The sequence below is a fragment of the Haliotis cracherodii genome, unplaced genomic scaffold, assembly GCF_022045235.1.
Source record: "Haliotis cracherodii isolate W230 unplaced genomic scaffold, xgHalCrac1.p SCAF_10, whole genome shotgun sequence".
In the NCBI taxonomy this organism is placed as follows: domain Eukaryota; kingdom Metazoa; phylum Mollusca; class Gastropoda; order Lepetellida; family Haliotidae; genus Haliotis; species Haliotis cracherodii.
In genome coordinates, this window is record NW_027266265.1 from 35,985,865 (window position 1) to 36,057,953 (window position 72,089).

At 40.1% G+C, this 72,089-nt stretch overlaps 4 protein-coding genes and 1 pseudogene across 4 annotated transcripts in view; 4 read left to right on the forward strand and 1 right to left on the reverse strand.

The window, feature by feature from the left end:
• Positions 1-1,307: 1,307 nt before the first annotated feature.
• Positions 1,308-17,183, reverse strand: LOC139449936 (uncharacterized). Its single transcript, XM_071231551.1, has 3 exons — positions 17,040-17,183; positions 3,200-3,796; positions 1,308-1,824 (listed from the first exon to the last, which is right to left on the reverse strand). Exons 2-3 carry the CDS (start codon positions 3,788-3,790, stop codon positions 1,483-1,485), a joined length of 933 nt encoding a protein of 310 aa, XP_071087652.1. The 5' UTR covers positions 3,791-3,796; positions 17,040-17,183; the 3' UTR covers positions 1,308-1,482.
• Positions 17,184-23,614: 6,431 nt separating this feature from the next.
• Positions 23,615-24,414, forward strand: LOC139453750 (sodium/potassium/calcium exchanger 1-like). Its single transcript, XM_071235217.1, has 2 exons — positions 23,615-23,770; positions 24,217-24,414. Exons 1-2 carry the CDS (start codon positions 23,615-23,617, stop codon positions 24,412-24,414), a joined length of 354 nt encoding a protein of 117 aa, XP_071091318.1.
• A 5,400-nt stretch (positions 24,415-29,814) lies between these two features.
• Positions 29,815-35,197, forward strand: LOC139453751 (uncharacterized; annotated as a pseudogene).
• Positions 35,198-67,233: 32,036 nt separating this feature from the next.
• Positions 67,234-67,800, forward strand: LOC139453752 (uncharacterized). Its single transcript, XM_071235219.1, has one exon. It carries the CDS (start codon positions 67,234-67,236, stop codon positions 67,798-67,800), a length of 567 nt encoding a protein of 188 aa, XP_071091320.1.
• Positions 67,801-67,827: 27 nt separating this feature from the next.
• Positions 67,828-72,089, forward strand: part of LOC139453753 (uncharacterized) — a 12,576-nt gene continuing 8,314 nt past the window's right edge. The window contains exon 1 of the mRNA XM_071235220.1: positions 67,828-68,607. Coding sequence (XP_071091321.1) covers positions 67,828-68,607 — 780 coding nt within the window. The remainder of the gene's footprint in view (positions 68,608-72,089) is intronic.

The window sequence follows — 72,089 nt, forward strand, 5'->3', positions numbered from 1 at the left end:
CGAATACAACAGTAAATAACATAGTACACCGCAAAACGCGGTTTTGTCGACTTTTAGGGGAAAGTAATCGAATGCCACGGATTTGTACGTCAAGCACTTAGGTTGATTCAAATATTGGTTTCAGCTCGGAGTGAGTGAGTTGTCCCATCTCATCGTATCAGACATGTTCCGGATATTAAGGGACGTGAATAAGTGTAGTGAGTGAGTGAGTTGTGTTTTCTGTTGCTTCGAATAGTTTCCACGGGATATCAGCTTAGTGTGGGCGAAATACATATTAAGTTTGTTTTGTTTGTTTGTTGTTTAACACTGCACTCAGCAATATTCCAGCTATATGACGGCGGTCTGTAAATAATCGAGTCTGGACCAGACAATCCAGTGATTGACATCATGAGCACCGATCTATGCTATTGGATACGATAACATGCATCAACCCAGTCAGCGAGCCTGACCACTCGATCCCGTTAGTCGCCGCTTACGACAAGTATAGTTGCCTCTTACGACAAGCATGGGTAGCTGAAGGCCTGGGTGCCCTTGTACAGAGCGATCTTAACGCTAAGGTGATCGTAACTCCCATACCTTAACATAGACTTACGACAGTCGTAGCGCTAAGGTTGTTTTGTACAAGCGCACCCTATTCTCTCCCCGGATCTTCATTGGTCGAAATACTCAAGTGATGCAGGTTTTAGACGTTCGGAGTATTGACGACGCTTAAGAAAGATTATATGCTTCTTGAAAACGTGCGAACAATTGTCATTAAGAATGTGATTTTTTTTTGTTATCACATGTTATCTGATATGTATACAGTAAACTACGGTTATAACGAACTCGAAGGGACCCCATAATTTAATTTGTAACCACTGTCGTCGTTATAAGCATATAAACAGAACTTATACAACAAAAGGTCGGGACTAAAAATAAGTTCGTTATATCGTTCAGTTCGTTATAAGCGTGTTCGTTATAACCGTAGTTTACTGTATTTCAAAATATACTTGAAATGAGGCTGACGGTGGGGATTTCGGAAAATGTGAAACATGCAGATATTTTCAATATGTTATGGAGGATGTTTACAGTGATTTGGCTTTAGCTGATATGACGGATGATATAACACAATAGAGAATATCCCGTTGAATGCAAAATTATACGTATTTGTGTTTGGGATGTCGTGTGATGCCATTGAACATTAATTTAGTTATAAAAGTGTCAGCTGGATGTGGTAGGAAAACCCGAAGTGATGCAGGTCTTAGACGTTTACCACTTTGGGTAGCAAGGGTATGGTGCTGACAATTTGAGAAACATAATCACCGGGATTCGAACCCTCGATCATAGGTTTCTGGCACACCTACGGGAGGCAACTCTCTAGAGCGAACTGCGACGCCTGTGACGACTGGGACACCCGTGACACCGACAATGGCTGTGAAGGATTTTTATGAAAATGTGATTCTTTTCAGCACCTACGATTTAAACATGATAATATTCCGCATCCTACAAGGCAGTAGAGACATTGTTGACTTGGCCACCATTTGCAGAACGTCCATTTCGAAGACCTACGACACGTGTCATTTTCAGTCCGTTTGCCCTTAGGTTGATTTGTGTAAAGAATGTGGATCTGACAAGTCGTTCATGGTGCTCCGCGTTCGTTGCTTGAGTTGTCGTCTGCGCAGAATGACCTTGACTATTGTTTGACAGAAGGGTACCGGAAGTCATTAGCACGATGACCACCAGGATCACGACTACTATAGCCACAGTCACAGATCCACACATCACGTGGCGCATGCGCTTCTTCTTTTGTCGTTTCGTATGCAAACTTTGTTCAATCTCTGATAACTGAAAAATTAAAAGTGAAATAAATAATTAAGATGATTCATCACAAGGATACCCCCAGACCCCGTCACGACGAAGACCCGGGTTCGATTCCCCACATGGGTACAATGTGTGAAGCCCATTTCTGGTGTCTACAGACGTAATATTGCAGGAATTCTAAAAGCGGCGTAAAATCATTCTCATTCACTCAAAACGGCTTCCAACCGATATCAATTCCTCAGTTAAGGTGCGTCAACAAATAAACACTTCCATAACTCACAAAGGGGTGTTTATTTTGATATAGTATATTTAAAGTATCGTAGTTTCCCTTTGACATCGTTGAAGACCTATACGTAAGCTATTCATATATACAGTATGCAAATAAATATACAGAGCTGAACAATATATATAATTCCATACCAAACACCCATAGGAAGCGACTTTAACATGGAAGCATTCTTCATAAATAAACTCCACAATTACGGTTATAACGAACACGCTTATAACGAACTGACGGATATAACGAACTTACTTTTTTATCCCTAAAATTGTCCCTATATATGCCTATAACGAACTAAGGTTATAACTAAAATTAATGGTCCCTTTGGGTTCGTTATAACCGCTGTTTACTGTATATATGAGGCGAGTCTTTATTCTCCCTTTGCCTGCCATTTTACCAAAACATCAACTAAACAATAGGGTGTTCGACCTCTTCCTTAACATCTTTGTCAACAGACAAACACATAAATGTTACACAATTACTTGCCCTATTACTTTTTTTAATATGACCACAAGATATTAGCAAACACCAGCATGGTTATATTATATATCTTAATGATCCAATGTTTAAAGAGAAATATGAGTTTCATAGTTTCTTCTGGTTGTGAAAATGCAATCTTTAACTTTTGAGAGCCAGAGGGAAATATAATCCAAATGGATTTTGTAAATGTCGTAAGATATCATATTACTTCTTGAATTGCGAACATAAAAATGTTGCCCTTTATAAAATCTAAAAACAAGAAATCACGATCTGTTTTGATTAAATTTGTTTTTAGTGAAAGGTTTTTTTTACCTGTTTGTTTAACAGAAATAGAAATATCTACACTATCATCTAGTCTCTGCAATGAACATATTCTGAAGAAACAAACTTATCGCAATAAAATGGAATAAAAAGGAGCCCAGAGACTCTCTTCATTGAAACAGAAGTAATCTCAACTTTCATTGACCGGGGAAATTATGGTGCACTTAGAGCTTGATATCTGGCATGGAAAATGCGCCATACAAATGAATTATTATTATTATTATTATTATTATTATTATTATTATTATTTACAGATTAAGATAAAATGATCGAATTATTATTATTATTATTATTATTATTATTATTTGAAGTACTTACCACGTAACCATGCACCCCTGATGCGCTGATAACACTGATGTTGGCGGACTCAATCGAATAGTCGACGCTTCTTGAGCGTTGAAAGGATGGACATGAAGTGGCGTTACGAGGCATGTTCACTACGTCATCATAAGCCGGGGGTGGGTCCGAGTTATTTCTCTTCAGCTGCGGTGACCTTGAACTTCTATAAGCTTTGTCAGTCTGTATGTGGGGAATCGGCGACGAACGGAGCAGTGAAATATCGTTATGTTCATGGGAGAGACAAATCATGACGTCATCTTCCCGAGGAGTCACGGGGGCAACACGCGAGGGTGTGGGAGACATCTTGAAATTTCTCGGCGAGGACTCGAGTTTTCTGGACCGAGGGGTGGTGGGTGACGGATTTCGGGAATCTCTTTGAACGTCGAACGCCAAACTACCGCAAAGAACGCTCGTCATTGCTTCTTCATACGACGGTGGAACAATGGCGGATGATGTGTCCGAGCACATGGGGAACGTTGAGTCGGAGCCATTTAGCGCATTGAGGGGCATAAGACCAAATGCGTCGCTGCTCACACGGGACGACCCCGAGATGACTGGCGTCATGAACATGGTGATCTGAAAAAAGAGAAAGTTCATGACGTCTTCAAGTATGTCCCATCCAGATTTTTTCCAGTCATGAAACTATTACATATAGGTACATTATAAATGGAAAAGTTCATATTAAATTATATTATAATAATAGCAGCATTCTTCGACCATCGTATTATCACAAAACCAAATTACATTTTAGAATTAATGTAAGACCTCTGTATAATGAAACGTCGTTGACTCGAACACCATTAACTCGATATGGTATTTACGACGACGTCATGGTTTCGGCAGAATCCTGGGTCAAAGTACGGGCTATTAAAATATATAAGATTGTCTCGCGGACATATACGGTATACGTAAATGAATAGTAATACCTATATGCTTATAAACAATCTCCAAATTTGTCCTGTAGTAAGACATAAGCTCCAGCTTCCATGAATACGAATCATTCGCAGACAAAAGGGTCTCCCACTCCCTGAACGCCCACGTCCAAACGTAATACAGTCGCACTTGCTTTCTTTCACTGCGTCTGGAATCCAGTAAAACTTGCTGACAGAGGTTTGTTTCGACGGATAATCGGAACTGGTTATTTTCCCTGCTAATGACGTTTTATATTGTAACGTAATGCTTACACCGATTTCGTGAATCCAAAAACTGCTGTCAGCTGCGGAAAATATAATTCGCTTGCATATGCTATCATATGCTATCTCTGGTTCCAAAAAAGGCCATTGACCGCGTTATAACACGAGCGAGATATTGATTTTATGGGTTTCCTTAAACATTGTTTTATCTCCAAACAAGCGGTATCTTGACATTTCAGGTTTCCTTGAAAACAAGACCCCTTCATAGCAAATACAGCATCTGGTGCAATAACAACATTATCACCATTGACGTCTTTGAAAGACGTCCACACCTTCTCGACGGTGATACACTGTGGCAACCATTGAAAGGGGCTAAGGATGCCTACATCCTGGTTGGTGTAAATTACAGTCCTATGATGGAAACTCATTGGATTAGTCCCAGACAAAAGAACGTGTTTAGTGATATTGATAAAACAACGACGATTATCATACTTCCATGTCAGAATGATGAGATCTGATTGGTGTGAGAATAAATTCCTTACACCCGCTTACAAGTTAAAAGCCGTACGCTTTTGCCGAATCAATGAAAGTCACGTAGCAGCACATGCTAACCTCCGCTCAATCGGACAGCTGTTTTCTATCAATTTTGATTGTGTTATAGTTCTTTTACAATGTCATATTTAAACATGTCGGTGAGATAAATTCCCAAAGGGACCACTAATTTTAGTTCGTTATAACCGTAGTTCGTTATAAGCATATATACAGCATAACTACAGCAAATTTTAGGGACAAAAAAGTAAGTTCGTTATATCCGTCAGTTCGTTATAAGCGTGTTCGTTATAACCGTAGTTTACTGTAGGTTCTAAAGGGGTTAATCCTTTGCAGTATTGCTACGATTTTCAATCGCTGTGGTTGTATAAAGAAATCACAGAACGTATAACTCCTTTGTCTCGAACACAACGGACAGCCTCTCCTGTTCGATATATCGTGTGATTCGAGATACATATACAAAATAAACCAATTGTATCAATTTGTTATTATCACCGTTAATTCCTATGATGTTTTCATCCACCTAACGACTGACCAGCATTTAACACGCCACGTGATATTATAAATTAATCAAAAATTAAAATTCGCAAACGGAAAAAGTCAGTGATCGTAAAACGCTTTTTGTAACACACTAATTCGAAACACGTAGTAGACAGCCAGTAGGATCAAATCTAACAGACGACGAAGAAAGAAGCTATTTGTTTCTGAAATATTACCTATGATCTTAATATTTATAGTGTGAATTGATATACACTTGAGGGATGAACCCACGAATCACGAATAACCAACCGTGATATTAATTTACTAGCGAGCGATCATTGACACTTGACACTCCCGTCGTGCGTGATGTGACGTGGCGTAATTCGTTTCTAAAGCGTCAAAGAGATATCTGTGAAATGCCATGTCATGAGGTTGAAACACGTCTTATGTCGTACATCGTGATATTCCAGTTGACTGGAACACGGTTATTGTTTTTTACAGAAAAGGAGTGAGTGAGTATGGTTTTACGCCGCTTTTAGCAATTTTCCAGCAATATCACGACGGGGGACGCCAGAAATGGGCTTCACACATTGTACCTATGTCGGGAATCGAACCCGGGTCTTCAGCGTGACGAGCGAACGCTTTAACATCTAGGCTACCCGACCGCCCCTACAGATAAGGAAAAGACTTGGATTAGAGAAGCGTATCAGGTTTCATCCCTGATTTTAAGATGGCGTACTGAGATCATAATACGGCGACTAACGGGTGCGTGTAGGTAGATGCTCATAATGTCAAGCACCGGATTGTCACGTCCAGTTGTTATTATGTATATACCGCCTTCATATAGCTGGAATATTGCTGGGTGTACCGTTAAACATACAAGCATACAAACAAACGCTATGCTAAACATTATTCTAGCTTTAATTTCACCCTGTTTGTTGTTTTACTCGGCGGTCAACAGTATTTCAGTCATACAATGACGGATAAAAATGAAACCTGGGTCAGTCAAATCAGTTGTTGTTAGTAGTATAAACGAAATGCTACTTAACCCTTTACAGAATCATAAACCTCTGCTAAAAGCAGTGTCGATTGTACGATTCCGACTGTATCATAAACATGTGTTTCTGAATCCCTATCGAATAGTAGTGAATGAGTGAGTGTGGTTTTACGCCGCTTTTAGCAATATTCAAGCAATATCACGGCGGGGGACACCAGAAATGGGCTTCACACAGTGTACCCATGTCGGGAATCGAACCCGGGTCTTCGGCGTGACGAGCGAACGCTTTAACCACTAGACTACCCGACCGACCCTATCTATCGAATAGTAATGATACCAGGTGTTCGCAAAATGGTGACCCCATTCTGCCCAGACTGTGACACCCGTCACAAACTCATGCAAGGACAAGTCAATTGTTTACTTCCAAACATCACGGAAACGTATGATACAAGCCAAAATAGTCACATTTGAAAATGTTCCTACATGTCTACCATAAATATACCTTTTGAGGGCTTTACTGGGGCTATGCAAACTTTAACTTTGATCTAGTTTGTTGTGTTATTCAGCAGTCAACAACCGTTCAGTCATTCCACGACAGATCATAATCGAATCTGGATCAGTCAAACAAGTGGTTAATATGAATAAAAAGCTACAGAACCCTTTCCATGATCAAGTCAATTGTGCGATTCAGACTGTATTAATAGCATACGTCCATGAAACGCATTCAAATAGTGATGGCACCAGGTGTTCGCGAAAAATAGCGTACTCTGCCCACCGATGGCTCCCGTCACAAACACATGCAACGGCAAGCCAATTGTCCACCCTAAAAACACAGGAAATGCAGCAAAACATCAAACTGAGGCAAATTCTACTATGTAAGCGATTTCAATCAAATCCGGTGGCTGGTGGCTTACTCCTGGTGTAAAATAACGTACTACCTGTGTTTGAATTAAACCTTACTTTTGAAAATTAAATATATGACAAAAAACGGAAATGTTTTACATTCGTAATATCTTTTAATTTGCTTCAACAGGTCGGAATAATTGTGGTCAAACAACCAACGCATGAGATTCCCATTCATCATATTCTGAACACGCTATACCCGCGTGTCAGTAGATAAATTACCTTGAAAACTCGTAGGCGGGGACTACCTTCAAATGCAGTCAATATCGGCTGGAATCGACTGGGAGTGTGAGGTTTTCATTGTCGCGACCTGAATTGATCTTCTAAGCAATCAGCGCTGAATAATTGATGTACCTGTTTATCGATACAATTTCCCTCTTAGCTGACATGCATCGGAGCTGACTCAGCATCACCGACGTTAAATGACAAACACTGGAAACAGTGCGGTGATTTGTATCAGTAGGAGACACGTTATGTCCAGCAACCTCAGCCACTTTATAAGTGGGAAGGATCGTGACTATGGTTTGCTCACAGAGAATGATGAATGACGGTCATTGTAAAAAATGCACGAGTTGGTTAGTTTGGGTTAACGTTGCTTTGAGGTGAGATGAAATGGGGTTTAACGTCACGGTCAACATAATGGCTCTTCAATAGCAACGTGCATGCGCATGTGTCTGTTTGCATGTATTAGCCAAGACTAATGCCGGTTTTAGAGTGCAAGCCCACTGAAATACCATGCGCAGTTTAACATGAATATCCCACCCCACAGTATATGATTCCGAGCCGACAGTCCTTGTTTTAACCCCTTAATGCCGAGCGCCAGACAGGGTAACAACAAGTACCATCTTTTAACGTCTTTTGGTATGACGCGGCCGAAGATCGAACCCCTGACATTCCGCTCTCCGGGGGGACGCTCTACCACAAGGCCACGGAGGCGGTCCTCACGTAGTTGTGACAAGACGCACTGGGCGGACCATCCGTGTACCCGAGATGAGCTTCGTTTGTTTTGTTTGTTGTATAACGCCGCACTCAACAATATTCCAGCTATATGACGGCGGTCTGTTTTAGCCCCTTTATTCCGAGCGCCAGGCAGGGCAACAAGTAGTACCATCTTTTAACGTCGCCGGGTAAGAACCACCGACCTTCCGCTTTCCGGGCAGACGCTCTATCAACTAGACCGCCACGGCATCAGTTTGAACAGTATTGCCGTTAAATCGTGGGTTGTCATGCTTCCGCTAGGGGCAACACATTTTAGACGTGTACCACTTTGGTGTAACACATGAGCACTGACAAGCACAGAAGCGTCATCACAGCAAATCTGGATTCGTATCCAAATTCATACCTGGATTTTGGCACGCGTAAGGGCGGCGCCTTATACGACTGGCTGGGTGTTGCTAATATTTGACCACTTGAGATGGGTGGTCTGATAGACTGTGGGATTTGATCTGACAATTTGACGCCATGTGTCAATCAGTGAGCCGTTGCATTTTTCACTACTATGTCATATGAAAATATAATTTGCTGCAGAAAGTACTGGAAACAAAATTGCCTTACATTTTACTAAAAGAGACATATTTGTTCATTAGATTTCCTTAATCCTTAAATTAAGTATTGGTATAACTCGGTGTGGTAATTATTGATATATAACTGGGTCGGTTGCAGGTAATCAATTAGGTGTGGTAATTATTGATGTAACGAGGTCGGTTTTAGCGAATTCATTAGGTGTGGTAATTATTGATATAACGAGGTCGGTTTTAGCGAATTCATTAGGTGTGGTAATTATTGATATAACGAGGTCGGTTTTAGCGAATTCATCAGGTGTGGTAATTATTGACTTAACATGGTCAGTTTTAGCGAATCCATGCATTAGGTATCGGTGTCGAATGAAAACGAATGGGGGCGGCCTTAAATATGACGTGAAGGCAGAGCTGTTCGTTACAGTTATCTCCCAAAACAAAATTTCGTTATGTTTACATGTTCCTTGTGTGAATTTGCATTCGTAATAAACAACACTACGCATATGGTGCGGATTTGTACCGTATTTCGTGGCCACCGCCTGTTGCCTAGAGCGCTCTGCTCACTGCGCGAACCAAAAGTGAAACCAGTTTGGAACGAGGGTTTTCGTTTTCTATCGCCTTATTCCCGGCAACAACACAATCAAAACCTTTTAGAAATAAACAAAAAATGACATAATCATTGATTTTGTTACAAATTCATTCCACCAAGAACATGAGTATTGATACTTCCCTTGATCACTGTACAATTCGTGACCACTCGTGTCATTCCGTGACAAACTTTGCATATTACGGAAAGGAACGAGTGATGACGAGTTACCGATTACAGAATTGAGAACTGTGATCGATAAACCTTGGGAGTAAAGACTTGTACTGTCTCCATATAACGCGGCGAAATATCAATCCTGGTTGGCATACGTATGTGTTTCATAACATATGTGGTTCAGCCTTTGGCAATTCGATAATGCGTTGTAACCGTATGTCACAGCACATAAATACGTCACTAGCCTCGAAATGAGCGCAGGTGCACTGTTTGGTGCAAACAAGACATACATCCAATATTGTACAACGATAGAATTTGGTTGTAATTCTACCATATATAACCAACTCACCGAAACATACACCTATTTTCACATCACGAGTAAAATACGAATTATCGTCTCACCTTACATTAAAATAATAGCTTCTGATTGGTTAAGCCGCCGGTAATTATTTTCAATGTACCCCGATCAAAGCCCGCAGAGAAATCAATCGGAGCACATCTAAGGTAACATGCTAAGCTCGCATAAGTAGCGTTAAATATCGGAAATGAACCGATGTTTATCCGAATGCTTTGAGGAAGTAACTTTCGACATATATTCCGGACCTCTGGGCTGATGTACCCTGTGTGTGAGCCTCGGGATACAAAGCTCTCTCACAAACACCATATACGTCTCGAGATCGTTGACAACTTATAACAGTCGAAGTTAAATACAAAAAACCAATGTCAACTTCAGATCAATAAGGAATTCTACAAATTACCAATTACATCCCAAGAACCCTTTTTTATGATGCTACGTCCTTTTTTTGCTAACATTCATATTTTGTAAACTGCCTGTTTAATGGTGGTTAAAAATGAAAACAATAGAAAAGAGTGATTCGATGATGTATTTGTTGCGGGTATCATAGTTGTGTTTCGGACCTTAAGTTTGCATTCTTTCTGCGACTATTTTCAACCGAGTAGCGTTTGAATGATTTGGCCAAAGGTAATGTTCAAGTGTATACTTGCAAGGCAGTTTATGTTAAATATTACGCTTCTAACAACTTCCAAGCTCTTGAAATGGATCTAAAACATGTAGAACAACAAGAATGTATTTAAGTAAATTGGCTTATCAATGAACGTGAGGACATATATCATATTTGAGGACATTAATAGCACCACTGGGTGAAAATCATTGTCGTTCGTTTCAAACACAGGCATTGTCCCTGACACCCAAAATAGCCGTCGATAAGAGTATATGCCAATGACTGCTATTGATTTGTCTCGTGGTTTTGTTGTCAAGTCTGGTTTCGGCGAGGAGTTGCTCAGAACTGTTGTTGCATATGAATGATCGAAGTATGGAAATACCGAGCCGCGCCATTGGAGAATGATGTCTCCATAACCACGACAGATGCACAAAGCATATATATCTATCATTGTTTTTTTAATACCTTGTTCCTATACATGACGTCTTAACATTTACAATATTGATCAAGGTACCTTAACGCGACTGCGGTTTTATTGAGTTTGTGTTAAGCAAGAAGGTAGATAGATCAGGCCAGATTGTAAATAATCGTGTCTGGATCCACAATCCATTTACTTTAAAAGGTGACACGATATCGTCCTTGACCGAGGACCCCATTCAGTCTGTTGACCACATACATTAAATAGTGGGCTTTAGTGGATTTCATGAAGTTTCAACCACAGATCATCATTATCAGAGCAACCCCCTTTCGATGCAGATTTTAGATCTAAAACGTCAACGCCAGGGAATAACCACTCTGGTTTATCCACCGAAACAGATTCCATTTGACGTTAAAGGCAAAATAGTGGTTAAAGTTTTTGAATGGATCCCTGAAAATCAGTGTTGACTCCAGGTGTTCGCGAAAAGGGGTAATTTTCGAGGAAATGCATTTAAAATTCTTCAATCAGTTTGATTGCCCAAAACCATCTGGTTATACCCCCCCCCCCCCCCCCCCTCTCTCTCTCTCTCTCTCTTACCCACATACAATGCCTAGATATTACTTGCAATGTCCCACGCCATTGGAGGACGATAACATGAAATCAAGTCCCAGTGCATGTCCCCCGATCTTTCAGGGTCTCATTTATCTTTTGAACTCCTTCACTGGAAAATTGCATACCTTTACTGACTTGTAAATGCTTGTGAATATTGTTACAAGGCTAAACAATGTTTTAAATATGACATTTAGAATCCCAAACAAATGTGAATAGACATTTGTAAACATGAACAACGTTAAAATACATTTACATAATTTTGGGTCTGAATGAGAAAATGTGCGTAAATGTATATCTAACTTAACACGCATTAAGATAATTTAAGAATCTTCGGAGTTGAGGTTTTCTACCAATGTGTGAAGCAAGTTCCGGGAGAGTTCCATATAATTCTCATGATATCAATTGAAGTTTATTTTCAGAGCTAAAATGTAAAAACATTCAAGAAATAGCAAACATGTTCTATATTCTTAAGAAATCTCTCGACTGAGTCGACTGACGATTCCGGCTATATCATAAGCATGTCTTATGAAACACGATCAAATAGTAATGATACACATAGTGGCAAAAAGACAAAGTCAAGGAAGTAAACTGTAATATTAAAATAGGGCAATCTACACAGCGAAAGCATGGGACCAAGGACATATAGATTACTAAAGATTCCCCGTAAGCTATAGTTTGTATTACATCAGATACATTTTTAAACGTTCTAACGTTCGAATTGGTGTCGTATAATTACATTTGTAGTTGATGATTTGACCATGGATTTCCTCTTTATTGCGAGTGAGAGAGTGAGTTGGGTTTAACGCCGCTTTTAACAGTATTCCAGTTATATCACGGCGTGTCAGCTTAATGTGGGAGGAAAGCCCGAAGTGATGCAGATCTCAGACGTTTACCAATTTGGTGAGACCCACGAGCACGGGTATGGTGCTGATAAACCTAGAAACCGGGAACCGAAATTAGAACCCACAATCATAGGTTTCTGGCGTCCCCAAGGGACGCAACTCTCCACAGCGAATCGTGGCGACTTAGACAACTGGGCCACCCGTGCCCCCTCTATACTGTGACCAGGAAATAGAGTGGACAGAACTCCCCGAGTACATTAGATGCAGATTGTACGAATCTCTGGTGTCCATCGGTTGGAGAGACTATCCGTTGTTGTGTACAATTGCACAGTGTTAAGCCTACATTCGAATGACCATGTCATCGATTTCATACGACATATATGTACATATATAAACTATCAATGTGTCTGTTTTCTGTTATAGAAAGAATACTGCGAGGGTTGATCAATAACTTCTGAGCCTCACATAGAAGGAATTGCGTATTAGTGGAAGCTTTTCTTATGGCCATTACATGATGCCATAGAAATATATCCACAATACCTTGAGTTAATTGAGCAAATTGTTTTGCTGTGACAAGTCAGTAAAATATGCAGGGGTCTGTGACCTTTGAAAAATGGACAAAACTAAGGAACGTGCAGTGATCAAGTACTTGCAGAAAAAGAGCCTAACACCAAAAGCCATTCGTGAAGAAGTTCAACGCTGGGGAACGATTCCACCTCCTACGCTATCGTAAAGAGGTTGGCAGCAGTATTTAAGCCTGGGAGAGGGAGCCTTGAAGGCCTGCCACTTCAGCAGTCGCATAATGAGAAGGCATAACGTGGTGATGACCAAGGAATGACTGAGCATCAAATTGCTCGTCCAGCAGGTATTTCCCGGAGAGAGTACAATCCATTACCACAGAAACTTTGGCAATGAAGAATCATGAGGTATCATTTCTTTGGGTTCCAAAGCTTCTGACTTCTGATAAAGAACGAACATGGCAAATTATGTCTCGTGATACTCTATCTCTGTTTGAAGTTGATCCATAAAGGTTCTTGCAACGATGTATGACTATGTGTGAAACCTGGATTCACCCGTTCTAGTCCAAACAACAGTAGAAACAGTGGAAGCATTGACATAACCAACAGCAACACCACCACCAAAGAAGGCAAAGACTAACCCAACAGATGGAAAGGTTATGGCCTCCGTTTTCTGGGCGTCACCTAGATGACTATTTTCCAAAAGGCCAGACAATAAACGGAACACATGCTGCACTTTTGAGGCAATTGCGGGGCCAAATTAAGACTAAGAGACGTGGAAGATGTCAAATGTTGAGCTCTTCCATCCGCACAACGCCAAAAGCAATTGTTACCATGCCTGTCCACCCAATCTGGTAAGTCGCCTCCTACGATAAGTATGGGTTGCTAAAGACAAATTCTAACACGGATCTTCACCGGGGTAGAACCATGGGTTGATGAAGATCTTCACGGGGCATATTGTGTGAGATTAAAAACTAATGCAATCAATGTGAGACCTGATAAACATTTTTTCGATATATTTTCCCACACAGTTAAAGTTTAGTTGCTTCAATAAAAATCAATTTTTATCAGCATTTGGTTTCGTGCCTTATTAATTTGATGGCGTTTGCAATTTTCTTATCAGTGAATATCGCTATAATTAAGCATCATATCAATACATTATATTTAAAACATATTAAAATAGTTAAATTTGAACCGTTTTAGTCCTTGTGAATATCGATAGTTATTCGTGAAGGTTAATAAATGTTAAAGGTGTTCTTCGGGCACCTGCGTCATTTCCTTTGATCGATTTATGAACATACTACGTAGGTAGTGTGTGCGGTTGACCTTCGTCGCCAACCCTTTGCTTACCTACGTGATCTTGTACAGGAAACTTGATATCGCACGTTTTCGTGAATCAGAACCTCGTATCAACACTGATAACGGGTGATGATCACCGTCTCACGACAGTTGGGGATGAAATGTACATTGTACACTTGCTGTCATTTTTGTTATCACAATTATTGGATGATAGTGTTTTTTTCTAGTTTGGTTTGTCACTTCCGGGTAGTAGTTTAAATGTACACTTCCTGGTGTGTGTGTTTTTTTAATCAGGAGAAAAAATCATATTAAGCCATGGGATTAACCTTAACCATATCACAACACATAGTGTCATATCTGATTTTCACTGCTCCATTCATTACTATTTTGCCTTTTATGTTCAGTAGAATCAGTAGATAATCGAGACTGCGCAGTTTCTGGTGTTGACACTATGGTGATTACACTTTAGATTCATATAACTACTTTCAACACAGAAATCAGTATATACCAACGTATATACTATATTATTTGGATCTTTTTTAAAGCGAGATGGTTATGTGACAATATATAGATGATAAGGATCGTGAACTATCACGAAATACGCTCACGCACGTCGCGAAGTCTTTATCATTTTTGTTTGCAAAGGTGAAGGAAAGGTGAAGGGTGAAATAAGGTGAAAAATGTGAATTCCTTCAAGTGATATGGAGATAATTTGCTATGTTTTTATCTATCTTTTTATCTGTTTGAAGCCGTGGTATACAAGAAAAGAGGCAGATATAACAAACTACACATGGCTGCCATCGTGCAATCATGGCCACCTGTGCATACAAGGCAAACACAAACGAGGTTAATGACGGCCAGGCCGGTCAACACAAAGTAGTTATCGCTTCACACAAGGGATTAATGACACCTTCAATGTCACCAAGGTCATCACAGTAACACGGCGTGGGTCATTGTCGGGAAGGAAGAAAAACATGATTGTAAATTACAAGATCGTGTCCATTGAGGATTGCCGTTATTGCATCAGTCGACATGTTTCGGTAGAATGTGAAATGACGACACGACTTGCCACTGCCGTATTATTGTCAGTTAAGCCGTATGTATGTATGTATGTATGTATGTATGTATGTATGTATGTATGTATGTATGTATGTATGTATGTATGTATGTATGTATGTATGTATGTATGTATGTATGTATGTATGTAAGTGTTTAAACATATGATTGAATATGTGTGTATCAACATATGAGTTAATGTGTGTGTATCAACATATGATTGAATGTATGTGTGTCAACATGTGATTGAATGTAAGTGTATCGACATGTGATAAAATGTAAGTGTGTCAACATGTGATTGAATGTAAAATGTATCAACATGTGATAAAATGTAAGTGTATCAACATGTCATTGGATATAAGTGTGTTAACATATGATTGAATGTATGTGTATCGACATATGATTGAATGTGTGTTATCGACATATGATTGAATGTAAGTGTATCAACATGTGATTGAACGTATGTGCACCAACATGTGATTGAATGTAAATATATCAACATGTGATTGAATGTAAGTGTGTAAACATATGATTGAATATGTGTGTATCAACACATGAGTTAATGTGTGTGTATCAACATATAATTGAATGTATGTGTGTCAACATATGGTTGAATTTATGTGTGTCAACATATGATTGAATGTATGTGTATCGACATATGATTGAATGTGTGTTATCGACATATGATTGAATGTAAGTGTATCAACATGTGATTGAATATAAGTGTGTCAACGTATGACTGAATGTATGTGTATCGACATATGATTGAATGTGTGTTATCGACATATGATTGAATGTAAGTGTATCAACATGTGATTGAACGTATGTGCACCAACATGTGATTGAATGTAAATATATCAACATGTGATTGAATGTAAGTGTGTAAACATATGATTGAATATGTGTGTATCAACACATGAGTTAATGTGTGTGTATCAACATATAATTGAATGTATGTGTGTCAACATATGATTGAATGTATGTGTGTCAACATATGATTGAATGTATGTGTATCGACATATGATTGAATGTGTGTTATCGACATATGATTGAATGTAAGTGTATCAACATGTGATTGAATATAAGTGTGTCAACGTATGACTGAATGTATGTGTATCGACATATGATTGAATGTGTGTTATCGACATATGATTAAATGTAAATGTATCGACATATGATTGAATGTAAGTGTATCGACATGTGATTGAATGTAAGTGTATCGACATATGATTGAATGTAAGTGTATCGACATATGATTGAGTGTAAGTGTATCGACATGTAAGTCTTTTGTCGTGTATATTACGTCGTAATAATTAAATAGAACACAGACATCTCGCCCTCTTGGCAATCACCGTCGTATAGAATTATATACTTTGTACGACAAGCTGAACAAATACTGATGCAATAAAACACCCACAACTACAACCATATTGAAAATATATAGAGAGATAATTTTATTAATATCCCCACATGTAATCACCAATGGCATAGGCATACATGGTAATAGCCCCTATGTACACACATTGATATCCTTTACGTCAACTTATCAATATCCTTGTTTTCCCAGGGAGATTGAAGGATCGTAGAAATAATTTCATGAACAATATGAAATGACGTCACTTGACGAGAGATCTTACCATGTGTATACATTAGGCATGACATTTTATCGAAGTCATAGCCACGATGCGGGTGTAATCTAACCCATCACAAACACCCAAGCCCTTAGATAAAACGTTTGGTACAGAGACAGAGATACGTCATTTGAAGGCTCACCTGTAGCGTTAAGTATCGTATCTGGTTTCCAGGTAGGTCAAGCTCGCCAACATATGGTTTAACCAGACATGTTTCTGCCGACACGCTGACAAGGGCAAAACGAATCTTGATCAAAGTTCATGTCACGATGTCAAAGATTGTGGCCTGAATCTTTGCCTGGACTATGTCACCACAAGGCTGAGGAGCGGCAGACCAGACCTTCAGCTAACCGGTGTCGTAAAACACCCGTTACTATAGCAACTGTTTATACGCGCAGGTAACGCTGGCCTCGTCGAACTTATCTACTTGCCTGCGTTACAATAGCTTATCGACCAGGAGATCGACAGTTTAGATGTCTGAAATCCGCTGTTTTGCGTTCAATATTTCAGCGTCGATATGGCATTGTCAGTTGGTGTTCGCACCACTTGTCCGTAAGATCTATATCTATGATATAATTAGAACAATGAGCGTTACACTTGGCTCGAGTAACCCCGGTTCCATGAGGAGAAAGCAGAGTATACAACGCAAAAGCTTTGGCAATCGTTCGTGTTTGGCTCAGAATATATGACATACAGTATGTGACATTAATTATAAGATATATTCCAAATATCATGCTTTTGCTGATCACAATGTGCGTGATAGCGATTTGAATAATGAACAATCAATGCATTGATTTTTCTCTTCGCGAACATGCCATGCGTTCGTAATTCAACCTTGATAGTTATTTGTAGCATGTGTCAATATTTTGCTCTCGTTGCTAATGCATATAGATGAAGCTCATTGATTGATTCGGGCGCAGGGTAACTGAGATACAGGTCACATTAACACAATCACGTTGCAGGACCGTGTACGCCTTACGCAAACATATACTCGTAACACAAACTTATATACTCATTGAAACACAGGCACGTTACAGAAACATATACGTGTTACACAAACATATGCACGTTACAGAAACATGTTTACGTTACAAAAATTCATGCACGTTACAGAAATACACATGCGTTACAGAACTATATGCACGTTACAGAAACATATACACGTTACTGAAATACAGGCACATTACAGAAACACATGCACGTTACAGAAACATATACGCGTTACACAAACATATACTCGTTACTGAAACATGCTTTAGTTCTGAAATTCATGCACGTTACAGAAACATATACGCGTTCCACAAACGTATACTCGCAACTGAAACACGCTTACGTTCTGAAATACACGCATGTTACAGAAACATATACGCCATACAGAACCATATGCACGTTACAGAAACATATACACATAATAGAAACATACACATTACAGAAACATATTCATTACAGATCTGAAACATTTACACGTTACAAAAACCTATACACATTAGAGGAAAACATATACTCATTACAGAAACATATAACCGTTAGAGAAACATACACACATAACAGAAACATATGCACATGACAGAAACATATACACATTACAGAAACATATGCACATTACAGAAACATATACTCATTACAGAAACATATACTCATTACAGAAACATATGCACATTACAGAAACATATGCACATGACAGAAACATATGCACATAACAGAAACATATACACATTACAGAAACATATACTCATTACAGAAACATATACTCATTACAGAAACATATACTCATTACAGAAACATATACTCATTACAGAAACATAAACACATAATAGAAACATAAACGTTACAGAAACATATACATATTACAGAAACATATACACATTACAGAAATGTATACTCATTACAGAAACATAAACACATTACAGAAACAGACTTTTTACAGAAACATATGCACATGACATAAACAATTAAACGTTACAGAAACACATGCATGTTACAGAAACATATACTCATTACAAAAACATATAATCGTTACAGAAACATATATATGTAACAGAAATAAGACCATGCAAATAATTGCTCGATTGCCGAACTACTGGAAAACACTGGACATATCTGACATTAAGTGGGTGTTAATTGATGTTAATGTCAGGCAAGGTCGGCTCATTTATTCGATGTATCATTTAAGGCGAGGTGTCATTAAAGTTCCAATAATCCTTATTAGCCCCTCTAACGCCACCTGCTTATCTGGAACAACGGACAACGCTGGGTTCCCAGGAGATGCTTAAAGCTTAATGCTTTACATATTAGTAGTTACATATTACGTGCGTGTGCTTTGTTTGTTTGTTTGCTTTGCACTCAGCAATGTTCCAGCTATATGGCTGCGGTCTGTAAATAATCGAGTCTGGACTAGACAATCAAAAGACTGACAACATGAGCATCGATCTATGCAATTGGAATATGATGACATACATCAACCAAGTCAGCGAGCCTGACCACCCGATCCATTTAATCGCCCCTAATGAAAGCATCCCATTGGGCTCCTCTTCAGACATGCACAGGTTGCTGAAGACCAATTCTAACCCGGTATCTTTACGGGTGACATGCGTCATGTCAGAAATAGGACATGTTGTGTGGGTAGCTGTGCTGTATAATATATAGAAACGAATGGTTTTCACATAACTCGATTGAGTTGCAGCTAGCAGACTTTTGTGATTGGTTTGGGAGTATTATTCGAGAATAATAGTACTAATAATCCTGTATTGCACGAATATACTTCATAAATCCATAATTATTGCATTTACATGTAGACTCTATTATGCGGTTAATTATAATATCACCTTTAGTCACATAAAATAATATGTAATGTTATCAAAATAATAAAAGTCGTTGGAATTGATCATGATTCGAAGATTTAAAAATCTAACACAACCTCTCTTAGATGTTTAGGAATATTGGGGGAATGAAGCACAATGTTAATTCGAACCTACGATCATATATAGGTTTCTGGTGTGTCCAAGGGAGTCAACTCTGAACAGGAAACTCCGACACCTCAGACGACTGGGCCACCCGTGACCCCGAAAATGGTTGTAAAGGATTTTCGTGAAAATGGACCTATGAATTTGATACATATATAGGTTTGAGAGGTGTGTTGTGAAGCAACCACGTACGGCGGAAATATCCGTGAAACATATTGAACCATGCGATATGAGTTTTGTCAGAACAGATATATTTGTGAACAAATAAAATGTATGTATATATTCTTTTAATATTAACAAATCAAACATGCATTGTTTTTGGTCTTACGTGAGGAGATATGGCGGTATATGTGAGTTTTAAATAATTATTTTTTCTTTGAAGCTGAAATGGTCGTCCTCCAAAATACTTCCTAGACGATCTGGAATCCAGTCACTCAATGTAGGGGTCGTTTTCTGAAAGTTAATTCGTGACAAAACCAAATCCCGCTCAGTTTTGAGATGATATACACATGCAACTCACAGGGTATACGGGCTATACTTATGCCAAAAAGTCCCAAGTATAGTTGAGATGACCTATGTATCATATCCACCGCTCTCACCTGCCTTGTGAAATAGAAAGGACCTGATGAATACTAATTGTCTTTACCTGTTAATTTGTAGAGTGTGTCGTGCTAAATTTACCAGTAAAACCCTCTTTACCCATTAATTCAGATGTTGATAAAACCTAGGTCGAATGATTTTTAATACAAAATGCAGTTTATACTGGCAGGCTAATTAATGCTTAAACTGAATGGATTCCGCCCATGTCATTTTCTTTTTTATTTGTGATGATTCCTTAGGGATGATATTTAATTATCAATTTAACGTTGCTATGTAAGGGTTGATTAAAGTTATTGTGTAGGTTGATAACCAAACAGGTTGCGAGGATGAGCTGTTTGATTTACTTTGAAAAAAAATGAAAAAAACTCTTTCCATAATCATAAGTAATAAGAGTCGATTGTACGATTCCGTTTCTACCATGAGCATATGTTTAGTGGTGATACCAGGATTTCGCGAAAGGGTGCACCCGTCACAAACACATGCAGAGTCAAGTCAATTTTTCACCTGAAAGAAAAAACACCTGAACATATGGTACAGGTCAAAAAGTGAATTATATCGGACATCATGCGTCAAATTTCGAAATTTCGTCCACATGACGACCATAAAACATTAAGAAATCTCTGCCAAAGGCAGTGTCTATTATGGAATACTAGAAGGGACATTATCGCGTCGTTTTCTAACGTTTTTTACACATTTTTTATGGGGTGGCAATGCTACATGTTTTGATTTGAAAAATGTCGCGTTGTCGCATTGTCGCGTTTTAGTAAGATAAAAGAGATCATTCAAAAAGAGACAATGCGACAAAAGGCAAAATTGTCGCACTTTGGTTCATTTGGTGTGTTGGTGTTGAGTATTTGTGTTTACATTCATCTCAGTGGGAGGTGCTTGAAAATGTCATCTCCAATTATAGAATATAAAGTTATCCTGAGTTTGAAACGACCAGTTTGTTAGCTACATGATAATGTCTTGCGAAATATATTCTTTAACTTGATCGTGTACTATCCACACCTGTCTAAAAATATATGACATAGACACATCGATCCCAATACATTATTTTCCATTCAATAAAATCACTCTAACGTTACTTCTTCACTGAATCTATATTTACGTCCGTGTTTCTATTTGAAGGCTAAACTGCGTGATCTAAATGAGACATATTAATATAAACGAGAACACAATTAAAAAAAAACCCATCCTGATTGAGAATGTGAGCTGGCCGAATTGATCATATTCTATTTACACTCTCAAGAATATACACCTCATATCGACAAGAACAAATCAGACAACCATATAAAGGTAACAGTTTTTGTGAAGGTTTAGCACTGTTATCGCCCAGCTCGCTATGACGTATGAATGCATTAACGGAGTTGGGGAATAGGTGTGGAAGTGACGTCACAGCCACTATTCGTGGGCTGTTGTGACGCCCGATTCTCCAACAAACTACCAGGCCAATTGGCATTCATTCAGCGCTGGTGTTGTGTTGGTAATTGTTGGTGAGCTCCGACGACAATAATGCAGTGTCGGTTGTCAACGTCGCTGCTTTTCAAATACGGGGGATCTGATGTAACTGGTCGTATTCCCCCTGAATATGATAGGCGCGGATGTTTCAAGTGTTTATTTATGTCCTTTAGTGTTCTTTCCTTTTAAATACCAAAATTTGACGGCATCAAGATTACCAATTACGTCATGTTGATATAGAACTCCGTAATAATAGTTATATGGAGCTGTATTTCTCGCTGCTTCCGGACTCATATTAACATTTCTGACGAGAATCTGAAATTCGACCATTACTCATTTGAGTGTATTTTTAATGTTTTTAGTACGATATGGTATCTTCATTGAGTGATATATAAGTGAGATCCAGTTTATGTATGTGTCAAGCGTTATATAAGCTCTGTATATGCAAATCATGGATATATGATATATGACATACGGGTTTATGAGAAAAAATAAGACAATAAATACATACATAAAGATGAGGTGAGGTGAAATTGGGTTTAACGTCGCGTCCAAGATTATTGCACTTATATAACGACGTGCATGTGTGTGTGTGTGTGTATATGTGGCTGCTTGTATTAGTCTGGACTGATGCCGGTGTATAGTGCTAGCACACTGAGATATACCATGCCGCAGTTTAACATGAATACCCCCCTCAGACACAGTATACTGACTCCGAGCCGGCCAGTCCTTGTTTTAGCCCCTTAATGCCGAGCGCCAGACAGGGTAACAAGTGCCATCTTTTAACGTCTTTTGGTATGACGTGGCTTGGTATCGAACCCCGGACCTTCCGCTCTCCGGGCGGGCGCTCTACCACGGAGGCGGTCTACATACATAAAACATCAGTAGGATACTGTTCGTATCTGTAAATGACAATACCACACATTGTAACAACCAAAGTTATACATATTATAAAGTGTGCTTGCTGGTAAGACTTTGAAATAAATTATGATAAAATAAATACAAATTTTGTTAAATCTGCCACATGTAAATGTAGGATTTAATAGCACACCGTATTTAAATATTGTCTTTATGTCTAATCATTATACAATTGACATGGTATTGAAAATTGCAATTCATATTCAATAATTCTGTTATTAAAGTGTCTAAAACATTCTGTCTCGAAGATTGGTTGGTGGTTTGTTAAAACGTCCAGTTTCCATGGCAATGGTCAAAGATCCACATCTAAACAAAGTTAATATTCGACGGTGGTCCCTAAATGTTACATTTAATCATTAGATTCAGCAACATTTTGTCTCTTGAATGATTATCAACTTGGTAGGTTACAGACTCATGCCGACTACCACCAGGTAATTTGATGTCCTCAGATACTTGTGCAGTGGTAGGACCAAGCTCTGATTCTAACCAGATTGCGAAGCGACCCATGTCTGTGCGTTTTTCATTACTCATTACGCTGGAAGAGGAGACGAAGATTGAATAGGATTAGAAGAGAAGAATTTAGGAAAATGGTAGATAGGTGCAGAAAGGGGAGGAAGTGTAGAGGAAGAGGAATAAGAAGGAACAGAATTAGAAGGAGAAGTTGCAGAAGGAGGAGGAAGTCAAGAGGAAGAAGAATAAGAAGGAGCAGAATTAGAAGGAGAAGTTGCAGAAGGAGGAGGAAGTCAAGAGGAAAAATAATAAGAAGGAGCAGAATTAGATGGAGAAGCTGCAGAAGGAGGGAGGTGGAGAGGAAGAAGAATTAGGAGGAGCAGAAGGAGGAGGAAGTGGAGAGGAAGAAGATTTAGAAGAACGAGCAAAAGGAGGAAGTAGAGAGGAAGAAGAATTAGGAGGAGCAGGAGGAGGAGGAAGTGGAGTGGAAGAAGATTTAGAAGGATAAGTTGCAGGAGGTGAAGTGGAGAGGAAGACAAATTGGAAAGAAGTTGCAGAATGAGGATGAAGTGGAGAAGAAGAAGAATTAGAAGTAGAAGTTGCAGAATGAGGAGGAAGTGGAGAGGAAGAAGATTTAGAAGGAGAAGTTTCAGAATGAGGAGGAAGTGGAGAGGAAGAAGAATTAGAAGTAGAAGTTGCAGAATGAGGAGGAAGTGGAGAGGAAGAAGAATTAGAAGGAGAAGGAGGTGAAGTGGAAAGGAAGAAGAATTAGAGGGAGAAGTTGCAGAATGAGGAGGAAGTGGAGAGGAAGAAGAATTAGAAGGACAAGTTGCAGAATGAGGAGGAAGTGGAGAGGAAGAAGAATTAGAAGAAAAAGTTGCAGAAGGGGAGGAAGTGGAGAGGAAGAATAATTAGAAGGACAAGTTGCAGAATGAGGAGGAAGAAGAATTGGAAGAAGTTGCAGAAGGAGGAGGAAGTGGAGAGGAAGAAGAATTAGAAGGAGCAGAAGGAGGTGGAAGTGGAAAGGAAGAAGAATTGGAAGGAGCAGAAGGAGGTGGAAGTGGAAAGAAAGAAGAATTGGAAGGAGAAGACACAGAAGGAGGTGAAGTGGAGAGGAAGAAGAATTAGGAGGAGCAGAAGGAGGTGGAAGTGGAAAGGAAGAAGAATTAGGAGGAGCAGAAGGGGGAGGAAGTCGAAAGGAAGAAGAATTGGAAGGAGAAGACACAGAAGGAGGTGAAGTGTAGAGGAAGAAGAATTAGAAGGAGGAGAAAAAAGTAGGAGCAGATGGAGGAGGAATGCTTATATTATTTAGTTTACGTTTTACATGTTGCATGGCTTGCGAAATTCAAGCATTAACGTCACCAGCAAACACTATGCTGGTGGTCTATGAGAAACCAATGTCTTCTAGTGACATGGAAAAACATTGTACGTAATCGTTATAAAACGTATTAAAAAGTAGGTATCAGGTGATATAACATTACAGCCCTTAGCTGAAACAGTAGGGCAATGGGCTTACAAAGAGCGTTACACTGTGTTAAGAAGATAACCTGATCTCTTGGGGATAAAACAACAAAAGAAGGATTGAACATTGTGGCTTGTTTCAATCAGTATTGTCTGATGTTTGAGTAAAACTGTCATGTTGTAGGAAATTGGGAATCGTCTTCCAAATCGCCATGGTAACGATAGTGGCACGTGTCTTTGTGCACGGGTTTCGGTAAGTACTTTATGGCCTTTGTCATTTTCGGGTAACAGCTTTTAGTATAGACTCTACAAAACTAAAAGGGGGATATTTGAAAATAACGGATGATTGCAGAAATACAAAGGGGTATCGAGTGATGATGATCATGAAATGGGGTTTAGTTTAACGTCGCCTCCAAGATTATTGCCCATATTTGGCGACGTGCATTCATGTGTGTGCGTGCGTGCGTGCGTGTGTGTGTGTGTGTGTGTGCTTGTACTAGTCCGGACTAATGCCGATTTTATAGTGCTAGCCCACTGAGATACCATGCCGCAGTTTAACATGAATACCCCACTCAGACACAATATACTGATTCCGAGCCGACCAGTCCTTGTCTTTGACCCTTGCGCCTGGCAGGACAACAACAAGTACCATCTGTTAACGTCTTTTGGTGTGACGCAGACGGGGATCGAACCCCCGATCTTCCGCACTACTGGCGGACGGCCTTACACCAGAGGCGGTCTGGAGTGATGGTAATGAATGGTAAATGAGTGAGTGAGTGAGTGAGTGAGTTATTATTTAACGTCACATGTGCAATATTTCAGCCATATCGTGACGAGAATGAATGATAAAAAGAGAGGACAAGGTGTGCAAACAACAAGAGTGCAAACAACAAAGGTTTGTTTGTTTGTTTGTTTGTTGTACTCCTCGCTCAGCAATATTCCAGCTATATGACCGCGGTCTGTAAATAATCGAGTCTTGACCAGACACTCTAGTGATCGACATCATGAGCATCGATCCACGCAATCGGGATCGATGACATGCATCAACAAAGTCAGCGAGCCTGACCTGACGACCCGATCCAGTTAGTTGCCTCTTACGACAAGCATAGTAGCCTTTTATGTCAAGTATGCGTTGCTGGAGACCTATTGTACCCCGGATCTTCACGGGTCGCAAACAACAAAGAAAAAAGACAGGGGCCTATAGTTAGAAAATAAACAATTGAGATGACTTAATACAAAATGGACAATGCTCCCACGATTAGTCAAACATTCGTTGACAAGGCATTTCCGTCTTGTCCACTCCTCTTTCAACGCCTGGCCCAGATCGGCGAAGGTAGCTGGTGGTCTTTAACGTCGACATATCGGTAATACTTTCTGACATTGGCATTCTGGCAGTCTTAGTTCTGGTCACTGCCCATATATCATTACATACCCTGTGGACCCGTGAAGATCCGGGGTACAATAGATCTTCAACAACCCATACTTGCAGTAAAAGGCGACTATGCTTGTCGTTAGAAGCGACTAACGGGATCGGGTGGTCAGACTCGCTGACTTGGTTGATGCATGTCATCGATCCCAATTGCGTGGATCGATGCTCATGATATCGATCACTGGATTGTCTGGTCCAGACTCGATTATTCACAGACCGCCGTTATATAGCTGGAATATTGCTGAGTGCGGCGTTAAACAACAAACCTAACCTAACCTAACAGACCCGGTGAAGCCCATTTCCGGCGTCCCCGGCCGAGATACTGCTGGAATATTGCTGAAAGCGGCGTAAAACCAAACCCACTCACTCACTCATTACAGACCCACTCCCAAATCTCCCATGTTGCCTGACGTTGACATTCGCATGACGTTTGTTAGGGCCGCTCCAGGAACGTCCACATCTCTCCAGAAAGACCGGAGCGAATCTGCATTCTTCTGGAAACAATACACGAGACCATCGTTGATTCCAAAGTTTCTACGCTCAACACGCCATTGGTATCTTTCTAGAATGTGTCGGTTTGTTAACGGCGGTAGAACACGTGGTCGCCAAACATGCACATTGGTTGCATGCAGATTTGTTTAAAACTAACCTTGTGTTTTATTAAAAAAAGTTAAAAATCAAATTTGTATTAATCGGTAATAATGAGTGAGTGAGGTGGGTTTAACGCCGCTTTTAACAATATTCCAGTCATATCGCGGCGTGTCAGCTTAATGTGGGAGGAAAGCCCGAAGTGATGCAGGTCTCAGACGTTTATCACTTCGGTGAAACCCACGAGCACGGGTATGGTGCTGACAAACCTAGAAACATAATCGAGGCGAACCGGGATTCGAACCCACAATCATAGGTTTCAGGGAATCGCGGCGCCTTAGACGACTGGGCCACCCGTGCTCCCATTTAAGCGGTAATAAGCCCTCGAACAGGGTTAAATGACCAGCTGTTCCACCTAATAACCACTTCCCTTACAGCACCAAAATGGGTAAAAGTCCCATTTTATCCTCCGTTTGGTGTGTGGTTATCCTCAACCTCATGCAACAATAAGTAGGTTTTAAAGTCACGTTTTTATATTAATTTGCTTCAGTTTAATCACGCGACTCGAAAATCCCATAGGTGTATTGTATGACGAGCTAACAAATGTGAACAACCAATGCTCTGTACCGCGGGTAATGACTGTGTGTTTTCTGTCATAAAGTTGAATATCTGTTTACAGCTCTAATGTCAGTCGACTCCAAGCCATAGCAACGGAGAGCTTACCGTGTTGGTTGCACAAAGTGATTCCGTAACGGACGTGAATCGACGGCTCGGGGCGCGAACTGGCGTTGCCATGGAGAAGCAGGGTGGAGAGTGGGCAACACAACGGTAGTGTGACTGTTGCTCAATGCCCTACATGAACGTTGATCAATGCCCTACATGTACGTTGATCAATGCCCTACATATATGTTGATCAATGCCCTACATGTACGCTGGTCAATGCCCTATATGTACGTTTCCCAATGCCCTACATGTTCGTTGCTCAATGCCCTACATGTACGTTGATCAATGCCCTACATGTACGTTGATCAATGCCCTACATATACTTTGCTCAATGCCCTACATGTACGTTGCCCAATGCCCTACATGTACGTTGATCAATGCCCTATATGTACGTTGATCAATGCCCTACATATACGTTGATCAATGCCCTACATGTACGCTGGTCAATGCCCGACATGTACGTTTCCCAATGCCCTACATGTTCGTTGCTCAATGCTCTACATGTACGTTGATCAATGCCCTACATGTACGTTGCTCAATGCCCTACATGTACGTTGCTCAATGCCCTACATGTACGTTGATCAATGCCCTACATGAACGTTGCTCAATGCCCTACATATACGTTGCTCAATGCCCTACGTGTACGTTGCTCAATGCCCTATATGTACGTTGCTGAATACCCTACGTGTACGTTGCTCAATGCCCTACATGTTCGTTGCTCAATGCCCTACATGTACGTTGATCAATGCCCTACATATACGTTGATCAATGCCCTACATGTATATATATACAAAAATGAGGTAAATGTTCACTCGGTGTATATACATGTACGTTGATCAATGCGCTATATGTACGTTGCGCAATGCCCTATATGTAGGCTGGTCAATATTTGTTGTTATGTAAGTTTTCGATGATTTGTCATTCCTTAGTCCAGAGACAGACATAGTGATTCGGGCACGAATAAAACGCCTCGGAAACCTTTTTTGGCTTTTTTGTTTGTTGTTTAGCGCCGCACTCGGCAATATTCCAGCAATATGACGCGATCACTATACATTTAAGCTTGGACCAAACAATCAAAGGAATGATATCATGAGCTTCGATCCACACAACTGGGATACGACGACATGCATCAACCAAGTCAGCGAGCAGCAAGTAAGCTTGCGATGGGTTGCCGAAGACTTATTCTAACCCGGATCTTCTCAGGGGTGATTAGGCTTACATGATACAAGCTTTATGAGCAGAAGATACACCCGACTTGTAGTAGAATTCGATAGGAAATATAGGCACAATTAATTTTCCCGGGCTACGTTAATTATTGCTCTCCTCGAGATGAAAGATATTCCATTTTGTTTATGAGGTCACATCATCTCCGCACCATTCATGACTATCGCAGTCAGGGCTTCCAGACCATTAACCGTGATGGAACCTGGGTGAATGAGGCTCACTCCACAGACTACATGTGGCTACCGTCAGATGGACGAGAATCACCCATGGTAGCATGAAATAAAGGTGATAGTATCATTGTGTTGCACAGCCGGAACACCTGATTTCCGACTTAATGATGGATGTGAGCTGGTTTTCCAGTCGAAAATGAAAACTGGTCATTATCGTAGGGAAATGATGATGATGTGATCATAGGCTGGTTGGAACATCAGCTACTGTCCAAACTAACCATCCTGTGTCATTATCATGTTAACACCAGTTCTGATTATATCCTGTCGCGCCAACCATTGGAGGCGAACATGCAGTAATATCTGACATCTTACAATTTCGGCTTCAAACCAGTGAAGTACAAAACAGATGTCCTGGCGGCACAAAACGGTCACGTTGTATTACGTACGCCAGTCGACCGCCTCCGTGGTCTAGTGGTAGAGCGTCCGCCCGGAGAGCGGAAGGTCCGGGGTTCGATTCCCGACCGCGTCATACCAAAAGACGTTAAAAGATGGTACTTGTTGTTACCCTGTCTGGCGCTCGGCATTGAAGGGTTAAAGCAAGGACTGGTCGGCTCGGAGTCAGTATACTGTGTCTCAGTGGGGTATTCATGTTAAACTGCGGTATTGTATCTCAGTGGACTAGCACTATAAATCGGCATCAGTCCGGTCTAGTACAAGCAGCCACACACACGTGCATGCACGTCGCTACATAAGTGCAATAATCTCGGACGCGACGTTAAACCCAATTTCACCTCACCTCACGTACGCCAGTCAGACATTGTGAGCTCAACCCTGTTGAGTTTGTTTGGGCTAACTGTAACGGTTCGTGGCAAGACATAACAAAACATTCAACTCACACTTGTTAAGTGGTTGATCAGCGCATCCTTTGCTAAAATGACGCCCGAGGTATGGCAAAAGGCTGAAGATCGCGATTTTCAGATAAAACGTTACGTCGTACGCTCAGTCTTCCATACGTTAGGGTGATAGAACAGATTCAGACGTAAAAATACATCTTAGGCTCATCACAGTGTCAAGATACGCCAGACTAGGTAGATTTGCGTTATTTTGATATGTGCCCTTTTCATAGCTCTATGATTAGTATTTATCAAATGAAGCCAGAAAAAAACATTTTTCAAGCATTTCCGACAGCACTATTTGTTATTTTATTAGTCCGGACTTATGTCGGATTTGTAGTGGTAGCCCACTGAGATACCATGCCACGGGTTAACATGGCTAGCCCACTCAGACACGTTTTATCGCCTTAAAGCCGAGCGCCAGACAGGGAAACAAGAAGTACAATCTTAAGCGTATTTTGGCATGGCTAGAATCACAACACCTAGCTTCCAACGCCTGTAACTACAAAGCCACCTTGTTGATACAGACTTACCGTCACCACTTGTCAACCTCTTTCCTTATGTTGAGTTCCATATACAATACATGCTGGTAAATTTCAAGTTTCAAGCTAACTGAAATATTAAACCAGCCTCGGCGGTACATGAGTACAAAAGAGAATAATGCCAGATACACCATGAACATGCAGATAACAATGTATCATATGAATTTCCACATCAATGTGTCTTAAAAACTGAATTAAGTTCTTAACAAACTTTATTAAGTTCTAAATGGTTGAGATTTTGTCGTTAAGGAACAATTGACGGTATTTTGCAAGGTTAGGCCATATAGAGTAGTGTTTTTAAGGGATGATTTGCTTTCGTGAGGGCATTTACATTAATAATGAATTTCATCTCCAGACAACTGCGAATCACATAAACTGCAAATCCCCGTTCCCGTCATCATTTCTCATCCTGTTTGTTTTGTTACACTCTGTATATAATACATCTAAGCCCTGTCCTACCAAGCTGTTCATCACTTGCTTAAAGTATTAGCATAGAAACACTTTGAAATAGATGAATAAGATAAACTTTATAAATCATTTCCTTCTCCATCGATACTAAAGCTCCTAAATTGTCACTGAAGGATGCAGCTGAAGTCCTGACAATACCAAACATAGTCTGTTCTTCACGATTCCTTGACGTCACCTTAAGTGTGACGTCACATCGAAAAGGCGTATCTCCACCTTGGATCGCAATCTTGTTATAAAAATAACCAAAGTATTAAATGTTATGATGTGCCATGTTAAATAACGAGATTTATATGTAGGTACACTTTAAACAAGCATAATAAAGAGAGATTATTGGAATCGAGAAATGAAATACAAGGATGCGATGTCATTACCACTTCCGAAATTAGACATGAAAGCACTCAAGTGGCTCTACGAATATCCTGTCGCCTTAAATATCAGGCGACGAATCTCGCCCTCCGCCCCCACGTCCGATTGTAGTCGCCAACTACACATCTCTAACAAGATGCTTCATTATCCCTGTAAAACGTCTGTAGGCTGATTAATCGTGATTGATATTATAATACAGGAATAACTTGTAGAATGTATTATCTTGTTTCCCCTGAAAGGTTAGCATAACCATATACGAACATTCAATTACCATAAAGAGAAGGATTACGTTAAATATCAACTGTTTGTTGATCATCTGTGTGTGGTAAACATGTGTTATGTACAAGGAGAGGTGTTCATATATATATATATATATATATATATATATATATATAGTTGTCTGTTCACCAATCTCTTTAATGCAACACTTTTTTCCTGAATTAAATATTTTTAATTTACATTCCACGAATCTCATGTGGGCCTTATAGGTCTTCACAGTTACAGCTCCAGATAAGGTGTGTATGTTCGCTGTGTGCGTCACACAATCTTGTCATGGTTGAAGGTAAATCTGAAGTAAAACATTACATTCCAGGTGTCATTAGACCGCCTCCGTGGTCTAGTGGTAGAGTGTCCGCCCGGAGAGCGGAAGGTCCGGGGTTTGATTCCCGGCCGCGTCATACCAAAAGACGTTAAAAGAGTGTACTTGTTGTACATGTTATCCTGTCTGGCGCTCGCGTTAAGGGGCTTAAACAAGGACGGGTCGGCTCGGAGTCAGTATACTGTATCTGAGTGGGGTATTCATGTTAAACTGCGGCATGGTATCTCAGTGGGCAAGTGCAAAAAAATGGCATCAGTCCGGACTAGTACAAGCAGCCACACACACACACACACACACACACACACACACACACACACACACACACACACACACACACACACACACACACACACACACACACACACATTTAAGTGCAAAAATCTTGAACGCGACGTTAAACCCAATTTCCCCTCACCAACCTCCTGGTGTCATTTCATTTCAGAGATATAATTATTTTTGAAGCAGTTATACATTTTCATTACAGCAATGATAGCCTTCACGCGTCTTGATCACCCATGGGGAATAAATCCCGGTTCGCCCCGATCATGTTTCTATGTTTGTCAGCACTATACCCGTGCTCGTGGGTTTCACCGAAATGGTAAACGTCTGAGACCTGCATCACTTCGGGCTTTCCTCCCACATTAAGCTGACACGCCGGATAACTGAAATAATGTTAAAAGCGGCGTTAAACCCGTCTCACTCACTCACTATAGGTGGGAAATCGAACATCCGCCGTCACGAACAAACTCTTAACAACTAATACCAATCTAATACACCACCCTTTTACCACTTTGATAAGTGAGTTATATTTTTTACGTCGCTTAAATCTGGCAATATTTCAGAATATCACGGCGAAGGACACCACACGGCTCCTGCGTGACGAATGATTGCTTTTTACATGGGCTACCCCCATCGCCCTCACTGGAAATGGTATTGAAAATATGAACTAAAGCGACAAAAACATTTTAACTGTGTTAAAAGTAAACCACCCTTGCTTGCCGTAAAGGGTGACCATGCTTGTCGTAAGAGGCGACAAACGGTATCGGGTGGTCAGGCTTGCTGACTTAGTTGATGCATGTCATCGTATCCTAATTGCGTGGATCGGTGCTCATGACATCAATCACTGGATTATTTACAGGCCGCCGTCATTTAGCTGGAGTATTGCTGAGTGCGGCGTTAAACAACAAACAAACAAACAAATCATGAATCATCCAACAGAGTGTAATATTCTTTTCTGTAGAAGATATCTTTTACATATTGATATTCTGGTACTTACAGAACGTTTGATATGTTATCGTACATACATGTACCCAAAAACCCCTATCGGGCAAATGTAAATAAATTAGTAAAATATCATACTTAATGTTTTGTTCATTTAGAGTTCTCAGATGCCAATAATGTATTTCCAATTATTCACCACTATAAAGAATTAGTTGACGATTAACACAGATGAGAGCCTACCAGCTATCAACGTTAATTGTACAAATTGATAAACTAAGGTACCATCATTGTCACTATGTATCCATGGGCCATGGCTACTCACAGATTGCAGAACATCTTATATAAAAGACTCTTATTGACTCAACAAATCATTAGTACACCGGGGTCAGTCGGGTAGTCTAGTGGTTAAAGCGTTCGCTCGTCACGCCGAAGACCCGAGTTCGATTCCCGACATGGGTACATTGTGTGAAGCCAATTTCTGGTGTCCCCCGCCGTGATATTGCTGGAATATTGCTTAAAGCGGCGTAAAACCATACTCACTCACTACTCAAAAGTACACTGAGACAAATGATAAAATTAAGTTTCCAAGCGCTAGTAAATCAAAGTGTTTAAAAAAACGCACTTACTGTCACAGGACATATAGGGCAGGACATATCTACCCTTTTCGCGAACACCTGGTGTCATCACTGATTTTCAGTGATCCATTGACATAATTGTCATCGCTGATTTACCTTTTACGCACAATGGAATTTGTTTCGTCGGATAGTCAAGACTGGTTGTTCTCTGGCGTTGACGTTTTATATTTATGAAATTAATTAGGTTGAAAAGTATACCTTTATACCCATTGCCAGTAGCCTCTCTCTTTGGAAGAAGCATTTCATCTTATTTCAAGAACATTCTACATTCTTTAACGTGCAACCTTTTCATATACTTTTGATGGTATTAATGTCATACATACAAAACCGATATTTTGCTAAAAATACCCCGAGTAATTGGATCGAATGTAGATAGGCTACATGAGTATAATAATGTACCTCGGAGTATACGTTTCAGTGTGGCACCTGTCAATGTGACGCTACATGTATGGCATTGGTGATAAGACACGAGACACGGACGTCTTAAATATCAAAGACCGCGCAGTGGATCTAAAGAATATTATTGGGTTCCTTTTGAAATCCGAGGAGTGCAAGACACTAATGTGTTTGATGATGTCGTATGGAACTGGTCAGTTATTCAAAGGTGCTTGATGTATTGTTGGCGCGAACTGATAGAAAACAGAAGAGGAAGAGGAACATGAAGAAGGAAAGAGGAGATGAGGAACAATAATATGAAGAAAAGATGGAGAGGAAGAGTAAATAAAGAGAGGAAGGGGCAAGAAGGAGGAGGAGACGAAAAGTAAATGAACAGAGGAATGGACAAGAAGATGTTGACAGGAAGGAAGAGATGAATAGTAAATAAAGAGAGGAAGGAGCAAGAAGAAAGAAGCAGCAAAGAAGGAAGAGACGAAGAGTAAATAAAGAGAGGAGGGGGCAAGAAAAAGGAGGCAGGACGTAGGAGGAGACGAAACGTAAATAAGAGAGAAAGGAAGCAAGAAGGCAGGAAGGAGAAAGAGACGAAGAGTAAATAAAGAGAGAAAGAAAACAATGAGAAGAAGGCAGGAAGAAGGAGCAGGCGAAGAGTAAACCAATGAGAAAGGAAGCAAGAAGAAGGAGGCAGGAAGAAGGAGGAGCAAAGAGTAAAACAATGAGAAAGGAAGCAAGAAGAAAGAGTCAGGAAGGAGGAGGCAAAGAGTAAAACAATGAGAAAGGAAGCAAGAAGAAGAAAGCAGGAAGAAGGAGGAGGCAAAGAGTAAAACAATGAGAAAGGAAGCAAGAAGAAGGAGGCAGGAAGAAGGAGGAGGCAAAGAGTAAAACAATGAGAAAGGAAGCAAGAAGAAGAAAGCAGGAAGAAGGAGGAGGCAAAGAGTAAAACAATGAGAAAGGAAGCAAGAAGAAGGAGGCATGGAGAAGGGGAGACGAAGGGTAAATAAGAGAGAAATGAAGCAAGAAGGAGACAGCAAGGGGGAGAAGACGAAGTGTAAAATAGAGGGAAAGGAAGCAAGAAGAAGGAGGAGGCGAAGATGAATAAAGAGGGGTAGGAGGCATGAAAAAGGAAGCAAGAAGGAGAAGACGAAGTAAGTAGAAAAAGTTAAAGAGCACCGCCCAGTCGCGTTTTCTGATTTTCAGTGATCCATTCATATTACTTTCACCGCTATTTTGCCTTTTACGTTTCTGTTTCTGGGATCTGTTTCGTCGCATAGTCAAGACGTATAAAATAACCATACATTCATGTTTATAAGTAAGGGACATGAAAGATATTGAGATATCAATGAATATCTCAACATCAATCTCTTTCATGTCCTCTACTTATAAACATATGCTTGTTAAATACGTCAACGTCAGAGAAAAACGAGTCTTGACTATCCGACAAAACAGATCCTAGCAGAACAGAACAGTGTATGCTTCTTTAATACGATATTTGTATCTTTTCTGCTTTCAATAAGTGGCATTCAACTTTGTCAAGTAGGTTTCAGGCTGTACATATTGGCGACATTTTGGAAGGTTCGACCGTCACCCAATTCCTACAGGTCATCTATGACGTTCTGTCCATATTCGGGAGGTCAGGTATGTTTCTGTCGAAATGCTTCCTTATGATTGTATAAGGAATACATTAACACTTGTTGGTTCAGATTCGAGTATGTATAGTCTGTCATGTAGAGCTTGCAGATTGCGTTCGTCAGGTGCATAAGAATCCTATGATTGAAATTCAAATATTATTCCAAATTCAACATGTCTGTGATGTTTGGGTTTCCAGCACCTTACCCCTGCTCGTTAGTTTTATGAAAGTGGTGCTCGTAGAAGACCTGCATCACTTCAGGACATTTCACCACATAAAGCTAACACGCCGTGATGTAACTTATAACTCAATCACTCTGCAGTTCTAATACTGTAGCACTAACAGCCACCCATGTCACCTTGGCTCTATCACGACTTTCACTGAAAGGTTTGTTTGTTGTTTAACTCCAAAATCAGCAATATTCTATCTATATGATGGCGGTCTCTAAATAATCGAGTCTGGACCAGACTATCCAGTGATTGTCATCAACGTTCTACGCAACTGATGGTGACGGCTTATTTCCTGTTAGCTGTTGCTACAGATGTTGAATCACAAGAGTAAATATACTCGTCTTTCTGAACATCGTAGAAGGAAGCGTTTTGCGAGCATATTAAGGAACGGACTAATCTATTTTTAAGAAGTGTTGAATCACATGGCTATACAATCTATGATGACACAATGTAGTTTATGTTATCAATACTCATCACGCACATGTTTGTGAACATTTTTGCCACTATTAAAAACATCCGGGGTAGAATAGGTCTTCATCAACCCATGCCAAGAGGCGACTAACTGGATCGGGTGATCGGTCTTGATGGACGCATATCATAATTTGTTTGTTTGTTTGTTTTTTAACGCTGCACTCAGCAATATTCCATACTCAGCGGTCTGTAAATAATCGAGTCTGGACCAGACAATCCAGCGATTGACATCATGAGCATCGATCGACGAAATTGGGATCGATGACATGCATCAACCAAGTCAGCCAGCCTGACCACCCGATCCCGTTAGTCGCCTCTTGCGACAAGCATAGTCGCCTTTTATGGCAAGCATGGGTTGCTGAAGACCTATTCTACCCCGGGATCTTCACGGGATCATTGTACCCCAATTGCAGTGATCGATGCTCATGGTGTAAATACCTAGATTATCTGGTCCGGACCCCATTATTTAAAGACCACTGACATATATCCGGAATATTCCTGAGCGCGGTGTAAAACAACAAATAAACATACAAACGTTTCGACATCGAAGCTGCCATAAAAGTTCTAAATGGCAGGAGAGCAATATTATACTGGACAGCGAAGGAATGACAGCTGATAACTCTAAATGTACATTAGCTCCATCATTCCTGCTGAAATGGCAACAGATGTATTTTCTATCTTTAAACTAAAGGAGGTATCCGTGAAATAAGCTTATTTTTATGACATGAAACATGCGTGTCACACTCCATAACATAAATATGCAAATTAGACAATCAGAAAGATGATTTTTATCACTGGAATACGTGAGCAGGGTTTACAACGACAAAAAAAGATTTTTAAATGATAATTACAGGTTACACAATGGTCTAAAACGTTTTAATATACGCGTGATTATGTACATATTGTAACAAACAATATCATGTCACTATATGTTCATCCATAAAAGACATTCGAAAGCAAACAATACGAAATAAATATGTAATTTTACCTACAGTCCAACAAGACCGCTTCACTGGTCTAGTGGTAGAGCGTCCGCCCGGAGAGCGGAAGGTCCGGGATTCGATCCCCGGCCGCGTCAAACCAAAAAAAACGTTAAAAGATGGTACCTATTGTTACCCTGTCTGGCGCTCGGCATTAGGGATCTAAAACAAGGATTTGTCGGCTCGGAGTCAGTATACTGTGTCTAAGTGGGGTATTCACGTTAAACTGCTGTATGGTATCTCAGTGAGCTAGCATTATAAATCGGCATCAGTCCGGACTAATACAAGCAGCCACACACACACACACACACACACACACACACACACACACACACACACACACACACACACACACACACACACACACACACACACACACACTTAAGTGTGCCTTCAAGACCAGAAACGTTCTTGAAACATGTGAATCTGTTTGCAAAACGTTACTTCACTGTTTAGTATGCACTTCCAGTATTTGGGCCTGTGGCTTTTGATACAAAAAACATTTGAATTTGAATTTCAACGACTCGTACATCACATTGCCAGTAAACACTTTGTCCAAAGAAATGAACTACAGAAAAGTATCCACTGACTGATTGTGATTTAGGGGGTACGGGTGGCCCAGTCGTCTAAGGCGCCGCGATTCGGTGTACGGAGTTGCGTCCCTTGGGCACGCCAGAAACCTGTGATTGCTGGTTCGAATCCTTCGCCCCGATTATGTTTCTAGGTTTGTCATCACCATACCCGTGCTCGTGGGTTTCACCGAAGTGGTAAACGTTTGAGACCTGCATCGCCTCGGGCTTTCCTCCATCATTAAGCTGACACGCCGTGATATAACTGGAATACTGTTAAAAGCGGCGTTAAACCCAACTCACTCACTCACTGTTATTTAAACCACAAAACAAACTTATATCCAAAATAATTTAAGGAAATGATTCCATCCTAAGTATTTTTTAAATACTTCCAAAAGGAAGTTCAAGGATTTTTGCTTTGCTGCAACTGGACTGAGGAATTACACTGACATATATCGTATATCTGATGTGCCATACATTTCTCTAAACTGGGAATCTCGAAGGTGAAAATCAAAAATAGAACCCATCGCTCGTACTTCCTTGCCACAGTATATAATTAGACGCATCCTTTCAGATACGACCCGGGAGGTTTGTTAATAGAGCTAAATCAGATCTGTCTTACTTCCGGGTTGCTCCGTGAAGAATAGGTCTTCAGCAACCCATCCTTGACGTAAAAAGTGCTTGTCGTAAGAGGCGACAAACGGGATCGGGTTATCAGACTCGCTGACTTGGTTGATGCATGTCATCGTATCACAATTGCGTGGATCCTGAAATGATCTGCTTTTCTGCATCTGACTGTGAAAATATATTTTTTGCGTCACAATGATGTCATAGTAGTGAAGTGCGATGGATCACGTAACCTCACAGGCTTGCTTATTATTTTCGGTTTTGTCGCTTATAGTTAGGGTTGTTCGACGTACGAAGTAACTGTACCAAACAGTATCAATGTCTCTAGACTATGGTGATGTCAAAATAACATGCCAAAATTCTATCTTCATCGCCCTATCGGGAAAATTTCAATCGTGAATCATTTAACACTTTCTCATTCACGAATTCTTTTTCCGAGCACCTGGTATCATTACTGTTTGATAGTGATTCATAAACACATGCTACTGATATGGTCGGATTCGTACAATCGGCTCTGGCTTCAGCAGAGCTTTCCTATCACTATGGAAAGGGTTGCTTTTATTATTGTAACACATCTACTTGTATTAATTACAGAAAACCATGCTTTCCGTAAAAGGCGACTATGCTTGTCGTAAGAGGAGACTAACGGGATCGGGTGGTCAGTTTCGCTGACTTGATTGATGCATGTCATCGTATCCCAATTGCTTGTATCGATGTTCGTGAAGTCAATCACTGGGTAGTTTGGTCCAGACTCGATTATTTACAGACCGCCGTGATATAGCTGGAATAATGCTGCGTTAAACAACAAACAAACAAACAACGGAGATATGATTAGGTCATCTTGATTGCATGTAATTTACTTTGTCATTGCTCATGTGCCACCATTGGTTGATTTATCAAGAAATAAATGAGTCTGTTTTAATTTTGTAAGTGCCTCTTCGCCTTTTTACTGATCACTAATCCTCCACAGTGGCGCAGGGATGGCCTACTGGTTAATGCGTTCACACGTCGCACCAAAGATCCGGGTTCGATTCCCAACATGGGTACAATGAGTGAAGACCAGTGAAGTTCCTCGTCCTGATATTGCTGCAATATTGCTGAAGGAAGCGTAAAACCTACCTACCTACCCAACCTACCACCAGCACATTCACCAGCAGGCCTGCAACCCTAAAACAAACCCATAGTCCTATCCATTTCTTACTCGTTTTATGATAAAGGTAAAGTATATGAATCAAAATGTCGCTTTCAAAGAATAAAATAAGTTGATCTCCATACACGAATCATGTCTTGATTGATACCACAGCTTTCAAATGCCACACAGCGATAATTGAAGCGGGAAGCCTGCTGCGGAGAAATACGAATGCGCTATGACGGCTAAAAAATAGTACATTTTTTAATATACCGATGGAAATAAATATGGAACACTTAGTTTTACCATGCTACCATGAGTTCTCAGCCTTGTCTACCAAATACGCATTGGAAACCATGCACACAAACTCATCGCAACATTTCATTCTGACATAAGTTGCATTTGTCTACGCGCTATTTCAAATGCGCTGCCAGTAAAGCTTATTTCCCCTTACCTTTCCTTTTTCCTTTATTCGTTTCCATCAGTATATTGTTTTTTCTGTATAAAGTAACGCAATGCAAAATACCGGCTCGAACCCACAATCATAGGTTTCTGGCGTTCCCAAGGGACGCAATTCTGCACAGCGAATCGCGGCGCCTCAGACGCTTTGACGTGACAGAATCCTATATATGATCGTGGGTTCGAATTCCAGGTCCTGATCTACAACCTAATACAGTACATAACTGTCGTATTATTCCTAACGACGGAGGGGGCACGAGGCGCCGCGATTTGCTGTGCAGAGTTGCGTCCCTTGGGCACGCCAGAAACCTATGATTGTGGGTTCGAATCCCGGTTCGCCCCGATTATGTTTCTAGGTTTGTCAGCACCATACCCGTACTCGTTTGTTTCACCGAAGTGGTAAACGTCTGAGACCTGCATCACTTCGGGCTTTCCTCCCACATTAAGCTGACACGCCACGATATAACTGGAATACTGTTAAAAGCGGCGTTAAACCCAACTCACTCACTCACTCATAACGGTGGTAGCGTCAGATGGCCTACAGGAACCCATGCTTGTAGACAGAGGTTACTAAGGGGATCGGGTGGTCAGGCTCGGCTGTTGCATGTCATCGTATTCCATCGTATGTCCATCACTGGATTGTGTGGTCCAGACTCAATAATTTACAGGATACCACATAGCTGGAATATTGCTGAGTGAGGCGTTAAACAGCAAACAAACAACATGGCGACGCTAAACCTCTGTCACTTCCCAGATTGAAACGTTGATACCGCTGTAAAAAAATAATCCATTATATCTCGTCTTTAGCGCTACAAAGATGCGTAATAGTAAACGAGCATTGCAGGTTTGCTTGTAATTCAATAGTAGTAGGAGACACATATAAACATACTTTGAGCGTGGATAGTTCACCTTACATCGAGTACAATTCAGCAAACACATTTATCAGTTCAAATATATCATGGATATACCAGTTTACTCTTGTAACTCAAAACAGCAAATAATCAGTCTTTGGTTTCTATTGAGGTAAAGGAAGTAAAAAGCAAAATCGTGATGTAAATTATACGAGAGGATCACGGAGAGTCAGTGATGACGCCACGTGTTCACCAAAAGGGTAGGCATGTCCTGCGATACCGCTCGCACCCGTCACTCACAAAACTTTCCTTAAAAATGTGCCAGTGAGAAAAGAGGTGTCGAAACTCCGTGTAAAAAGTCAGAGCATGGTACAACATCGGAATAATTTGGTAAGGGTAGTATCATATTGGGTAATGCCCTTTCCGGTCATAAATTCTGTAACCAGGACTTGATGATGATATCTTGATTGCAGCTGTAAGCAAAACGTGCCTTGTCGTGAAATGTGAATGAAATAAAAAGTAAATGAGTTTGGACGTCACAAGCTGGATCTGATGGTAAACTGCTCGACACGAAGATGAAATTTACGTTTTGATAGTCGACATCCTCCTCCGTAACATCGCTGTGATCAGTATTTCAATTATACAACGAAATGTCAGATTAATTTCGGAAGGGAGGATGAATATTTTGTAATGCATGTATATGTACAGGTATTTTGCAGACAAACCAAAGTTTGTCGAATCTGACATCTCGAATTCTGGCACGCCCGAGAGACACAGCTCCGTACTGTGAAATACGCTGTCTCAGGCGACTGGGCCGACTATGCTGTACGCGCGTCAGATGGTTACACTATATTTGTGAGACAGTTAAACGTGTCTGTTGAGTGAGTGAGTGAGTGAGTGAGTATGGTTTTACGCCGCTTTTAGCAATATTCAAGCAATATCACGGCGGGGGACACCCTAGAAATGGGCTTCACAACTTGTCTATTGAAACAGTGAAGTGTCAATGTATAATTATACCAAATGAAGACTCGTGAAGATCCGGGTAGGAATTGTTTTAACCCTTGCCGTAAGAAGTTACTAACGGAGTCGAGTGGTCAGACTCGCTGACTTGGCTGATGCATGTCATCGTATCCCACTTGATCGATGATCATGATGTCAATCACTGGATTGTATGGTCCGTGCTATAGCTGGAAAATTGCTGAGTTCGGTGTTAAACAAACAAACCACATTTACATTTATGAAAGGGGTCAATTAATGTAGATATTTAAATAAGAAAGAGACGGAGGGATAGATTATTGGAGTTATTGTGGAAGGGGTGGGGATTTGCGAGTGGATTAAATGGGGTGGGGATTGGTGGTTGGATATATAGGGAGTGGAAAGGATGGAGATTGGAGGGTGGGTTTTCAATAGGCTAATTAGTAAACAGTAAGCCCACTATAGATCACTAGAAACCAAAGCTAGACCTTCATACTGGGGATACTTTATGCCTTAAATTTGGTCACCAGAGGCTGTATACAATGCTGATCAATTTTAAACTCAAAGTACAATCGAGTCATTATAAACACGAGTTGATATTATACACTTCAGTTTCGATGGCCTCACTTTCCCATACATCCTCTATATCTCCAGGGCTAGCATGTCGGTAAGCATAGTATAACCCTTACCCTATGATTTATTACCTTGGTTCTCGCAATTTCAAATTACCCGCCTTTGATTTCCATTTGCCATTTTGATTGGCTACGCCACTAGGTCTAACGGACCAATCAGGAGGCGAGTTTCAAACCAGCCTCAATGTTGGGTTGGCCAGACACATTGTGATAAAGAAATTCAACATTTAAAAACCGACTGACACGCAAAAGATAACCCGCAAACATATTTTTGATGGGAAGGATGTCTTCATGTCCATTAAAACCGGCGTTGGCTTTGGTTTCTAGGTAATACGAGTTACCTCCCTTACCCTTAACCTTTCCGTTTTCCTTACGTCGATGTTTGATTGGTCGCTAAAATTTTAATGAAAATCAAGAGCAGGTAATTTGCGGTCGCAATAACCACGGGAATGGATCCAGGGGTTAGCGTAGGTTTACCGAAATGCGAGCCCTGGAGATGTAGAGGATGGTGCCAATAATATTACAAGCCCCCCCCCCCCAAAAAAAAAACAAACAACAAACACCCCCAGCCACCCCACCCCCACCCCCACCCCCAACCCACCCTGTGACTCCTATTTTGTATTCCCTAAAGGTTTAATCACATACTTTTATCGCGTATGAATTTGATATATGTTATCTCGTATATGGATGCAATTTTTTTAATGTATGAAAAATGCTTCAGTAACCTTGATGTTCACGCTGTTGCCGAATTATCTAGTACTGGTAGATATTGCTCATGCATTTATGGTCATTTTTTGGCACCTCAATAATTGTACATATCTGGCAGTAAAGTGGCAGGTGGGTGGTATTGTTGAATAGCTGATGTTCAGCGCTATATGTAGGTACTTACGTCGCGCATATTGGTTTACTAGTTAGTTTGCTATTCGGGTTTTCCCCATGTTAGGAAATCCACTTTGGATACCTGCCCGGGATATAGCATTCACCCTACTTAACCAGAGAAACTGCTTTCTCCGAGGTCAGCGTGTCTCGTTTAAAACTCTTGGCGAACTCACGTGTGCAAAATCATAGAAAAAATAATAAAAAACTACTTCAACACCACATAGACAAAAAACAAACTCTTACATGCAGACCAGAGCGGGCTCACGCCAGACAGAACCACCCTAGATCACATCATTCGAACTGAACTCAACAATCAATCTAGCCCAGGCTAACAAACCTTCCAGCTATATTTAACGACTTCTCAAAAGCTTTCGACATGATTTGGAATGGCGGTCTAACTCACTAAATTGTCAAACAAAAATATCAAAGACGCGTGCTACACTTTACACACAATTCAATAATCGCACCCTAACTGTAAAAGCAAACAATAATCTGATCAGGATCCCATCGAAAATGGTACACGTCATCTTATTTCCAACACTTTTCAGTCTCATGATCAATGATATATTCACAGACATCCGCTCAACTAAATTTGCAGACGAGGCATCTCCATGGACCACACACAAAACACAACACAGCGACGGAAATCCAACAAGCACTCCACGATATTGAAAAATGGGCAAATACATAGGGTTTCAAAATCAATACTGTAAAAACAGAAGCCATACCCTTCAAAATACCTCACCTGCAAAACGACTCCCCGCCCTTAACTCCCTAACACATATACACCAAAAGCAGTGACCCCTCCCAAGACATATGCGAAGCTCCTTTTCCAAATTTCTCAATGCCTGAATTTCCAGATTATCATTTTCTTATATCCATTATCTTTCCATGCGCAATCCATGCGACACATAAACACAAATATTTTAATTAAGAGAGCCATCAAATAAATTCTAACTCTGTCGCAAAACAAAACAAAACACGACCAAACTAGATACCACAAAAACACACCCTTTAGCCAGCCCCCACCTCTGCACACCAACCAGCCAACCCTCCACCCCATTGCCCTGCCCCAGAACAAAATATATATTGTGGTGCAGCTACCTTAAAATATCTCCACTCTTCATGTCATTATCAGGACTGTATTTTTCAAATTCTTGTGTGGAACGACCCATTCGGGGCAGTTTTAATCTTTTACTGACCTACTCTGTATTGAGCTAAACGTATTAATTAGAGTTTTCCATACTCCGTTTTTCTAGTAATCCGTGGATAACCATCTTCCCATGATTGCGTAGTTTTGGTCAAGTACCTGTTTACGACTGGGAGTGGAGTTACTCTTTAGGTCAAGTACTTTACTTAATGAGTGGGAGTCCTCGAAGTGTAGTCACTATTAAATCACTATTAGAATTGAAAGGTGAGAGACGGATTCATAAAGAGCCGTATTAGCTGCAACGTCCTGTGTTACCAGCAATACCAACATGACAAGGTAACCAACAAAGTACGATGTCCTAATATTGGCCAAGGGTATTGTATAGTTCTAACATATAGAGAATTAATAGATGATAAGAGTTGACATTATATAGTGCCTGCCGGCATTATCAGAATCAGAGAAAACGATTCAGTGTTTTACCTGGATTATATTTCTGAATATATTCCAATGTAGTTTAAATAGCCTTTGCTTCAGCAGTACATATTGAGCTGTTTACTAGTAATCTGGAAGAAAAGATTGTCACCATCCTTGGATGTGAACGTTTATCGATGAGAAGTGTTTTAAAGTGCAATACATGGTTTTGAAAGAGGTAGAATAGGTAATGTAAGGTGTGATTGATCTGTGGATTGAAAGGAAAGGGTTATGTAGATAATGTTTTGTTTGATGGGGATTGTGTTAAAGGCGATCTAGATCGGCAGGTAGTTGGAAGGGGTCGATTGGGTTAGGGATGTGTTAGAGGCAAGAAAGGGATGGCGAGGTACAGGAATTCGAACTGGCGGCAGTATTTACGGATGTGACTTGAAAGATGTAGATGGTAAATAAGATGATACTCATCTCCTCAATGTTATGCTATGTGAGATTGTTGGACATTTCTGTTGGCTTTGTGTCTCACTCATATCTGTTATCAATATTAATTTGAGAATAAAAACATATTATATCATTTCAACAGTCATAAGAAATATCTTCCAAAAGCAGAGTCGATTGTACGATTCCGACTGTATCATGAGAATGTGTTTCTGATTCACTTTTAGGTTGTGATGATACCAAGTATTGGTGGAAAGATAAGCGTATCCTGCCCCACCGGCGCATCCGACACACACACATGCACAGGCAAGTCACTTGTTCGCCTGAAACACACAGAATCATAAGCACCAGTCAAAAAAGGGATTTGGATCGGACATAATTTTTGTCGAATTTCTCCTCAACATTTGATCTCTTGAAAGCTATTTGTTGTATCCCTGATCAAATATTTAATATTATTATGAGATTTATATCAAACTAATAAAGATCCTATGACTTGTTTCATATTTCGTCCACCAGTTTTGCCAACTCAAGGTCGGTACCAGCATCACTCCTCCCACCGTCAGCGGTCTCGCCGTCACATCAATGAAGTACTCTTCCCAGCTCGCCCAGTCTCTTATTCAACCAACCCCGACCAGTGTAAGGGGCGGCGTGGTAACCCTGTGGTTAAAGCGTTCGCTCGTCACGCCGAAGACCCAGGTTCGCTTCCCCATATGCGTACAATGTGTGAAGCCCATTTTTCGCCGTGATATTGCGGGAACATTACTAAAAGCAGTGTAAAACCATACTCACTCACTGCCCAGTGTATGGTGGAAGAAATATTTGTTTATCCATGGAATGTATTTAACAATCGCTATTGGTATTGACGGCATATATAATATATGACGCACAATATTTATTCGAGCGTGAACACACATTTCAGGATTGACTCATCACAGCACGGCTACTGCCAAACGTCAGGTGAGGGACTGCCATATTCTCGGTGACTAAACGAGCAATACCTAACGGGTGGACGACTATGAGTAACACATCACATGTAAATCCGTCATAACATAACGATCTGCACACGGTAACATGTTTTTTGCTACTAATTAGTTTGTTTGTTGTCGAACGCCGCACTCAGCAATATTACAGCTACATGTATTTGACGCCGATCTGTATATAATCGACTCTGGACTAGTCTCCAGTGATTGACATCATGAGCATCGATTTACGCAATTGGGATACGATGACATGCATCAACCAAATCAGCGAGCCTTACCACCCGATCAGGATAGTCGCCTTTTACGGCAAGCATTGGTTGGTGAAGACCTATGATTTAAAAATCGTCTTTTTTGGTCACTTCAAAACCGTGTATCGTGATACTTGAGACGTCAATAAAATATTTTCTGCAGTAAGAAATGGCAAGTTCTATCTTAAAATCATTCATGAATGGAGCAATATATGTTCTTAATGTCATTGAAAGCTGATATACCTGTGACGTCATCTACTTGCCCCAAATGGAAAAAAAGCAACAGTTGAAGGATACTTCTGATCATTAGAACACACGCCCAAACATTTTACTATCAAACAGCATTAACATTTGAACCCTGCATTCTGATTGGTTGAGCAGCGGCAGCAGATATTCGACAGGTCATAAAAACTCTCCTTTAATGAGTGTAACAAAATGCTTTGGTCAGCAGCAATCGAACAAGATATATAGGAGTTTAACATCGTCACAGTTATCCGCGTTACTGGGCTTCGATTTTATGTTGTGACGTCATAACTATCGTGAAGAAAATGTCAAAGGAACATGTTAATAATGAATACAGTATACCTGCGCTGGAACGTGTTTCTTTTTTGAAATGATTTATTTCTGAAGTTTACAATTAGTATTTGTGTACATGCATGGACAAAAAACTACCGGGCAAAAGCAAGTATACATCCTCTCTGCATTGATGTATGGGTCTTCGTGGGCTAATAAGGAAAGGATCGCCTAAGTGGAGCACTTTAGTTAAGTCCTATTTTGTTTAAACTAACAGAAAACCCGTCGTCATCCGTCAAGCGAACACTCTGATAATCAATCACTAACAACATGTATTCCCACGCTTTATACTGATGCCAGCTCGGATAACCCTTTACCGTTTACTGAGACTGAAAAGGTTGGAGGTCTTAACGATTCGTTTGTTTCAAGTAATATAACATACAAATCATCTGTTACGTCCAGCGTTGTTAATCCTTCCCTACTCATATCAGCATACAAGAATAACAAATAAGGGAAATTTAACATGTTATTAATCCAGTGGTCCTAATAGCATTAATCAAAGATTGTTGAGGCCATAAGCAGACACAATTGCAATACCTTTATGAAATATCGTCAAATAAAGGTAAGTCTCTACAGTCCTTCACATTTCCATTTGAGTGAGTGAGTGAGTATGGTTTTACGCCGCTTTTAGCAATATTCCAACAATATCACGGCGGGGAACACCAGAAATGAGCTTCACACATTGTACCCATGTCGGGAATCGAACTCGGGTCTTCGGCGTGACGAGCTAACGCTTAAACCACTAGTCTACCCGACCGCCCCTCATTACCATTTGGAAAGAGACAAATCCATTCCCTCGAATTATAGACCAAAAATCTTATCATCCATACTTTGGAAGCGATTATTTTTCAAAACTCGAATTACCATTTTCATGGAAATAAGCTTTTTTATAAGCATTATTTTATCTGTTGACAAACACGAATTTTATTGTATGATATTCTGCGATGTTCTCTAAAGCGTTTGATAGTGTTTGGCTTAGCGGCCTACTCTAAACTTGAAAAATAAGGTATAAATGGTTTAACTTTTAAAATGGTTAAAAGATTACATCTTTATACGAACAGAAAAAGTATTTGTAAATGGTAACCTATCCCCTTTGAAATTCACGTCAGCTAGGAGTACCAAAGGTTCTGGTCTGGGTCCATTTCTGTTCCTTGTATACATAAACTATTTGTCAGATAACCTTAATAATTCAACTCGTTTATTTACTGACGAGACGTCTATTGGTGCATCGTCTGTTAGAATTGACCACTTAGAAGAAACCTTGAATCATGATCTCTCTTACCTCTACAACTGGGCGTATAATTGGCTTTTAAGATTTAATCTCGACAAAACGTTATACAGATTATTCAGCCACAAAAGCAACATTGCCAAATGTAATTTCTTCTATAATAATACATCGCTTCATCAATCGAATACTCATAAACACCTCGGTGTTATGTTATTTTATCCCAAGAAATGATATGCCCATATTGACAGTATAAGCAAAATCTAAAACGATAATTATGAACTCGAGAGACCAACATAAACTCTATACATTGTTTTTATGTGCCTCATTCTCGAAAACGCATCTGAATTCTGAGAAGCTTCAACTGGAAGCAGATTGAATAGTTAGTGGTCTTCCTAAATATGCATCTCGAATTAGTTTTATTATTATTAGTGTCTCCAGCACTCTTGAATGACCTTTCACTACCAAGAGTAGCCAACACTGGCCCCCATAATCTTAGAAATAGAAACAACATTAGTTTTACACACTCACGAACTGTAACTTCTATCAGTACTCATTTACTGACACACTCAAACTATTGAATAACCTTTCTCGGGAATGTAGACTGTCTTCTTAACCTTCATGTTTTTAATGTAGTGTTAAACCAGAAGTACATTTACGTCCTTGTTACTTCTTATCTGGTGATAGAAGAGGCAATATACTTCACACTCGTGTAGGACATTCCTGTAGTTCCCTCAAAGCAGATTCATGTAAAGAAAACTTAAAATGCATGTGTAGAATTCAATGTGAAACGTCTGTCACCTTTTCTCTCGAATGTCCTAATTATAATGTCATTAGAACTTCATTAGTTGGACGTCAATTCTCAATCAAGACAATTCTCTGTGGTGATATTTCATGCTCGACATTACATAACAAAGTTAGATTCAAAAGTGTCTAAACATATATTATGTCAACAAAGAGATTCGATTAACATTTATATTTATTACAATTTCTACTTCTATACTCTCGTATTTTACATTTGTTTTTTTACCATTCACCATCTGTCACCAGATGACTGCATAGAAAAAGTATATGTAATTATGGGTTTTTTTTAGTACAAAATATAGTTCACATGCAAACCTAAATACACGCAGGTTGCAGAGTATATCTATGCGTGACAACAAACAAGACGTTCAAGATGGCAAAATGTATTGTAATTGTATAAGAATGTGAGTTACTCGAATACATATTGACATAGTGGCGAAAGTGTCATTTAGATAGTGCTTATGTTATTGGTTCCATGGAGGTATCGCACGTTGTTTGCACGTTATTTATTTCAATGTTTCACATTGACGCTATTTTCTGCTGTTCTGCTGTTTATAAAAATGGCGTTTTAAGTTGGACAACTTTTGTTTTATCCGTTTGACCTTTTAAAGTCAATAAAATATGTTTAAAAACAAAAACTAATAACTAAGTTATATGCATTTAAGATTCATATTCATTCTGTTATAGTGACACATAATTCTCACTCAGAATGATCAGATTAGGTCTTACTGTGTGTAATTGTTTAAAAGATCTGACAACCTTAAAAATCACATCAGTATTGCAACTTATTTATGCAGCCGACAGTAAACATCGTTTATGATGATAAAAATTATCTCCAAATTACTTACACTGAAATGTTAGTATGAGTGTGAAAACACTGAAAAGGTGACACTAGAAACAATACAGGTAATTTTATTCAGGTTACTTTTGAAATATAAACATTTTAAACAAGCAATAATGCTTGAAATATTGACCGAGCAAGCTGTGACAAAACTGAATAATTATGATAATGCTAACGTGTTGTACTTGTAGATACACTGGTGTTATTTTCCAAATACCACTGTCACCTTAGTCACCTTTAAAAGATGTTCTGGCGTTATCTAGGGCTTAATGGTAGGTGGCCTTGAACTAATTGTCATGTCAAGTCCTTTGGGCAATGAGGGACTCTCTACACACAAGATCGTGTGTCTAAATGATAGCAATGAGTTATGGTTTTAAGATAATATCAACCATTGTATTCGTATTACCACAGTGCCCATACATTAAATCAGGATTTCAGCAAAGAAAATGAAGATCTAAATTTCGAAATTGAAATGTCAGATAAATTACTGATGTTGTGATGTTGCCAATCTACTTTTTCTTCGAGGAGACAGCAACGGGCTATTTGATACATAGCATTCATGGATTTACAGTCGTCAGCACGATCTTTACTGCACAGAAGAGGAGGAACTGAGAAATGGGAAACAAGTAACAAGTTATTGCTTCTGTATCCGCTAACAACAATCAACATTATCCTTATTTTACCTGTTATGAAAATATATTTATATTTAACCACTTCAACCGTAGTATATGGAGACTAACATTTAAGCTGTGTCAGCAAATCTGGTTCAACTGATTCTAAGATAAACACAAAAATACGAACTGCTATCGTAAAACCACGTAAAAACGGCGTTAAACCCAACTCACACACTCACACACTCACTTGTAAAACCAATGTTTTTATGATTCCTTGAGTCTTCATAGTGTCATTATCACGCAGACACGGGTTTGGCTTTCTTAGCCTTGTGGATCAGGAGAAATTTGACATTAGCAAAAGGTCCCGTAAAAATCCGGGCTAGAATTTGTCTTCAGCAAACCATTCTTGAAGTTAGAAGCACCTTAAGGATCGGATGGTCAGGTTCGCCAACATGGTTGATACATGTATCCCCATCGATGCACATGATGTCAAACACTGGATTGTCTGATCCATACTCGATCATTCACAAGGCCGTCGTTATGCAGCTGGAATACTTTTCTGAGTGCGGCTCAGGTCAACATATAAGGGAGATATTTCATGGATGTCAACCTAAGGAACACAACGTTTCGGAGTACATAATTACTCCTTCATCATGAAGCAGAAGCAGGGAACGTAATTTTGTACCAGTAAGAACACCAAAGGTAATAAGATAACGAACAGTTAATTGGCGCTGAAAGGTGATTAGCAATGGACAAATGGAAGCCAACACTTAACAGTGAATTTAGCGCTGATTGGTGATAGCGATGAACAAATGGAAGCCAATATTTAACAGTGAATAAGCGCTGATTGGTGATAGCGATGGACAAATGGAAGCCACAACTTTAAATATCACTGATTGGTCATAAGCAAACGGGAAGCAGGGGGTAATGTAGCACTGATAGGTAATAGCATTGGAAATGGTAATGGCAGTGGACAAATGGAAGCACAGACAATAATCAAAGCAGTAAGTCCCAGGCACTAGGCAGATAGGTTCCCTGGTCACGGATCAATGTTAAGTTCACCTTTGCTGGCTGGTATCACCTGATGTCAATGGCTTCTTGTAGTTTTCTTTGTCGCCAGTTGTTGTTGTTGGTAGACAGTACTTTGGTGGCTTCCCACATGATGTTGTGGTCTTGTCCCCTGCCTCCCGTTTGCCCATTGTCCATTGTCTATTGACCATTGCCGTTATCATTGCTGTTACCTATCAGTGCCCCCTGGCTCCCGTTTGCCCATTGTCCATTGCCTATTGACCATTGCTGTTTCCATTGCTGTTACCTATCAGTGCCCCCTGGCTCCCGTTTGCCCATTGTCCATTGCCAATTGTCCATTGCCGTTTCCATTGCTGTTACCTATCAGTCCCCCCTGGCTCCCATTTGCCCATTGTCCATTGCCTATTGACCATTGCTGTTTCCATTGCTGTTACCTATCAGTGCCCCCTGGCTCCCGTTTGCCCATTGTCCATTGTCTATTGTCCATTGCTGGCTCCCCTTTGCCCATTGTCCATTGTCTATTGTCTATTGTGTTTTCATTGCTGTTACCTATCAGTGTCCCCTGGCTCCCGTTTGCCCATTGTCCATTGCCTATTGTCCATTGCTGTTACTTATCAGTGTCCCCTAGCTCCCGTTTGCCCATTGTCAATTGCCTATTGACCATTGCTGTTTCCATTGCTGTTACCTATCAGTGTCCCTTGGCTCCCGATTACCCATTGTCCATTGCCTATTGACCATTGCGTTTCCATTGCTGTTACCTATCAGTGTCCCCTGGCCCCCGTTTGCCCATTGTCCATTGCCTATTGACCATTGCTGTTTCCATTGCTGTTACCTATCAGTGCCCCCTGGCTCCCGATTACCCATTGTCCATTGCCTATTGACCATTGCGTTTCCATTGCTGTTACCTATCAGTGCCCCCTGGCTCCGTTTGCCCATTGTCTATTGTCTATTGACCATTGCTGTTTCCATTGCTGTTACCTATCAGTGCCCCCTGCCTCCCGTTTGCCCATTGTCCATTGCCTTTTGTCCATTACCTATTGTCCATTGTCTATAGTCCAATGCCGTTTCCGTTGCTGTTACCTATCAGTGCCCCCTGCCTCCCGTTTGCCCATTGTCCATTGCCTTTTGTCCATTACCTATTGTCCATTGCCTATAGTCCAATGCCGTTTCCATTGCTGTTACCTATCAGTGCCCCCTGGCTCCGGTTTGCCCATTGTTGATTGACTTTTACCAATCAGTGATAATTTTAGTTCCATCTTTGTTATCGTATTTCTTTTATTCTTATAGATATATATATTTGTTCTCTGCTTCATGGCATTTATTCACCTGATGAAGGAGAAAGTATATACTCCTAATAAAACTAATGTTCCTCATAAAAAAACCCTCGACATTCATACATTCTCATGCCTATGTGTATCACTTTCAAAATGCCATTCAAAGACTTATGGTCAACATAAAATATCTCAAAATCGAATTTTTGCGCGAGACCATCGAATAAATGTCCGTCTTTTGCATTTAACACAAGTTCTTTCCTCGACGGGCGTGCCGCCATATGTTATGAATAACAACCAGGTATCCTTTTTTTCATATATGAACTCAACTAAGCACAGGAAGACTTAAAAACTTTCATGTCTGAAATATCAAAAAGGAAATAAGCCTTTATGCATCATTCAAGAACATGAGTGAGTTGTTTTTTTAACGCCACTTTTAACAGTATTCCAGCTATATCGCGGCGTGTGAACTTAATGTGGGAGGAAATCCCCAAGTGATGCAGGTCTCGGACGTTTACCACTTCGGTGAAACCCACGAGCACGGGTATGGTGCTGACAAACCTAGAAACATAATCGGGGCGAACCGTGATTCGAACCCACAATCATAGGTTTCTGGCGTGCCCAGGGGACGCAACTCTGTACAGCGAATCAGGGGCCTCAGACGACAGGGCTTCCTCATCTAAACAGATGCGGAAGAATGTGAAAGACTTGTTTGGTGCAAAGCTTCTTTCAACATCCTTTCGAAAGGATGTATATGTCTTGGCGTTGACCACGTTGATGATCATGAACCAACGAGTACGGTATGGTACTGACAAACCTCAAGACATTCGGGCAAACCGGGATTCGAACCCCGATCATCTGTTCTTTACAGAGACCATGCACACATGAAGAATATCAACCTGCTCCGTGATCTAGTGGTAGAGCGTCTCCCCGGGAAGCGGAAGGTCGGGGGTTATTACCTTGAGACGTAAATGGATGGTACTTGTTGTTTCCCTGCCAGGTTTCGACATTAAGGGGCTAATACAAGAACTGGTCGGTTCGGTTTGAGCGGGGTATTCATGTTAATCTGGGGTATGGTATCTCAGTGGGCTTGCACGATAAAATCGCCATTAGTCATGTATGCATATAGGCATATAAGTGCAATACTCTTGATGCGACGTTAAACTCGAGTTCACCTCACCTCACCTGAATTATATCAAAAGGGGTTCTCCATTTCACCTCACCTCACTTAATGAATATCAAAAGGTGTTAATTTGTTAAACTCCATTTCACCTCACCTCACTAAAAAAAAAAAAAAAAAGGTGTTAATTTGTTAAACTCCATTTCACCTCACCTCACTTAAAAAATATCAAAAGGTGTTAATTTGTTTAACTCCATTTCACCTCACATCACCTGAAGAATATGAAAAGGTGTTAATTTGTTAAACTCCATTTCACCTCACCTCACCTGAAGAATATCAAAAGGTGTTAATTTGAAACAGATTTGAAACAGCACTTGTGTTGGGCACCGGAAATAGTTTTTGAGACACCAATCATTTTCATATAGTGGACAGATTCATTTGCTGGAGACAGTAAATGCAACGTGATGATTGATTGAGGCTATGATAAACTGCTCGCGAGATGGCTGTACATACTACTAGACGATATTAACAACAGACACGTGAATCATACACCAGGTCTCGCTCGTCCGTTCAGATTGTAACTTAATGCAGTCAGACCCTATTAATATTACTGTTTTTTGTCAATGCATTGTTTCATTTAATTATCTTTAAAACGTTTTTTATGACAGTGACGGAACCAAACCGGCTCAAGGATATCCACGAACGGTTTGTAAATAACAAAGCATTCGATTGTCATGAGAAATATCTGTTACAATCACTGTACGACTCTTCTTTATCATGACTAATGGATTATCAAAGTGCTATACTCAGTCATTAATTTATTCCTTTAAGCTTAAAAAAGTCGTTGGAGCATTTTCAAATCCTTCAAAGACATCCATGGTCATTTGGTAATTACTAAGTCTTATGTAAGACTTTTCGCGAACACTATTTTTACTATTTGATAGTGATTCATAAACACATGCTCATGATATAGTCGGAATCGTACAATAACTTTGCTTTATGCATATATTTCTATAAGGTTATGGAACGGGAAGAGGGTTTGGGTGATCCTGGCACAGTCAGGCTGGTTAGGCTCATCACCAGCTCAGGGCCCTTGCCCCTCTACACGCAGCCCAGACAGCGAATGGGACTTCTCCCAGGAATCGCGGCCTAGTCAAACCCACCCATAAGGGCTGTATTCCTGGTAGCAAACCCGGGTACTCTCCCATTGGCAGTCAACAGATTGGGAGGTACCAAACCTAAGGCACCGAGAACAGTGGGGAGTCGGACAACTTGGTACTTGGGATGCAAGCGTGACAGTTCGAAAGCGAGGTCCGTATATTTGCCATGTTTTTCCTTAATATTGTCAATCCCATTTGTGTCAAAAGGGACAGACAATTCAAGGATATAAATGATTTCTTTGGATTTAGACAAGATCAGCCGCCTTCTCACAGACATATTTCTTCCGGTTCGTTACTGTTCTTTTCGTCTCTTGCCTTAATTGACAGGTCCAATGAACATTGTTTTGATCCTACTCTCCATTGAATGGCGACTGACTGTGTAGGCGTGTCAAGTTATGTGCATAAATTAAACGATCACCTGATTCATGTCACGCCCCAGTATGTATTCCTACACCTGGCATGGAATGTTTATTAATCTCGTCATTTTTGTCTTTTTTTATATATATATATACAACTGTTTGTGGTTAAACTATTGTAGATAATACATAAAAAACATGTTTCACGTTGTCGAATTTAATTATAAGCATTGACTGTGTATTTTTTTCGGTTCATTGATGTACGCGGATTCATACAGTTTGCACATTGGTTTTTCGATTCATACCTCAATGAACCGAAAAAAATACACAGTCAATCCTCAAATGAGTGTAGGATACATGCAGTATTTTGAGTCTGGTAAAACATTGTCATGTTGTTCGATTCAATTCCAAACCGTCAGGGCGGTGGGGCAATCTAGTGGTTAAAATATTCTGTCGTCCCAGTTCGATTCTCTACATGGGTACTAAAAACCCGTTTCTGGTGTCCGATCCGTGATATTGAAGGACTATATCCACAAGCGGCGTTAAACAATACTTATCAATATATGCGTATTAATCGCAGATGTAGGCAGAAAGTAAATTACACATTGTGCAATCCACCACTGTCATATCATCAGGCGTAAACAGTATAAATGCAAATAGGTTAAAAGGTGAAGAGCAAAGTTCATTCAGTTTTAAATTAAAAGGTTTTACCTGAAGTCAAATATTAAGAAACTTGTTTAAACGTGATTGAGTAAGTATTTTTTATCACGTTTTTTCTTCAATGTGCCAGAATATTGTGGGACACCATAAAAGTGCTTCATACATTGTAACTCGCGGGTAATCCAACTCTATCTTAGGCGAAACGACGCCGCGATATAACTGGAATACTATTAAAAGCGGCGTTAAACCCAACTCACTCACTCACTTAGGCGAAACGGGAAAACGCTTTAAAAACTAGGCTAACCTACCTATCCCAGCCATCTTCACGTGATCCACCAGGACTGTTGTGAGGTCTACCATTTTAACAGTCTTTGGGTTTGAAAACAGGGTGTTTCTGATATAGCTAAACAGATGAAAATATGCATCAGCTTCTGCTTCCTGGTACTGGATGTCATGCTCATCAACTTCTGGAATAGAACAGGGAGTGCAGTCAGGTGCCCTTGTGTATTTTTTATAACATGAGCGATGGTAGTGAGCCTCTGCTGCAACAATATCACTTGCTACAAAACTTAGTACTGCTACATCTTGTTTTTTTATGGCCATGTCCCGTACTCTCCTATCTGCACGGAGATCAACACACTGTATAAGGAGTTCTCGACTTTTCTGGCCCTTCTTATACTTAACCTTCCGGCAAAATAAGCATTGCTTTTCATAAACCCTTGATGAAGTTGGTGATTGCCTGTTCGATCTCCGGTTTTCAACACAAGCATGGCTACCTTCTTCTGTTTTGCTTGACTGTAGTGACTGTAATTCCCGTTTTATTGTAAATCTACAACGACATTTCCGATGGTAGAAAATGTTTGGTATCTCAGATGTACTCTTTGCAAACTCCAGAAGTGGTTTGTGATTTCGTATTTGTGCTGCTTTCAGCAGAGCTTCCCACGATTCAAAGCTATTAGGTTGAACCAACTGGCTTTCCATATCTTCACCTTCATAGTGAATGATGCAGGATGTACTACTGGGCTTTTTGCATGGCGGTTCATCGGTGACAATGTCTTCCATATTGCAGTCACTACAGCTATCAGCACTTGTCCCATCTTCATATTTGTCCATTAGAAGTAGTAGTAATACAAATGGCAACTTGGTGTTTAATTCATGGTTGAAGAATGAATATGTAATCTGTAAGATAATGAAACAAAACATTACAAAATATGTTTAATGTATACTGTATAATTGTGAATAGATCATGTGTTTAGTATGAATGAGTAATAATTTTAAATGAATTTAACATGTAAGGATACTAGTATGTGAACTGAAACAATCTTCATTATTTGCAGTTGTTTTTTTGTAGATTTTCTGTTTCTTAATTCAAAAGTAGGCATCATTCATTTTTAGGTATGAGAATAAGAAATTTTAATTTTCTCATTTTGGGAATTTTATCATATCATAAAAGAAATAATCAAGTACATTCAAATTAACATGTGTTTTAATATTTTACATCTAAGGATACTTGTATGTGAATTGAAACAACCTTCATTAATTGCAGTTGTTATCTGTAGATTTTCTATTTATCAATTTCTAAATTCAAAAGTAGGCATCTTTCATTTTTAGGTATGAGAATGAGAAAATTTAATTTTCTCAATTTGGGAATTTTATCATCATATCATATAAAAATATAATCAATTACATTCAAATTAACATGTGTTTTAACATTTTATTGGAAAATGTGATAATTATGCAGAAAAAAAATAATTTTCCAACAATAGTTCAAATAAAGGTTAAAATAAGATAGTAATGATAATTAGTTGTAAGTAAGTGCTATGTACCATTACATCATTATTACATCATCATTACATCATCATTACCAAATTCAGAGATGCTATTGATGCCATTTACTTTTTTATTGAATTGTTTCATAACATTAGTTAAGAGTCAACACTTCTACAGTGTACCCTACAACTTAGATGAAATAAAAATTACAATTTTATGACATGTTGACAGACAGTCATTGATAAAAAAACGTTTGGCACCACTTGGTGCCATATACTTATATACTGTGTCTGCAAAGCAGTTTTTGGCTCCCTTTTTTATTGGTAAGATGTATAGTAGTATATGCAACAGCCAAAACAGCAACTTACCCCTGATAGGTTGAAATATGATCACTTATGTTCATTAATTACTGTTGCTATGGTCAAATCACCAAGACAGGAAGTAAACAAAGAAGTGAATTATATACTACTCACCGGACAACATATTGTACTGGCCATTCTTCTGTGCCAACTTTGGAGACCTTCAAAAGAACTTAAAAAAAACATGCAAAGCTACTTGATTTCAAATGCTATCATATTTATTCTACATATAGATAGCATTACCTTCAATTTTTAACCGGTCACAATTTGCCCCTGTTTGGTACCGAAATTTCGCCGGGCTGATAGACTATCAGTGGGCTAGCACAATAACATCAGCATTATTTCGGACTAGTACAAAGAGCTACACATCCACGTAGCTACACCAGTGCAATGATCGTAAACAGCAAAACACCAATCTCATCGCACCATCAGAACTAGGTCTTATGGGCAGGCTTTATTTTCCCTGAAAAGATGTGTGTATTTTTATTCATACTTCATATTCATTCATCAATATAAAAAAACCAAATACTATTTATCATATTGAGATATATTTGGCTTTTATATTACAAGAAATGTGTTTAGGTATTAAACAAAGTCATGCCAGCAATAACATTAACTCTAAACGTGTTGGGATTGTTTTCGAATTCTAAAAAAGGCATGTTTTATCTTCCATGTTTGGGATCGATTTAATAGAGCTTAATATGCTTATATCCTAAAAATAATAAAATTATGTTTAATGTCCGAACACGTTTATGAACTGATCGTCACATGTCTGTCCATACAAACCGTATTACAACAGTGGAGAATACACTTAAAAGTGATATTCCTTGGTTATCGCCGGATCCTGGTCGTCACCAAACATGGTGAGTAGCATCTGTGTTAACAGAAAGAGTTGAGTGAGTGAGTGAAGGAGTTTTGAACAGTAATTCAGTTAAGAAGAATCTTTATATAAGAGCTATAAAACCTGAAACGTTTCCATAATAATAATATGTCATGTATGGCTTGAAAACATAATAAGCTCTATTAATGTATGTGTATAAAGCCCTTTTCATAGCCAAAAGAAATCCCTGCTGAAAGTAGTGCGGGTTGTACGATTGTACGATTGTACGATTCCGATTGTATCAGAAGCATGACTGTGTTTATCAATCATCATGAACTAGTGATGAAACCATGCTCTAATCAGGATATAACAGCGACACAATTCCTCCTGTCATCAAAAGAAAACTCTGACAACAGCAATGTCGATTGTACGATTCCGATTGTACCATGGACATGTTTATGAATCACTATCAAATAGTGATAATACTAGGTGAGCACACCTCGCCCCACCGGTGGGTTGGTTGGTCTGTTGGTTGGTTGTTAACGCCACACTCAGCAATATTCCAGCTATATGACGGCGGTCTGTAAATAATCGAGTCTGGACCAGACAATCCATTGATTGATATCATGAGCATCCATCCATGCAATTGGGATCGATGACATGTATCAACCAAGTCAGCGAGCCTGACCACCCGATCCCGTTAGTCGCCTTTTAGACCAGCATAGTCACCTTTTGCGGCAAACATGGGTTGCTGAAGACCTGTTGTACCCCGGAATCTTCACGGGTCCGGTGGGAGTCAATCTGAGGTCAATCACATCAATCTGCTAAACTCGATATGCATACTTTTGTGAAATAGAAGAAAATTCCACGCCAAAATGCTTGCGTCTTCTAATATCTGAATTTTTTACGTGGCCGGTAACACTATTCCAGCAATATCACGGCAACGCCACGAATGAGCTTCACACATATATTGTTTGTTTGTTCGTTGCGTAACACCGCCCAGCTATATGATGGCGGTCAAATATATCATTATTAGTCAGGACCAGACACTCCAGTGATTGCTATCATGAGCATCGATCTACCAATTTATGAAAATGAAATAATTATATATTGTTGAAAAATCACTCCGCGATGAGAAACGGCATAATCCAATTTTATGACTGTCGTGAAAAATCACGATAGATAAAAATTGAAAGATAAACGACAGCAGAGTAACCTTTTCCACAAGACCAACAACAAACGAAGTTAATTTGTTCTCATACGACGCATTATGTCACAGAAAACTCATAGTAACTGACATGAAAAACAACTTGTCACGATTGTGACATTTGCAGCACAGACAGTAATAGGTACATCAGAGTGTTTGAATAATTTATCAGTGATGTGTGTAACATAAAGCGCTGTGCCCTTTCCACAATCATAAGAAATCTCTGCCGAAAGCAGATTTCAATTCCGTCTATATCATAAGCAGGGTTTTTTATGAAGCACTATCACGTAGTGATGCTGCCAGTTGGCTGTGAACAAGTGAGCGTATTCTGACCCATTGTTGTCACCGGTAACAAACACATGCAAAGGCAAGGCAAGTGTTCACGTTAACAAACACAGGGACACATTGTACATGTAAACATGGGAGTCGGACGTCATGTTGGTCATTCTGATCAGAAAACTTTACAAAAAGAGCATGGTCGCTTGTATCTTGAAAGTTGTGCTATGTAGACACTAAAGGCTAGAGCTGCTGGAATAGTGCTCTTCATGAGAGAACGTTCAGCATTGGAAGGTCACCCCTTATGGGTCTTCTTGTCAAACAATCTGGTGGGCCTTCTTGTCAAACAATCTTGTGAGTCTTTTTGTCATACGCCCGTGTGAGTATTCTTGCCATACAGTCTTTCGAGTCTCCTTGTCATACAATCTTGTGAGTCTTCTTGTCATACACCCGTGTGAGTATTTTTTAACGTCGCTTTGAACATTTTTTTCCAGTTATATCACGGCGTTCTTGTCATACAGTCTTGTGAGTCTTCCTGTCATACAATCTTGTGAGCCTTCTTGTCATACAATCTTGTTGGTATTCGTATTATATAGTCTTGTGTGTATCCTTGTCATACAATCTTGTGAGTCTTCTTGTCATACAATCGTGTGAGTCTTCTGTGACCTTGAACACACGCGGGTTGCTGACCAACATCATAATCAGAGCTTATCTTGGGCTCGCTTAAAACTTTGGAATGTCGGCATACATTCTACTTCCTTAATGTTTGTTTTTAGCAAAATTAATTTTAATAAACCCTTAGGTGTTTAGTAAGCGCGAGAATGCAAGGAGGATCAGTTTCCATATCTTTCCTTGTGGTACTCAAGGCCTTGCGGCCTTTTGCCCAATTTGAAACAGTTTGAAAATTTACTTAGCTTCATTTTGTAGCAGAGTGTAGCATTTGACTGCATTTTGTAACGTGATTGCAAATTAATGACCAGGCACACTCCAACAAGTAAAGTTTTATACACTAGAACAAATTCCTTTTGACAAGAGAAAATTACTCCAGCGGGTGGACAGATGAATTGTGAGGAAATGCCATGACTGACATAGTTATGTTTGTTCTTTAAACATTGCGAGGCGGTGGGGTAGCCTAGTGGATAATCCGATCTGTCGTCACGCAGAAGACCCGGGTTCGATTCCCAACATTGGTTCAATGTGTGAAGCCCATATTCCTGGAATATTGCTAAAAGTGGAGTAAAACCTCACTCACCCACTCACCCACACACTCACTCACTCGCCCTTTAAACATTGCCATGCAAAATTATGTGGAGGCAATTGTCTTTTGTCTACATGGTAGTTACGCCACTGTCTAAAACAGGTTTCAGTAGGAATTTTATTTGTTGTTGTCAATGTCTGACTGACTTATCACTGACCTTGTGACATAATTCCACGAAAACTCGGAATGTTTTTGTTCCTTTCATGATAGAAGACAATACCTTTTTCGAGTAAGCTTTAAAAAGAAATATTACGATAAAGACGTTATCACGATTGTGTGTTGTGGTATTGTAAAAGATCTGTATTGTAAACATTGTTTTTATGCCTCAAAACACTATTACCTTTTAAAAGGCATTTCTATACTTGAATGGTGGTGTACTCCCACATGCCAAATACTGGCTATACGCACATTTACGTGGGCAACTTTATAGTAAATGTTTCTATTTGTTAAGATACAAAATATCAGCAAAGATTAGAGTGAACAGTATGAGTTTAAATTCTAAAAATGTTGATGTCGTGCCAACTTAAACAAACTTGTTTTCGTCTTTTACGTCATCCGGGCGTTCTTAGGCATACGGGAATGCTAAGTTGTTGCTGTATTTTAAACATTCTTTCATTCTTGCTTACCAGTACATACTTTTCGTGCCTGCATTCTCAGTCACTCACGCATCCTCAGTCATTCGTGCATTCTCAGTCATTCACGTATTCTCACCGATTCATGCATTCTCAGTGATTCACGCATCCTCAGTCACTCAGGCATTCTCAGTCACTCACGCATTCTCAGTCACTCACGCATCCTCAGTCATTCATGCATTCCAATTCATCCAGACATGAATCGTCGCCATATAAGTGCAATACTCTTGGACGCGACGTTAAACCCCATTTCACCACACCTCACCAATTCATCCATTCATTCTCAGTCATTCACGCATTCTCAGTCATTCACGCATTCTCAATCATCCACGCTTTCTCAGTCATTCACGAATTATCAGTCATTTATGCATTGTAAATCATTCACGAATTATCAGTCATTCACGTATTGTCAGTCATTCATGTATTGTCAGTCATCCATACATTCCAAGTCATCGATACATTCTGTCATTCATGCATTCCAAATCATCAAGGCATTGTCAGTCATTCTGGATTGTCAGTCATTCATGCATTTTCATAAAATATAATCCACAAAATACTTTCCATAATCATGAGAAGTATCTGCTGAATAGAGTCCACTTCTCGATTCCGACGATATCATATACATGTGTTCGGTCACTCTGAATCTCTGTGACGGTGGACTAGCCTAGTAGTTAAAGGGTTCGCTCGTCACGCCGAAGGCCTTGGTTCGATTCCCCACATGGGTATGTGTGTGCCCATGTCTGGTGTCCTCCGACGTGATAAGGGGCGGTCGGGTAGCCTAGTGGTTTAAGCGTTCGCTCGTCACGCCGAAGACCCGGGTTCGATTCCCGACATGGGTACAATGTGTAAAAACTCATTTCTGGTGTCCCCCGCCGTGATATTGCTGGAATATTGCTAAAAGCGGCGTAAAACCATACTCACTCACTCACTCCGACGTGATTTTGCTGGAATATTGCTAACAGCGGTGTAAAACCATCCTCATTCACTGACACACTGAATCTCTGTGCATAGGTCTAAATATTTCACACATGTACATTCCGTGCCATCTGATACAACTGACGCATTAAGAAACCATGACTGAACTGTCTGAGCCTTCGAAGCATGCCATGTGTTTCTGCGACAATAACACTGAAAGGGATCCCGTAATTTGGCAGTAAAATGTACACTCCGTGGTCTAGTGGTAGAGCGTCCGCCCGAATAGCGGAAGGTACGGGGTTCGATCCCCGGCCGCGTCATACCAAAAGACGTTAAAAGATGGTACTTGTTGTTACATAGTCTGGCGCTCGCAATTAAGGGGCTAAAACAAGGACTGGTCGGCTCGGAGTCAGTATGCTGTGTTTGAGTGGGGTATTCATGCTAAACTGCGGCATGGTATTTCAGTGAGCTAGCACTATAAATCGACATCAGTCCGGACTAGTACAAGCAGCCACATATACACACATACGTACATGCACGTCGCTATATAAGTGCAATAATCTTGGACGCGACGTCACATCACCTCACATCTAAATATCTTCTAAAATGTTCCATACAGTTCTGGATTAGTCTTGATGCTCCATAAGATTCCAGATTGCTCTTGAATATTTACATAGACAAATAGTAACTTCCACAACACTGCTTACATAACATAGTAAAACATTTCTGACGTCAAATATTTGTTGAAACACAATGTTATGAACGCCTACTGAATCTTAACAGAAACAATTCAATACAATCACAAAATAGTCTAACAATAAATAAAACTGCCACATGACATTCACATGAATTTGAAACTCTAACAGGATCTCACGATGACTTAACATCTGACTGTATTGTTTTCATCTTCATCTCCTGAGAAAATCATCAAATATTTTCGTCATGTTCAAATGTAGACATAACGTTTCCTTAAAACCACGTATTGTGAACACAACTTGCCACAAAATGATATAAAGAAGATATTGTTGAGCTTTTTTACGTATTGCAGCCTTACCTATGACATAGGTGATGTTATTAGTCAAAAACATGTCTAATTCACATTTGTTTGATCACACCTGGTAACGTTAATAGTGATTCTAAACAATTGCTTGTTCTACATTACAGTGCGTCAGATGGCGTCAGACATATAACTGCTTTCAGCGTACCCATGTCGGGAAATGAACCCATGGCCGGGTCCTCGGCGTGACGAGCGAACACTTTAACCACTAGTCTAACCTACCCAGTCAGAACAAGGAAACACTTTAGCAGAGATTTTTATGCCATCGGTTTTGCGTTTCACCCAATCGGTAAATGTTGAAAACCAAACAATTTCTTTGCGCCTTGGTCTCAAATAAATTATGACTGGCTATTTATGTTGCGGTAATAATTCTCCAATTTTTCAAGTTTATAGTTATGTTTTCAGAATCAGATGAACCACAAGGACGCTGTGATAATTGCAAAATCAATAATGCACGTCCACGTTACTTATCATTAAGAGCTGCATATAATATTATGGTAATCAAGTCAGTTTTCAATAACACTGAATAGATGACAAATGTTCCTTTAATAATCATTTATTATCATTAGGAAAAATACCTTCAGAATGTTATTTTATGTATATGATGATGATGATGATGATGATGATGATGAATTAATTCCATGTACTTTCAGTTACGTAAGTTTGACTAAGGTTGGCTGAGTTTTTCAGTCTTCTGTCGCATTGCTGTTTGATTAATCTCCGGTTTCGCTTATATTGCTTCATACAGTTACCCCTTTCTAAAAAATGCAATGTATGTCTTATGGTGTTCATCGATTTCTCTTTGGCAACAGGTGACGAAGTGAATTACCTATTTGTCATGCGGTCATTTGTCACTGTTATATGAACATATTTTGTTGGTCGTTTTTGTGCAGTTAACTACGCAGGATGTATGGGCGGTACGTCATAGGCGTTGCAATACGCAGTTCAAATGAGTCCTATGCGTGGGTTCGAATCCATGCGTAACGGCGTGCCGTTAAAAATCATGGTGATTGTTGTTACCCTGCCTGACGTTCTGCATTAAGTGGAAAAAACAAGGCGTGGTCGGTTTGGTGTCAGTATATTGTGTTAAAGGGCTGGTACAATGTCGAGTGCAGTCGTGTCCAGAGTTCAACGACACTTCGGCAGCGAGTAATTTAGAGTTATTCATCTTTGTTGTTTACAAACAAACAGACAGAAGTGATCGTTCAATAAGTTTCGGGATGGGAATTTTTCCAAGGCAATTCGAGGCCTTTTTCGACCTGACGTGTGTCATATTTACTGTGGGGATTCAAGTAAGGAGTGGATACTTATCTGAAAACAGTGATTCCTACCAGCTTCCAACACTATTCTTCATTCAAGAACGGAGAAATTCTACAGTGCCAAGTTTCTGGAAATTCCAAAAATATATTTGTTAATTGTAGTGAGTGAGAGTGAATTGGACGATTCGTCGCCTTTAGCAACAGTCGAGCAACATCACGGCGGGGGACACCGGAAGGGAATCTACCCATGTAGGGAATCGACCGGGCCTTCGACATTCCAAAAGAACGCTTTAACCACTGAGCTACTACACTGCCACTTTGGTAGGTAAGACTGTTAAAATGTAACCTCATTATGTTATCGAAACATATCGTATCCCTACGAGAGATCCATGAAGGGATGGCTTACTCAACGAGCGTGATAAGGTGAAAGTTAGGGAACTCTTAGGCTTAAGTTTCATGGAACAGGATCATGGTGTCTAAGATACGCAATTCTACATATTAAGTTTCATACATAAGTCGGCACCTTAGGCCGCGTCATACCAAAAGACGTTAAAAGATGGTACTTGTTGTTACATAGTCTGGCGTTCAGCATTAAGAGGCTAAAACAAGGACTGGTCGGCTCGGAGTCAGTATACTGTGTCTGAGTGGGGTATTCATGTCAAACTGCGGTATGGTATCTCAGTGGGCTAGCACTATAGATCGGCATCAGTACACGCAGCCACACACACAAACACCCGTGCATGCACGTCGCTATATAAGTGCAATAATTTTGGACGCGACGCTAAACCCCATTTCGTCTCACCTCACCTTTCAGTCAACGTACAAAGGATCATGAATGCTGCAAAGAATTGATTGCTTGCTTATACAGTCAACAGGATGATGCGTAAGCCTGGCTTTACGTCCATCTGAAGAGTCAGATTTATGTCCAGGAACAGCCTGGACCAAAGTCGTAGACCAAAGAACACGAATACGGTCCTGAAAAAGCCCAGGTTTAAGCATGTTGGTGTTGATTGTTGTTTAACGGTGCACTCGGCAGTATACCAGGTATATTACGCCTTCTGTAAATATCGAGTTTAGATCTGCCAGTCCAGTGATTGATATCATGAGCATTGATCCACGCAATTGGTATACGATGACATGCATCAACCACGTCAGCGAGCCTGACCACCTGATCCCGTCGGTCGCCTCTTATGACAAACATGTGTTACCGAAGACCCAGATCTTCACGGGTTCCAATTTTATGCAACAAGGCAAGTATTGGAATTGAACCCATGTTGAACACTGTACACATACTCGTGATTTTTGATACGTTCACCACTGAACGTGATCGGCATGCTGAACGTGATCAACATACCGAACATGAATAACATACCAAACTTGATCAACATACTGAACATGATCAACATACTGAACGTGATCTACATACTGAACGTGATCTACGTGCTGAACGTGATCTACATACTGAACGTGATCTACGTACTGAACGTGATCATCATACTGAACGTGATCTACGTACTGAAAGTGATCTACATACTGAACGTGATCTATGTACTGAACGTGATCAACATACTGAACGTGATCTACGTACTGAACATGATCTACGTACAGAACGTGATCTACGTACTGAACATGATCTACGTACTGAACGTGATCTACGTACTGAACATGATCAACATACTGAACGTGATCTACATACTGAACGTGATCTACATACTGAACGTGATCTATATACTGAACATGATCTACGTACTGAACGTGATCTACATACTGAACGTGATCTACGTACTGAACGTGATCTACATACTGAATGTGATCTACATACAGAACGTGATCAACATACAGAACATGATCTACGTACTGAACGTGATCAACATACTGAACGTGATCAACATACTGAACGTGATCTACGTACTGAACGTGATCTAGATACTGAACGTGATCTACGTACTGAACATGATCTACATACTGAACGTGATCTACATACCGAACGTGATCAACATACTGAACATGATCAACATACCGAACGTGATCAAAATACTGAACGTGATCAACATACTGAACGTGATCTACGTACTGAACGTGATCAACATACTGAACGTGATCTACGTACTGAACATGATCAACATACTGAACGTGATCTACGTACTAAACGTGACCTACATACTGAACGTGATCTACGTACTGAACATGATCAACATACTGAACGTGATCTACGTACTGAACATGATCAACATACTGAACGTGATCTACGTACTGAACGTGATCTACGTACTGAAAGTGATCTACGTACTGAACGTGATCAACATACTGAACGTGATCTACGTACTGAACATGATCTACGTACTGAACGTGATCTACGTACAGAACGTGATCTACGTACTGAACTTGATCTACATACTGAACGTGATCTACGTACTGAACATGATCAACATACTGAACGTGATCTACGTACTGAACGTGATCTACATACTGAACGTGATCTACATACTGAACGTGATCTACATACGGAACGTGATCTACGTACTGAACATGATCTTCATACTGAACGTGATCTACATACTGAACGTGATCTACGTACTGAACGTGATCTACATACTGAACGTGATCTACATACTGAACGTGATCAACATACTGAACATGATCTACGTACTGAACGTGATCAACATACTGAACGTGATCAACATACCGAACGTGATCAACATACTGAACGTGATCAACATACTGAACTTGAAAGTATACACCGATCACCTTACAATCTCTCTTGTGTTACTTGAAACCATTTATATTATTCATTAAAATTAAACACGCAAATGGAAATTGTACCTCGTTCTTCCCAACTACTAGCACAATATGTTTCAGGAAAGAACAGCTGAAGAATGTTGTTCCCGTGTCTGCGCCGGTTTGTTTGTATGGTGATAAGCCACGCATCGTACAACCTTGTATTATTATAACTGGGAACAAATAATTCCTTGCTGTAGATAAGCTCAGGTAGCCAGCTGTTAAGTGGCGGCGCGATTGGGCTGGCGCAAACGTTATTATTCGCTTGCTTCAGACACGACTAGCTACAGAACGCAGGCTCAGGGCCATCTTTAGCCGAGCAAAAATAATGCCAAATGTCACGTAACGTTCAGTCATACTGAAGAACTGATCACGAGTCTTGCGTCTTCAGCCAAAACATATAAGACGACCATACTCAGTGAGTGAGTGAGTGAGTGATTGAGTGAGTGAGTGAGTTAGTGCTTTCAGTTAAATGTGGAGAAAAAACGCAGGTTTTAGACATCCAGAGAAATTGTGCCAAGAAAGCAAGAAACACAACTATGAAGAATCAGAGATTCTAACAAACTACCACTCACTCACTTACTTACTCCATAGTAGATATCCTGCAAATAAGGGAAGAACATGTTTTTTTTATCTCCATTCACTCCTCATTTTGGAGGCATATTTGAATTTTCTTTTTATCAAAGCAGCAAAGCGGGTGCTGTGCCACCCTGAGCAAAGGTGACACTCCGTTTATTGTTAGGATAACATGATTGCGTAATGCAAAATGGTTTCAATTCCTGATCTACTGTTATTAGAAACAGGTGAAATATGAAATTAATTATTATTATAATCATGTTATAGCACGGTAAATATAGGCAACTCTGTTCAGTGTAACTGCTGCGTTCGGGATCCTGCATGATTTGGGGTTTTCCCTGAAAGCACACCCTCATTCACTCCCTCATGAAATCGAAGATGCTGAACTCAGAAAACTTGCCTAGGTTCGGGAGGATGAATACTTGTTAAACTGCATTGTCAAAAGGACGAAGTCATTGTCTCTGAATTTGAAACGTCTTTGTCTGAAGCTAGTAATTACTTGTTCCGTTAAGACATGCTAAATGTTTTTTTCCTTCTGATAAGGATTTCCAATTATCCTGTCACGACATAACTGGGAAACCAAACTCATTGTTAACCACTATCACGAAGCAGGAAATCATGTCATGGGAACAAACCTGACATTATAATCAGGAAAAGCAGAAATGAGAACACGTGAGTGTGCCCAGAAAAGCAAACAAAACAAGGCCAGCTAATGATGTGACGGTACCTGTATATGAGCTCAAAATGCAACCTTCACTTCGAGCAGGTGTTAATTTGGCGGGACCTTTTATAAACCTCCACGGAGGAGCAAAGAGACAAAAGCCGTATTTAACGTCTGTTGGGGGTACGGGTGGCCCAGTCTTCTAAGGCGCCGCAATTCGCTGTGCAGAGTTGCGTCCCTTGGGGAACCTATGATTGTGGGTTCGAATCTCGGTTCGCCCCGATTATGTTTCTAGGTTTGTCAGCACCATACCCGTGCTCGTGGGTTTCACCGAAGTGGTAAACGTCCGAGACCTGCATCACTTGGGGATTTCCTCCCACATTAAGCTAACACGCCGCGATATAACTGGAATACTGTTAAAAGCGGTGTTAAACACAACTAACTCACTCATGTAATTTTCTTTTTTTAGGGTAGTATATATTCGCTTTATTCGTTAATCACTATGTCGGTCATGAAAAGTTAACAAATTTAGTGGCAATTTATACAGTAATCGCCGATTCACTTTGCTTACATTGTTGCATGTTTGTTTCATGTACCGCTATTAATATTGACAATGATTACAAGCGTTACAACTGACAAAAACATGAAATGTCTCATCCTGGTATTGGATTCAGATGACGTCACAATACCTTAATGGTTTGATGTTCATAGTAATAGAAAAGACCATTAAAGCGCAACACTCCACTTCGTGCGGCAATGTGCGAAGGGAGTTTCATTTATTTATTATCTAACAGATCCTCGTGTATTCCAATAGCATGTTCAGCTCCTTTGGGATCATACAAACCAAATTGTTCTTTACGGATTGCATCCACATTACCGTCTCATCCTACCGAGTGAGTGAGTGGGTAATTATTGCTTAACGCCGCATGAGCAATCTTTCAGCTCTTCGCGTCGACCTACCGAATGAAAAGGACTCTATATATCGAATAAAAACGACAAAACCCTTTCCATATTCACAAGAAATCTCCCCCCAAAGCAGAGTCGACTGTACGACTCCGACTATATCATGAGCATGTGTCTATGAATCACTATGAAATAGTGGTGATACCATGTGTCCGCCAAAAGGTGTCCCTCCGGTGACACCCGTCACAAACACAAGCAAAGGCAAGTCAAATTCACCTGCTTGAGAGACACCGCTTGTTTTGCAACATACATGTATGTTTCAGCATTGGATAGGGCCGTGGGGAAGCCAAGTGTTTAAATTGCTTCCGTAAACCCTCTCTCCCCACCAGCGTTTTTTTAAACATTCATATTTTGAGCATAACAATTCTCCGTCATAGTGTGCAAATATTCCAAACAAGCCATCCAACAATTTCGGCAGGTGAAAAAGCAAGTATTGTCCACTGGTAGCAAGTGTCGAAATTAGGAGCCAGTGACGAAATATACAACAAAGGGTTGCATTAGTCAGTGATCAATCCAAAAGGTCAGACCTCCGACCTCCGAACTTAAACTTAATTACATAATCTATTTTAATTGGTATGTACACGTATTACGTGTTATCATTTACACGAACAACATGTTGTTGTTTTGTTGTTGGTGTATTGGTCAATATAGGAATGATCTTTTTGTCAATATTTGAAAGCGAACATTAAATCCTGGAAAATGAGACGTTGGGTTCTAATCGACTTTGACCCTAACCCCGGAAATGATTCCTCGTCAATGCTTGTCATTGGTCCCCAGATATCACTGTTCGGGAGCATGGTGAACCAGGATCAACTTCCCAGGGCAATTTGTACTGGAGTACAATGTCCCCCGGGACTTTATTATGTAGGACACTATCTTGACAGCGTGCCGGGCCTTTTCCACAAAGCAAGTTCAGCTTTAAGACTGGCGTAACGCCCATGCTTCAACAAAGACTTACGATAATCTTAAAGCTATGGTTCTTTGTGGATCTCAACGAGACTCATGACGCAAAAGCGTTGGGAAGGTTTATATTGACCAGAAGTGTGGTTGCTCCTTGAAGTTGAAAATACGAAGCCGGATTCAAAGAGAAAAGAGGTAATGTACGTGGACATTTAATGTTACCCGGAACAGGAAATATTATCTTCATTAAGATGCCGGATCTGAAACCAATAAATCGAATTTCACACAATACAACAGTGATTCCCTGGTAGGCTGTGGGTTGGTTGGTTGGTGTTAG

Bases quoted from the DNA above. Each gene is read 5' to 3' on its own strand.
- LOC139453750 (XM_071235217.1), top strand. From the start codon at position 23,615: ATGGAGAAGCTGCAGAAGGAGGGAGGTGGAGAGGAAGAAGAATTAGGA. The intron at 23,771-24,216 runs GTGGAAGAAGAT...GACAAGTTGCAG, and splicing joins CAGGAGGAGGAGGAAGTGGA to AATGAGGAGGAAGAAGAATT.
- LOC139453752 (XM_071235219.1), top strand. From the start codon at position 67,234: ATGAATAACATACCAAACTTGATCAACATACTGAACATGATCAACATA.
- LOC139449936 (XM_071231551.1), bottom strand. From the start codon at position 3,790: ATGTTCATGACGCCAGTCATCTCGGGGTCGTCCCGTGTGAGCAGCGAC. The intron at 1,825-3,199 runs GTAAGTACTTCA...TTAATTTTTCAG, and splicing joins CAGGGGTGCATGGTTACGTG to TTATCAGAGATTGAACAAAG.